The sequence below is a fragment of the Eumetopias jubatus genome, unplaced genomic scaffold, assembly GCF_037043125.1.
Source record: "Eumetopias jubatus isolate StellerSeaLion01/CBP00866 unplaced genomic scaffold, mEumJub1_p1.0 scaffold_15, whole genome shotgun sequence".
Taxonomy (NCBI): domain Eukaryota; kingdom Metazoa; phylum Chordata; class Mammalia; order Carnivora; family Otariidae; genus Eumetopias; species Eumetopias jubatus.
Genome location: NW_028274821.1, coordinates 82,724,078 through 82,785,025, shown reverse-complemented (window position 1 = coordinate 82,785,025; position 60,948 = coordinate 82,724,078). Strand labels below are relative to the sequence as shown.

At 39.7% G+C, this 60,948-nt stretch overlaps 2 protein-coding genes and 6 pseudogenes across 2 annotated transcripts; 4 read left to right on the top strand and 4 right to left on the bottom strand.

Annotated features, from left to right (window-relative positions):
- Positions 1-1,959: 1,959 nt before the first annotated feature.
- On the bottom strand, positions 1,960-2,911 carry LOC114212900 (olfactory receptor 1J4-like; annotated as a pseudogene).
- A 2,771-nt stretch (positions 2,912-5,682) lies between these two features.
- LOC114212899 (olfactory receptor 1J4-like) lies at positions 5,683-6,614 on the bottom strand (annotated as a pseudogene).
- Positions 6,615-15,547: 8,933 nt separating this feature from the next.
- LOC114212838 (olfactory receptor 1J4-like) lies at positions 15,548-16,488 on the bottom strand (annotated as a pseudogene).
- Positions 16,489-18,053: 1,565 nt separating this feature from the next.
- Positions 18,054-18,732, bottom strand: LOC114212843 (large ribosomal subunit protein eL19 pseudogene; annotated as a pseudogene).
- A 13,438-nt stretch (positions 18,733-32,170) lies between these two features.
- Positions 32,171-33,100, top strand: LOC114212841 (olfactory receptor 1L8-like). Its single transcript, XM_028107855.1, has one exon. It carries the CDS (start codon positions 32,171-32,173, stop codon positions 33,098-33,100), a length of 930 nt encoding a protein of 309 aa, XP_027963656.1.
- Positions 33,101-44,355: 11,255 nt separating this feature from the next.
- Positions 44,356-45,306, top strand: LOC114212876 (olfactory receptor 1L8-like). The gene has a single exon (XM_028107896.2). The coding sequence runs from the start codon at positions 44,356-44,358 to the stop codon at positions 45,304-45,306; it is 951 nt and encodes a 316-aa protein (XP_027963697.2).
- Positions 45,307-54,245: 8,939 nt separating this feature from the next.
- LOC148162450 (small ribosomal subunit protein uS14 pseudogene) lies at positions 54,246-54,540 on the top strand (annotated as a pseudogene).
- A 3,506-nt stretch (positions 54,541-58,046) lies between these two features.
- On the top strand, positions 58,047-59,391 carry LOC114212790 (large ribosomal subunit protein uL4 pseudogene; annotated as a pseudogene).
- The last annotated feature ends 1,557 nt before the right edge of the window (positions 59,392-60,948 follow it).

Sequence of the window (60,948 nt, the reverse complement as noted above, 5' to 3'; positions counted from 1 at the left end):
ATGAATTGGGTGATGGGAATTAAGGAGGGCACTTGAAGTAATGAGCACTGGGTATTGCATACAACTGATGAGTCACTAAATTCTACCTCTGAAATTAAAAAAAAGAAAAAAAGAAAAAGCAAGCCTTAAATCGTCGAATACTACATCAAGAACTACTGATGTACTATATGTTGGCTAATTGAACATAATTAAAAAAAACTTGAAAAATTAAAAAAAAAAGAAAAAGCAAGCCACATTACAGAAGAATAAATTCTCAGTACATATATCCAGCAAAGGGTTTATATCCAGGAATTTACATATACATGAAGAACTCCTAGAAACCAATAAGAAAGAACAGACTACCCAATAAAACAGCAGCAAATGACTAAGAACAGATCATTTACAAGAGAGGATACCCAAATTACCAATAAGCACAGGTAAAGGAGATAAACGACATGAGTTATCAGACAAATGCAAATTAAAACCATAACACATGACTTCTACAAACCCATAAGAATGTGTACAGTAGAGAAGATGGACAGTATAAATGTTGGTGAGTGAGTATATTACAGGGAGGAGCACTTTGTCTAACGTTTAAAAATATTATCCATTAATTAATTGAAGTGTACATAAATTTTCATCCAAAAATTCCATTTTGAGGTATATACACAAGCCCCAAACTGGGAACTACCCAATGTCAATCAGAACTACAGTGGAAAATAAATTAAGGAGTATAGACACAATTGGAAATTATAAAGCCGCGAGAATGAGTTAACCATAACTATACAGAACAAAACAAAACGGAAACACAAAAGAGTACATACTCTATGCTTTATCTATAAAACAGCCAAACTGACCAATCATATATGAAATCAAAATAATGGCAATAAAATAATATGGTTAAACACATGATTTTTTGAAGTCACACATGTCTGAGGTTAAATCTTATGACAGCTACTCAGTTCCTATCCCTGGGTTTTAGTTTGATTCTCTGTAAATATGAAAAATATTAACATCTTTATAAGAGAAATGTGCTCAGGAGTAAATAAATATACATTTAAATGTTTGATGAATGCCAGCTGCAATAGCTACTCTCATCTGTTTCATAGATACAGCAGTTTGGTGACTTCTGGATTTCTCACACATGAAGTAAGTGAGCTCTAGTGGTATTGTGAAAACTCAGATAGATAGGTGTTGATATCAATACCAGATAGGGTTACAAAGAAAAAAATAAAGACTCTAAAACTTCCTAAAGCCCAGGGAAATGGGCACCGAAGTTTCACAAGCTTGCAGAGAACTTCAGGGCACAGGAGGGCTTGTAGTTTCACTGCAGAATATTAATGCACACAATCCAGACAGCAGGTAGAGAAAAAGAACAATCAGGTGAACATAAATATGAGAAGAAACTTAAAATTAGACCGAGAAAAGAAAGTTAAGAGTTAAAAGTGTTGTTAATAAGACCTAGCCCTTCAACAGATGAATGGATAAAGAAGATGTGGTCCATATGTACAATGGAATATTACTCAGCCATCAGAAAGGATGAATAACCACCGTTTGCATTGACATGGATGGAACTGGAGGGGATTATGCTAAGTGAAATAAGTCAAGCAGAGAAAGTCAATTATCATATGGTGTCACTTATTTGTGGAACATAAGGAATAGCAGGGAGGACCATAGGGGAAGGGAGGGAAAACTGAAGGGGAAGAAATCAGAGAGGGAGACAAACCATGAGAGACTCTGGACTCCGGGAAACAAAGTGAGGGTTACAGAAGGGGTAGCCGGATGATGGGTATTAAGGAGGGTATGTGTTGTGATGAGCACTGGGTGTTATATGCAACTAATGAATCATTGAACACTACATCAAAAACGAATGATGTACTATATGTTGGCTAACTGAACATAATAAAATTTTTTTAAAAAAATAAATAAATCCATAAAAAAAAAGACGTAGCCAAGTTACAACTTTTAAAAGAAACACATTTACAGCCCCCAAGAGTACCCATGACAGCAAGGTTGAATGAACAACACCAAGGACTCTTTAGAGTCCTTGGCTCTAAAGATTTTCTGAAGAACACGTTTCACGTCCTTATTCTTCAGGCTATAGATGAAGAGGATCAGCATGGGGGTGACCACCATGTACATCACAGAAGCAAGTATGTTGGCTGATGAAGGGAAAAAGTAAACACCAGCAATTGTCCCATAGTATAAAAACACGACAGAGAGGTGGGAGCCACATGTGGACAAGGCTTTGAAGTTTCTTTTGGAGGAGAGGACCTTCAGAATGATGCCTGCCGTGTGGGTACACGAGCCCAAGATACCACTCAATGGCAGGATGAAGATCAGTCCTCCCTCAATGAGAATAAGCAGCTTATTGCAGGAGGTGTTGAGCAGGAGGACTTTAGCAAAACAGCAAGATTACAAAAGTGGCGAACAATAGTTCCTGCACAGGACAACAGTCCATGAAGAAGGCATGCAACAGAGCGTGGGTACAAGATAAAAACCAGGACCTAGCCACTAGGATGATACAAAACTCATTCCTCAAGATGGTGGTATAATGGAGAGGGTAACAGATGGCCACAGACCTGTCATAGGCCATCACTGTGAGAAGAAAGCTATCAATACAACTGCAATTGGTGAAGACATACATTTGTGAAATGCACCAAGCGTAAGGGACGGACTGATCTCAAGCATCCGTGTTTATCATCATCTTAGGAACAGTGACAGATGAGAAGGAGACATCTGTGAAGCCGAGTGGCTGAGGGAGAGGTATGGGGGTGTGGAGGCAAGAATCTAGCCTGATGAGCAGGTTTCCCAGCACCATGGTCAGATACATGCCTAGGAACAGGGCAAAGAACATGACCCGTTGCTCCAGCCAGATGGGGGAGCCCAGGAGGTGGAACTTGGACATGCAGCTCTGGTTCTCTGACCTCATACTGCTCTTCTATATGCTAGAGATGAAGAAGTTTTGGGAATCTCAGAAACCTAGAAAGAACTATCACATCTCATACTGTAATTTTTGGGGAAAGCAATAAATTTTTAACTAAACTCATTAATTTTTCACACCTGTGAATGCATGTACCTTCACTCTGTCCCATTCTGGCTCCAGGAAAACATCTCACCCAAGAGCAGCCAACAAGACCTCATTGCATAAAGTAAGAGGGTGTTTGCTGTTTTACTCAACCATTGTTCCACTGAACATTGAGTCTGTATCAGGACCTCTACTAAGGGATGAGAATGTAGACATAAACAAGAAAGGCAAAGACCTTGCCCTCTATGAGTATAGATCTTTTTGAATGTAGAGGGATAATTTACTACACCAAGACACAGCCCAACTGTAATAGTTCACTGTGGCAGAAATAGCAGATGACCCTTGGAAAACTGGTGTCAGTTATTTAAATGCCTTAAAATGACATGAGACTCCAGTGCTGAGGTGGCATTGTTGGGGTGTTGTCATTCTCCTGTGAACCTGGCTTCATAATATCAGACTAGTGATTTTATCCTTGATCAGTTGGTTAAAGTGGTGTCTGCCAGGTTCTCTACTGTAAAGTTACTATTTTAACTTCTGTAATTAGTATCATTTGAGTAGATACTTTAAAATGATATAACCCTAACTTTTTTCTTATTAAAATTTCACCCACTATGTTTAACACTTTTTCCCCCTTTGCTCTTTTGTTTTGTTTCTTAAATTCCATATATGAGGGGAGATCATGTGGTATTTGTCATTCTCTGACTTATTTCACTCAGAATAATACTCTCTAGCTCCATCCATGTTGTTGCAAATGGCAATATTTCATTCTTTTTGATAGCTGAGTATTATTCCATTGTGTGTGTGTGTGTGTGTGTGTGTGTGTGTGTACTACATCTTAGCGTGTGTGTGTGTGCGTGTACCACATCTTATTTTTTTTTCTCAGATCTAGGGTTAGGGTTAGGGCCAGGGTGAGAGTATGTGCCTGGTATCCTGCAGTTCGGACACTCTGGAAAACATATAGAGGTTCCTCAAAAAGTTAAAAATAGAGCTACCCTGTGACTCAGCAATTGCACTACTAGGTATTTACTCCAAAGATACAAATGTAGTGATCTGAAGGGGCACCTGCACCCCAATGTTTATAGCAGCAATGTCCACAGTAGCCAAACTATGAAAAGAGCCCAGATGTTCATAGATGAATGGATAAATAAGAGGTGGTATATATATACAATGGAATATTACTCAGCCATCAAAAGGATGAAAGCTTACTATTTACATCGACATGGATGGAACTGGAGGTTATTATACTGAGCAAAATAAGTCAATCAGAGAAAGACAATTATCATATGGTTTTACTCATATGTGGAATATAAGAAACAGGGCAGAGGACCATAGAGGAAGGGAGGGAAAACAGAATGGGAAGAAATCAGAGGGAGACAAACTATGAGAGACTCAACTATAGGAATCAAACTGAGGGTTGCTGAAGGGGAGGTGGGTGGTGGGATGGAGTAATTGGGTGACAGGCATTAAAGAGGGCACATGATGTGATGAGCACTCAGTGTTACATGCAACTGATGAATTACTGAACTCTACACCTGAAACTAATGATATATTATATGTTGGCTAATTGAATTTAAACAAAAATTTAAAAAAGAAAACATATAGTAATGTGAAAAATATAAATTCAAATATATCGTATTAAATGTTACTAGATCAAATTCCCCAGAAATACAATGAATATGGATCTATCTAAAAAGAACACAACCTAACTTCACAGTGCTAACGAGGAACATCTCACAGATATAAGGACATAGAACAGTTTAAAGAAAATTGATGGAAAAGAAATACCATTGGGTAGCCAGGTGATGGGTATTAAGGACGGCACGTGTTGTGATGAGCACTGGGTGTTATACACAGCTAATGAATTGTTGAACACTACATCAAAAACTGATGATGTACTATATGTTGGGTAACTGAACATAATAAAGAAAAGACATACCATGTAAACACTAACCAAAAGAAAGCTGACATAGCTCTACTAATAATCAGAAGAAGTAGATGAGAAGATGTTAAGGCAGGACCTGCTGCTAGAGATAAAGAGAAATATCTCCTATTTATAAATGCAGTGGTATGATGTTAAATGAATAAAAATAGCTCTGAGAGAGGAGCCTTGCTTTGTAGCCTTTGCCAGTTACCATAGTGTAATTATTTCCAGTATGGCTGATTTCAGTCTACCAATGTGATATCATTGAATGTGGAGTTGAAAGAGATGTCCACATTCAACTTGAAGCCAATGTAAGCCAGCTTCAGCACACCACTGCTTTAAAGAATCAGTACACAGGAGCAGATCATGATGCTAAATCTGCATGTCATCAATAACATAGCATATAAAATACATAAGCAATAACTGAGCATATCTAAAAGGGGAAAAATAAATCCACAATTACAATTATGCAGCATGCTTCACATAAGATTTTGCACATATAAGAGATGATGAACAAGGAGGAAAAAATTAAGGGTAAAGAATATTTAACAATCCAAGTAACAAACATATTAACAACACTATGACAGCAGAATGTATATTCGTTTTAAGTTACATAGAGTTGCCAACCATACAATAGTTTTAGGAGATATATCTCACTGTGCATGACTGCAATAATCAGATGTAGTGATTGTCACGTTTTAGGAGATATATCTCACTGTGCATGACTGCAATAATCAGATGTAGTGATTGTCACTTAAAAGTTAGCCCTCTTGACAAATATTTCTAGGGCATGTTTTATACCTTTGTTCCTCCGGCTATAGATGAAGGGGTTCAGCAGAGGGGTAACTACAGTATACATGACCGAAGCAATTATGTCTTTGTCATTGCAGTCCCATGATGAGGAGAAAAAGTAAACACCTGCAAGTGTCCCATAGTATAAAGACACCACAAAAAGATGGGAGCCACAGGTAGAAAAGGCTTTAAAGAGTCCCTTAGTAGAGGGGATCCTCAGCACAGTTGTCCCTATACGGATATATGAGCCCAAGATACTACTCAAGGGCAGGATGAAAAACATTCCTCCTTCAGTAAAGATGACCAGTTCATTGAGAGAGATGTCTGAGCAGCTCATCTTCAGGAGCACAGTAAGGTTGCAGAAGAAGTGGGGGATGATATTATCAGCACAGAAGGACAGTTGGACCAAGAGAAGGGTGTGCAACAGGGCATGGATGCAACAGAAGAACCAGGACCCAGCTACTAATGAGATACGCAGCTCCTGCCTCATGACAGTGGTGTAGTGGAGTGGCTGACAGATGGCCACATACCTGTCGTATGCGATCACCGCAAGAAGGAAGTTGTCAAGACGACCAAAAACTATGAAAAAATACATCTGAGAAATACACCCCACATAGGGAATGGATTGTTGCTGAGTCTGCATATTCATGAGCATCTTTGGAACTATAATAGATGAAAGGGAAATATCAGAGAAGGCCAAGTGGCCGAGGAAGAAGTACATGGGCGTGTGGAGGCGAGGGTCCAGCCTGATGAGCAGGATGATGAGCAGGTTCCCCAGCACCGTGTCAGGTACACGCCCAGGAACAGAGCAAAGAACATGCCCTGCTGCTCTGGCCGGATGAGGAGCCCCAGGAGGAGGAACTGGGACACGCTGCTCCAGTTCTCCTTCCTCATGCTGTTTTTATCTCTTCTGGCAATTGCGGAAAATAGGGAATGTCAGTACACATGTTATAACATTTATGTTTATTTCTCACAACTCTTGGTGCATGAGTTAATTTTTTTAACGATTTAGATATTTTATTTATTTATTTATTTATGTTAGTCACCATACAGTACATCATTAGTTTTTGATGTGGTGATCCACGATTCATCGTTTTCGTATAACACCCAGTGCTCCATGCAGTACGTGCCCTTCTTAATACCCATCACTGGGCTACCCCATCCTCCCACCTCCCCTTCCTTCTAAAACCGTCTGTTTGTTACTCGGAGTCCATAGTCTCTCATGGTTCGTCTCACCCTCTGATTTCCTCCCCTTCATTTTTCCCTTCCTTCTCCTAATGTCCTCCCTGCTATTCCTTATGTTCCACAAATAAGTGAAACCATATGATAATTGACTTTCTCTGCTTGACTTATTTCACTTAGCATAATCTCCTCCAGTCCCATCCATGCTGATGTAAAAGTTAAGAATTTCAGACCACTATCCCTGATGAATATGGATTCCAAAATTCTCAACAAAATCCTGGCGAATAGGATCCAACAATACATTAAAAGGATCATCCACCACGGATCAAGTGGGATTTATCCCCGGGATGTGAGGGTGGTTCAACATTCGCAAATCAATCAGTGTGATAGAACACATTAACAAGAAGAGAGAGAAGAACCATATGGTCCTCTCAATTGATGCAGAAAAACCAGTTGACAAAATACAGCATCCTTTCCTGATTAAAACTCTTCAGAGTATAGGGATAGATGGAACATTCCCCAAATTCATAAAATCCATCCACGAAAAACCCACAGTGAATATATTCCTCAATGGGGAAAAGCTGTTCCTTTCCCTTAAGATCAGGAACATGTCAAGGATGCCTACTCTCGCTACTATTGTTCAACATAGTGCTAGAAGTCCTAGCAATAGCAATCAGACAACAAAAAGAAATAGGTATTCAAATTGGCAAAGAAAAAGTCAAACTCTCTCTTTTCACAGATGACATGATACTTTATGTGGAAAGCCCAAAAGACTCTACCCCCAAATTACTAGAACTCATACAGCAATTCAGTAATGTGACAGGATACAAAATCAATGCACAGAATCAGTTGCTTTCTTATACACTAATGGTGCATAAGTTAATTTGTTCATCTCTAGCTCTAATGATATATGAAACTGTCACATTAACCAGATTTTTCCCCCAAACAACTAAAGGACATTTATTCATCTGACAGAGACAGACAAAGTGAGAGAAGAAACATAAGCAGGAGAAGTGGGAGAGGAAGAAGCAGGCTTCCTGCTGAGCAGGGAGCCCGATGCAGAGCTCGATTCCAGGACCCTGGGATCATGACCTGAGCCGAAGACAGATGCTTAACGACTGAGCCACCCAGGCGCCCCTCAACAAATATTTATTGAACAAAAGCTTTGTCCCATATCGAGTACATAGTAGTGAACAAGAAATAGGAAGTCTCTTGTGTTCAAGGAGTTTATATCTTTATATCAAGCCAGGTTCACAAACATCAGATTTGGGAAAAGATAATAAAAATTCCTCCTATTACCTATTATGTTACAGGCATGGTGCTGAATAATTTGTGTGCATTGCCTCATTTATCCTCAAAATAGCATGATGAAGTAAAAATGGTTACCTCTCCTTTGCCAGTGAAGAATCTGAGCCAGAGAGAGGAAGTCGCTTCCTAAGATCATAAAATATATAAGAGCCAGACTGAACATTGGGCCCCAGTCTGCCATACTGCAAACACCGAGCTTACACTCATTAGTATATAATACCTGCCCAGGACTGGAAATGCATGTGAACCCGCCTGCTTATATATATATATATATATGGCTACTTTTGAAACACAGTTAAGGAAGTAATTGAGTTCATAGGAAAGAACCAGAGGCCCCTAAGACAAGTACATGAAACATACAACAACAACAACACATTCTAAACATTTGGAACCACATAAAATATGACTTACAAACAAAATACAATATCACACATACTCACACACTGAGCTGACAGTTCAAGACCTCTTACCTATTTCTGGTCATGAGTAAATTCAGGAAACTTCTCCCCCAGACTAGGGAGCATATGTGTCTTTCTTCAGACTACACAATCTCATTTACTTAATTATGATGTCTGTCCAAGGATGAAAATGTGGGAGTTACAGAAAGAGACGTGGGGCAAACACTTGAATTCAGTGGGACTGATTAGAAGATCCCAGATCACACACACAAATGCCCTGCACTTGTTTAAAGGGGCAACACTTATTTAGACTTCTATGCTCTTGTCTAAGAGAGGAAAAGAATAGAACTGGGAGTCAATTACACACACACACACAAACACACATGCGCACACAAAGAAAATTCATGAAGAAAACATACTTATGTATCTGCATTGTACAGGCAAGGAAACACCACACAGACCCATACATATGTAGAACTCTAGACACAGAGATACACCTTGCCCACCTAGAATTCCCAGCTCACTCTGACCTGTGCCACTCCTTAGTGAGCTCAGGTACCTTCTAAAACATTTTCCTGAGTCCTCAGCTTCTGTTGAGAACACCAGGAACAAAAAGTAAGAAGAAAGCCTCTGTGAGCCCATGACCTCATGAGCTCTCTGTGTCTGTCCTTGAGCTCCAGGGCAACAGGCAGGAGATAACAATTTTACAAACCTCAGAGAGGACTCATGGAAAGTCTCTAAGCTCCTGGTTAAGGAAAGACTCAAGCAGACTAATGGCCACCAATTCCTATCAGACCTTGGGGAGGAGCCTGTGCAGGGGCTGGGGGGACTGAGCTGATAGAGCCACCTGAGAGGGTGACCCAGATCTCAGGGACACTCTAGGCTCTTCTCTGCCTGTTCATAATTCCAGGGGCAAGTAGGAATGGCTTAGCCTCCATCATCAGTGTTGCCAATGCACTGGGTCAGCCTCTCCCAACAGCACATTATGGTCCAGGAAGAATAAGTCTGGCTTCTGCAAACTTCCACACCACTTGCTACGATGAGCACTCAATCTAGCTTTAACTTCACATCCTGCAGGTCCCCTCTGTCTCTCGGGAGAGACTTCAGGGTGTGGAGATGTGCCTTTTCCAAGAGAGCGTAGAGGGAGGAGATTGAGTCCTTGGGCTCAGTTCTCAGAAGAACTGGGTCTGGGCTATGCCTCTCATTAATTGTTGGCCCTGAGCACATAAAGTAATCCCCTCAGCCCTGTTACATCACCTGTAAAGTGTGGATAAAAATACATTGTCCTCAGAAGTTATTCTTGAAATTAAATGAGATGTTTCATGCAAAAGCACATAAATGCACAATGGACATCAGCTATTTTGATCATTATCTTTGTATCTTCCAAAAAAGATAATGATATCTAGAATCACTGGTATTGCCATAGAATTGCTATTGAATGAATAATTGAATTAACTGATTAATTAATTCTTCCAATCTAATAGTAAGAATTTATTCCTGCCCTAAGGGATTAAATGAGTTAAAACACATAATGAACTTAGAACATTTTCTGGCATTTTCTAAGTCCTGAATAAACTTTGACTATTTTGTTGCTATGTTTTACAGACTCATTACCTTCAGCTGCTTACACATGCTCCCACATTTGTTTCATTAACATCGTAGTTATTGATAACTCCCATCTTGTTCAAACCAAAATGTAGGAATCCTTTAGCTACCAGAGGAGAGTTGAGTGGGGGGATAGGTTCAGTAGGTGATGGGGATGGATTAAGGAGCACCCTTGTTGTGATGAGCACTAGGTGTTGTATGGATGTGTTGAATAACTATATTGTACACCTGACACTAATATTACTCTGTAAGTTAACTAACTGGAATTTATTTATTTTTTAAAATATTTTATTTTATTTTATTTTATTTTGTGCAAATATCTTCATATCTTATTATCTCTCTTTTTTAACTTAAATTTAATTAGCCAAGGTATAGTACATCATTAGTTTTTGATATAATGTTCAATGATTCATTAGTTGAATGTAATACCCAGTGCTCAACATATTTTAACTCCCATCACCCAGTTACCCCATCCCCCCACCTACCTCTCTTTCCGCAACCCTCAGTTTGTTTCCTGGAGTCAAGGGTCTCATATGGTTTGTCTTCCTCTCTGATTTCTTCCCAGTTTTCCCTCCCTTCCCCTAATGTCTCCTGCACTATTCCTTATGTTCCACATATGAGTGGACGCCTAACTGACTGAGCCACCCAACATCTCAACTAACTGGAATTTAAATAAAAACTTTTTTTTAAAAATGCAGGAATCCTTGACTCCTACCTTTCTCTCACACTCCTCTCAATTCATCAGCAATTCTTGTCAGTTCCAACTTACAACCAAATACAGTATTCACTAAATTTTTACTACTTCCTCTGCTACCATTCCAGCCTATCATTTCTTAACTGTACTGTTGCAGTAGCTCCTAGGTGGCCCCCCTGCTTCCACACAGCTCCCTTCTCCAGCCAGAGTGATCCTTTTCAAAGCTGAATCATGTTACTCTTCTGCTGAGAAGCTTCCAAGTGCTATACAAATAATTCACAGTAAAAATCAAATCACAAAGCCTAAAGGACCTAGGCCCTGTTGGCTTTAAAATTATCCATCAAACAAACAAACATATATGTCTCCTCCTGCTCTTCTCCATATCTTCTCACTCCCCTTCAGGGATGAATCTCATTTTTGTTGCTTGGACATAGCTGGCATTGTCACATCTCAGAATGTTGCAGTTGCTGTACCTGCTCTCTGAAACACTTTTCCTGCAAATGTGCCAGTGGCTCTGTTCCCTGATGCCTTCAATTCTTTGTTCAAATATCACCTTCTGGGTAAGACCAGTTGTCATCACACCACTTAAAGTTGCAGCCTGTCCCCTGCATGCCTGATTTTTCCACAGTACTACATTTTATATCACGTAAAAACCATGAAACTTACATATTAAGTTTATTTGCATTGTCTCCCCACTAGAACATAAGCTCCACAAAAGGAAAATATTTTTGTCTGATTTGTTCACTTCTAGAAATTTCCATAAACAATAGACACATTTAGCTTTTTCTTTTCTGGAAATCAAGTCATGCTGTTTGTGAAGCAAAAGATAACTCATTTTCATAACCTAGATTAAGAAGGCATAAGTAAGCTGTCCCCACAAAGAAAGTTCTAGTTAAAAAAATATATACAAGCAGCAATGTCCACAACAGCCAAACTGTGGAAAGAGCCAAGATGTCCATCGACAGATGAGTGGATAAAGAAGATGTGGTATATATACACAATGGAATATTATGCAGCCATCAAAAGGAATGAGAGCTTGCCATTTGCAACGACGTGGATGGAACTGGAGGGTGTTATGCTGAGTGAAATAAGTCAATCAGAGAAAGACATGTATCATATGACCTCACTGATATGAGGAATTCTTAATCTCAGGAAACAAACTGAGGGTTGCTGGAGTAGTGGGGGGTGGGAGGGATGGGTGGCTGGGTGATAGACATTGGGGAGGGTATGTGCTATGGTGAGTGCTGTGAATTGTGCAAGACTGTTGAATCACAGATCTGTACTTCTGAAACAAATAATGCAATATATGTTAAGGGAAGAAAAAAAAGAAGAAGATAGCAGGAGGGGAAGAATGAAGGGGAGTAAGTCAGAGGGGAGACGAACCATGAGAGATGATGGACTCTGAAAAACAAACTGAGGGTTCTAGAGGGGAGGGGGTGGGGGGATGGGTTAGCCTGGTGAATAGTATTAAAGAGGGCACGTTCTGCATGGAGCACTGGGTGTTATGCACAAACAATGAATCATGGAACACAACATCAAAAACTAATGATGTAATGTATGGTGATTAACATAACAATAAAAAATTATGAAAAAAGAAAAAATATATATACAGCCTACATTGGTTTAGGGAATTTGGAAATGAGAATTAATGCACTATGCTCCTCTGCTGGGTTTTTGTCATAGGCAAAAACTGATTTAAGGATAATAAAGCCAAAATCTTTGCAATATGTTTAGATTTTAGGAAACAATCAGACACAATCTGTAACTAGCAACTGCATTACAAATGCAACCATTCTGAACTTTATTACTTTAAGCACTTGCAGGCACACATACTCTTTATAACTACAGGGCATGATAGGCAAAAGGACAAAGAACTAAAATGTTTATTATCTCATTTACATAAATTGATACTATGAATTATCATTAAATTTCATATTAGCCATTTTTTATACAAACAATAAAATTTATTTGCCATTTTTTATTTTAATTCCAGCATAGTTAACATAACGTTATATTAGTTTCAGGTGTACAATTTAGTGATTCAACAATTCTACATATTACTCAGTGTCACATTAACCATTTTATTTATTTTTTATTTTTTTAATTTTTTTTAAGATTGTATTTATTTATTTGACAGAGAGAGACACAGCAAGAGAAGGAATACAAGCAGGGGGAGTGGGAGAGGGAGAGCAGGCTTCCCGCTGAGCAGGGAGCCCGATGCAGGATCATGACCTGAGCCAAAGGCAGATGCTCAATGACTGAGCCACCCAGGCGCCCCAACATTAACCATTTTAATGACTTTTTGTTTATCTAAAACCATGTTCCACAAACCTTCATACTAATTCAACTGTAATGGTCCATATGTTAATTTTGTTCTAAAGACAAATAGCAGATCACATTTGAGAATTCTTCTTTTTTTTTAATTTTATTATGCTATGTTAGTCACCATACCATACATCATTAGTTTTTGATGTGGTGATCCATGATGCCTTGTTTTCGTATAACACCCAGTGCTCCATGCAGTACATGCCCTCCTTAATACCCATCACCACGCTAACCCATCCGCCCTCCCCCCTCCCCTCTGAAACCCTCAGTTTGTTTCCCAGAGTTCATAGTCTCTCATGGTTCATCTCTCCCTCTGATTTCCCCCCCTTCATTTTTCACCTCCTTCTCCTAGTGTCCTCCATGCTATTCCTTATGTTCCACAAATAAGTGAAACCATATGATAATTGACTTTCTCTGCTTGACTTATTTCACTTAACATAATCTCCTCCAGTCCCATCCACGTTGATGTAAAAGTTGGGTATTCATCCTTTCTGATGGCTGAGTAATATTCCATTGTATATATGGGCCACATCTTCTTTATCCATTCATCTGTTGAAGGGCATCTCGGCTCTTTCCACAGTTTGGCTATTGCGGACATTGCTGCTATGAACATTGGGGTGCATATGGCCCTTCTTTTCACTACATCTGTGTCTTTGGGGTAAATACCGAGTAGTGCAATTGCCGGCTCATGGGGTAGCTCTATGTTTAATTTTTTGAGGCACCTCCACACTGTTTTCCAAAGTGGCTGTACCAACTTGCATTCCCACCAACAGTGTAAGAGGGTTCCCCTTTCTCCACAACCTCTCCAACATTTGTTGTTTCTTATCTTGTCCATTTTTGCCATTCTAACTGGTGTAAGGTGGTATCTCAATGTGTCATCATCATTAGCCATCAGGGAAATTAAAATCAAAACCACATTTGAGAATTCTTATCTTTTCAGCCTGGTATCAAGTGTTAAAGGGTAAGAAGGTATAACTTATACAAAATGCAATGTTATTCAGACCTCTAATCTTAGTCTAAAATTGTTTCTCTTCTTCAAGAGGAAACATATAATGTGTAATCTTCCTTCAGGAAAAGAAGTTCATGTATTTTGATATCATGGCAAGTCATTCTTATCTCTTCAGATGGATAAGGAAGTACCTTAAGATGTTAACTTTGCAAAAATGAGAGTTGCTGATAATGCCACATACCAAGGGTTATGTGAAAATAACGAGGACATGAAGAGATATAGCTAAAGCTAAGCCAATAGGTTATGGAGATCATAACCTGAATATTTTTCAGTGGGTTCTATAAAAATAGGCAGGGAATACAACCAGGCAGGGGTCCAAAAAGGGGAAGTGACCATTGAAATCAAGAAAAGTGTGGAGGGCACCAGAAACAAGGACAGTCACTGTATCAGTTAGCTTTTGCTGCATAACAAACCATCCCAAAACTTAGTGGCTTAAACAACAACCATTATTTATATGACAATTCTATGGGCTGACAGTTTGGGCTGGGAATGTGCTCAGCTGGATGGGGCTTCTTGTCTGAGTTTAGTTCAGTTGATCTCAACAAGGGCTCACTCATGCCTCTGCTGTTACCTATCAGGCAGGTCACCTGGGAGCTGGTTGATTGTTAGCTGGAGGATCTTGGTTCTCCTCCATGTGGCCCCCATCTTCACACAGCCTAACTTGGACTAGTTGACATGGTGGTCTCAAGTTCCAAGAGTAGCAGCAATAGAGTCTACGTAGGCTTGGAAATCTCACACCACTTTCACTGACTGTATTAGTCAAAGTCAACCACAAGTTCTGCCCAGATTCAGTGGGTAGGAAAAAACCACACTTGCAAGGAGGGGCTGCAAAGTAACTTGGCCATTTTTGCCACTTCCACGGTTTTTCAAGGAGATGTCCCTGGAAACATCACTAGGAAAATTAAGAACATGGTATTAAGGAGGGTACATGTTGTGATGAGCACTGGGTGCTATATGAACTAATGAATCATTGAACACTGCAAATAATAATAATAATAATAATAATAAATAAACTTTATTTTTTTCTGATCCTACTTTAATCTTTTTTTTATTATGTTCAGTTAGCCACTCTATAGTACATAATTAGTTTTTTATGTAGTGTTCAAGGATTCATCAGTTAAGTATAAATGAACTTTAAAAATTAAAAAAATAAAAAATAAAACTTTAAAATTTAAATAGCAAAAAAAGGATTAAGTAATGAGAAGTGAGTAAACAACTCAATATTGTGCATGACAAAGTTTAAAAGAGTGATTATGCTTTTCTATAAAAAAATTAAAATAAAAAAAAGAACATGAGTGAGTAACGGCTACTTGGCAAAAATAATTTTCCTGCTATAAAGTATCCCCAGAGCTAATTTCATGTCCCTGTTCCTCAGGGTACAGATAAAGGGATTTAACATGGGTGTCACCACTATATACATGACTGAAACAATTATGTCTTTGACTTTGGAATTGTTTGATGAAGGCATGAAGTAAATCATTTCAAGAGTCCCATAGTACAAAAACACCATGAGGAAGTGGGAGCCACAGGTGGACAAGGCTTTGCAGATCCTCTTGATGGAGGGGACTCTCAGCATGGTTGCCCCAGTGCGGATATAGGAGCCCAAAATAGCACAAAATGGTAGGAAGGCAATCACTCCCCACTCAGTGAAGATAACTAGCTCATTGAGGCAAGTGTCTGAGCAGGTCAACTTCAAAAGGGTAGTGAGATCACAAAAGAAATGAGGGCTGGTATTGTCAGTACAGAAGGACAGGTGGGACAGAAGAGTATGCAACAGGGCATCGGGCACATGAGAGGAGCCAGGATCCAGCCACCGGTAAGATACACAGCTCCTCCCTCATGACAGTGATGTAGTGGAGTGGCTGACAGGTGGCCACATACCTGTCATATGCCATCACAGCAAGAAGGAAATTGTCAAGACAAACAAAAAGTATGAAAAAAATACATCTGAGAAATGCACCCCACATAGGGGATGGATAAGTGTTGAGTCTGCATGTTCCTGAGCATGTTTGAGACACTGACAGATGAGAAAGAGACATCAGTGAAGGCCAAGTGGCCGAGGAAGAAGTACATGGGCGTGTGGAGGCGAGGGTCCAGCCTGATGAGCAGGATGATGAGCAGGTTCCCCAGCACCGTGGTCAGGTACACGCCCAGGAACAGGGTGAAGAACGTGCCCTGCTGCTCTGGCCGGATGAGGAACCCCAGGAGGAGGAACTCGGACACGCTGCTCTGGTTCTCCCTCTTCATTGTCTCCTCAATCTATGCTGTGATAAAAGGAGTAGGAAATTTCAGGGACTGAGATATGGTTGTTATCATAACTGTGTGTACATTACAGCCCCATGCTTTTTTTCCTGGAGACTGTGTCAAAATTGAGATATTTTGCTGTCTGAATCTTCTGTCTGCCCCCTTCTGGTCGCAGAATGCATCAGATTTCCAACAGCAAACAAGATTTCCTTCAAAAGAGACCAGCATAAATTTCTTCACTTATTGAGCCACGTTCCAGAGACTTTCTTGGCACTGAGAATAAAACAGAAAATAAAACAGTCAATCCTCCTCCTCCTTGGAGTTGACAATGATCGAGCACAGTTTAGAGTATTGATCAAGAGCTAGGGCTTTGTAGCCAAAAATCTTGAATTCCAACCTCAACAATTTACTACCTGAGTGGCCTTGGGCACTTTATGTCACTGTGATCAGAGATCCTACTCTTCACCATTGTGCTGTTCCTGCCCTTCATTCATTTGGCAGAAAATCCTGGGCCATGTTTGGAATTGTTTCAGGGCTTCAAAATTACCCCAGCTACCTATATTCATACATATGATGACCCTGTATTTTATTATCCAAGCCAGGACACTTTAAGAGTGAAAAGAGAAGTTACATAATAATTATACCAGAACAACAAGTCTACAACAAGATGTTCCTGGGCAAACCAGCATGTACAGTCACCTACTTATACCTCACTTTCTAATTTGCAAAGGACTTCCACATGCAGTTACTTACATTAATTAGTAAACATTTATTGTGTGCCTGTAAAGCAGGCATTCCAACAGTTCTTTCATGTTACTATTGTGGAAACAGTGGTGAAGTCACATACTCCAGCATGTATACTCGTTGATGGATCATGATCTTAAGCATAGGACTTCTGATAGTCTTTACACTAGAGGCCAGGCAACTCCTTCACTGGGAGTTAAACCAGAGTTAGAGGCCACATACAGAAGCCCTAGAATGGAACCTAGTGAGACAGTATCATTCTAAGACACAGGGATCTGATAGGAGAGCCTCTTTGAAGAACAGAGATGAACTCAGTCATCTCTGAGCTCGTCTCTGTCAGTGGGACCAGAAGGAGGGCAGAGACTTAAACATTTTACTGATATGTGGCTGCCCGGTGACATTTATTGGATAAGACTTCTCTTTGGAACTCAAGTATTGGGGGTGAGATCCAAAAGTTTCATGTCAAGTAGGATCTTCACATTCAGTGATTGGATCAGGAAGAATAGAATTCTGACGTAAGCCACCCCCATGTGAAAGAACTAGCTGGCTACATGCCCAGGAAGGAGGAAGGGAAGCTGTCAGCTGGCTCTTTGGATGTTTTCTCTGCCTTTGCACAAAATACTCTATAAACAGTCAAGAAATGACTAGCGAGTTTAAAAATCTCATGCATTTAGGGAATAATCATGATGCTAGCACCCATTTAGTGCATGCTTATAATATGCCACATACTGTGTTGAATACTGCCATCATATTTTACAGTTCAGACTTCTTAGCCTCACCGAGATGGAGCCCAAGGTCCAAAATGAAGGGTTATTTTTTTTTTTTTTTGAAGCAGATAAAGGTTGGTTTTATTGAGTAACTGATCTGTGTTCCTGCTGAGGCCTTCATGTACAGACAAAAGAGAGGGAGTTTTATTTCTTTGTCTCTTCCTCCTTGGACAGAGTCTTGATGATTTCCTCCTTCTTGGCCTGGAGCTGCTCTTCACGGCGCTTGCGAGCCTCCGTGGTCTTAGATCTGCGGGCCTCAGCCTGGTCAGCCAGAAGCTTCTTGCGAGCCTTGTCAGCCTTCAGCTTGTGGATGTGTTCCATGAGAATCCACTTGTTCTTGAACACGTTCCCCTTCACTTTCAGGTACAGGCTGTGGTACATGTGGCGGTCGATCTTCTTAGATTCACGGTATCTTCTGAGCAGCCGGCGCAGAATTCTCATCCTCCTCATCCTGGTGACCTTCTCAGGCATCCGAGCATTGGCAGTACCTTTTCTCTTACCAATGCCCATATGTCTGCCCTTCCGGCGGGCCAAAGTGTTTTTACGGCACCGAGCCCGGGAATGGACAGTCGCAGGCTTCCGGATGATCAGCCCATCTTTGATCAGTTTTCGGATCTGCTGACGGGAGTTGGCATTGGCGATTTCATTGGTCTCGTTGGGGTCCAACCAGACCGTCTTTTTGCCGCAGCGGAGGACACTGGAGGCAAACCTCTTCTGAAGCCTAAGCATGCTCATGGCTGCGGCCACAGCGCTGAAAGGAAAGCCCAAAATGAAGTTTTGAAAATAGGATATTTGAATCAAAATGTGTGTGACACCAGAGCCTAAGCACTTAACCACTACCATGTTCTCAAGAGTAGAAATACAGCATTATGGAAGGCGAATGAAGAAAAGTACCCTTGGAGTGCTGTGGGGTCTTCAGATCACATGGACGAATGGCTTACAACCTGACCTGAGGATGACTCTGCTTGGAGCTGCCTGTCTCTATCTGAAATAAGAGGAGATAAGATATAAGAGGAGAATGTAGCTATGAGTGTTTATCCAGCACACATACCCATGCACATACACACACACACATTGCCTTATCATGGTTTTAGTTCTCTCCCTTCTATACCCATTCTAGAGTGTGAGTGTTTTATACATGAAAACACACATGCAGACACACACACACACATACACCCCATCATAGACCTCAGACCTATACTCATCCTCTTTATGACCTATACTCATTCTAGGTAAAACAAACAAACAAACGAAAAAACAGGGTTTGTGTTACTTTTACATGAATTTACACACAACTGATAAATAGAACACTGTCACACACGATATAATACATAAACATTACAGTCATCCAGACAAAGCGCAACCCACCCAAAAAGCACACACTGTATACACACAGGTACACATGCAGACATGTGAACATACCATACACAGACATAAACCTAAACACCAGGTGCATACACACACATACACCACCAAGAAGAGTTTTCCCTCCATAATCTACTGAACCCCTTCCTATAGGAACAGAATTGGTATGTGAGTCAGTTAACCATTAAATACACTGGGTTATACAAACAACACAAAAAACACACACGTGCATACACATCCTTGCATAAACATACAAGTCCAGTGCCAGGTGGTGATTCTCCATCTTCTTCTGCCCTGAGACACTCGTTGGTGAGCTCAGACACCTCTGGTCAAGGTTATTTCCTGAGCCTTCACTTTCTGTTCAGGAGACCCAGTATTCAAAGAACAAGTTCTTATGACCTAGGGACCTTTTGAATGTTCATCCCTGTTTTTGAGTGTCAGAAAAATGGGCAAGAAGATCCTCGTTCAACAACAAGATTAGTACCCGAAGGGAGACAGTATGAGCTTCTGATGAGAGAAGAAGCCTATGTGGGCTAACTGCCCAATTTCCTGCCTTCCCCTTGGGAGGTAACCTCTGAAGGGACTAGAGGGGCTGAGCCACAAGTCCCAGGAGAAGGTGTCCTAGATATCGATGTTGATGATATGGGAAGCAGAAGTGACCATGGCCTCCTTGGCTTCTGAAATAGCTATGGCACAGGGTCAGCCTTTCTATACCTTGCAGAATGGCCAAGACAGGGTAAGGCCTGGCCCTTGCAAACTCCCACATCTCAGACCTAGCTTCCATTAGAGCAAGTGTTCCACAGCCCCCTGAGGGCTTGCAGGTCCTCCCATTCCCCTGAAGTACTCTGCAGGCCAGGGGCTGAGACTTGTTCAGGAAGCAGTCAAGTGGTGAGATTGATCCCAGGGCATTAGACACAGACTGACCTGAAATCAGTACCAGCTCTGCCACTGGGTGTCCTAAAAAAGGTACTTAAGTTCTGCTCCCTCAGATCTACGGCAGGTGGTAACAGTACCTTGCCTGAAGGCTATTGTGAGAGTCAAAGGAGATACTGTGTGCAAAAGCACTAAACCCAGCCAGATTCCTAAAGACCAGTTGGCCTAAGGGACTAATATCTTAATGAATTTGCCAAATGTAACATTCACTTTAATAACTGTTCCAGTGCGTAACACACCAACCCAAGTCTTCATTTAATTTTAAATTATGATAGTAATAACTAAAAGCAGACTGTCGATGGGGAACAGGAACACAAGACTTTACTTTCCATTTTTTACTTTTGATAAATCAGACTAATGGTAAGATATGGCACCACAGAAATATATATATGTCAGAGAGAGAAAGAAAGAGGGAGATTTTAACAATTGGCTTATGCAACTGGGTGTTATACGAATACAATGAATCATGGATCACTACATCAAAAACTAATGTTGTATGGTGACTAACATAACATAATAAAATAAAATTTAAAAAAATTGGCTTATGCAAGGGGGAGGAGTTAAGATGGCAGAGGAGTAGGGGACCCTAAGTTCGTCTGGTCCCTTGAATTCAGCTAGATAGTTATCAAATCATTCTGAACACCTGCAAAATCAATCAAAGATCTGAGAAAATAAATGCTGCAATTCTACAAATAGAAAAGTGACCACTTTTTGGAAGATAGGAGGTGTGGAGACTTGAATCTGGAGTGATATGTCAGAGGATAGGTCAGTGGGAAGAAGGTTGGCTTAAGAAGGCTACACAAAGTATTATAAGTAGCAGAACACAGAATTGGAACTTTTAGAAGTCTGCTACAGTGGAGGATGTTCCTGGCTTAAAGGTGCTCAGGTGGCGAAGCGGTCAGAATCCCACGTGGGACAGCATGGTCTCAGGATCCCTGGGGTCACAAGAAGAACAGGAGTGCCTGAGTGTGGCAGAGTTCCCAGGCATCACAGCAGGGAAGCTGGCTGAAAACAGTGAGTCTCACCGCCAGCTTTCTGCTTGGTGTTGCCGTAAACTGTGAACTGCTGCATGGTCACACAACCCCTCTCCAAGCCCAGCAAGAGCCAGAAGTATGGCGGGTGAGACCTCCCCTTCTTCCCCCAGGGGGAATGGCTGGAGTCCACACCACTGGAGTCTATAAAATTTGGCAAACCTGAAACTCGGTTGTATGCCTGGAATAAAAATGCTCAGTCACAGGCTGGACAAACAGAGTTCTGATGGAAAACAGCAAGACAAGAGTGATTAACTGCTTTTCTGTGAGGGCTCACTGAAGAGTGGAGGGTGTGAATTTTCAGCTCTGGGGCTAGAGATCAGGGAGTTGCCATTTTCATCCCTCCATCTGTGCTGAAAGCCTTCAAGGAGCAAAACAGCACCACATAGTGCAATCTGGAGCTGCTTACACTGAGCCTGGCCCCCTGGCAAGGGAGGAGCTTTTCCACAAATGCAAGGGCACCTGAGAATCAGCACAACAGGTCCTTCCCCCAGAGGGCCAGCAAGAACAACTGGCTAGCACCAAGTATACCAACCATAGAGAACTGCAAAACTTCAGCTCTTGGGGAAAACAGTATATAGCATTCATGGGATTTCTTTTTCTTTAGTCTTTCAGTTTTATTATTTTCAGCTATTTTCTTATTTTTTCAATTCTTTTTAATTTTTAATTTTTATTTTCATGTATATGTTAATATATATTTTATATTTGGTTTCCATTCTTTGTATATATATATTTGTATATATATACACACACACACAAAGAATATATATATATATATATATAGTGTATACTGCTATATATTTGGTATATATAGTATATATAGATATATAGAGATATAGATATACTAAAACTTATATATAAGCTTTTCTTTCCTTCCTATTTGGGGATCTAGTTTTTTTTTTATTATGTTGTTTTTTTTAACAAGCTGAGCAAAATATACCCAGAATCTAGTTTTCTAAGAGAAAAGAAATAATAAAGATTAGAGCAGAAATCAATGACATAGAAAGAAAGAAAAAAAAAAAACAGTAGAATTGATCAACAAAACCAGGAGCTGGTTCTTTGAAAGAATTAATAAGATCAATAAACCCATAGCCAGACTTATCAAAGAGAAAAGAGAAAGGACCCAAATAAATAAAAACATGAATGAAAGAGGAGAGATCACACCAACACCAAAGAAATACAAATTATAAGACAATACTATGAGCAATTTTATGCCAACAAATTAGGCAATCTGGAAGAAATGGATGCATTCCTAGAAACATATAAACTACCAAAACTGAAACAAGAAGAAATAGAAAATCTGAACAGACCCAAAACCAGCAAGAAAATTGAAGCAGTAATCAAAAATTTCCCCAAAACAAGAGTCCAGGCCAGATGGCTTCCCAGGGGAATTCTACCAAACATTTAAAGAAGAATTAATACCTATTCTACTGAAACTGTTTCAAAAAATAGAAATGGAATGAAAACTTCCAAACTCCTTCTATGATGCCAGCATTACCTTGATCCAAAAACCAGACAAAGACCCCATCAAAAAGAAGAATTACAGACCAATATCCCTGATGAACATGGATGCCAAAATTCTCACCAAGTTACTAGCTAATAGGATCCAACATTACATTAAAAGGATTATTCACCACGACCAAGTGGGATTTATTCCTGACCTGCAAGGGTGGTTCAACATCCACAAATCAATCAGTGTGATACATCACACTAACAAACAAACAAAAAAAGGACAAGAACCATATGATCCTCTCAAATGATGCAGAAAAAGCATTTGACAAAATGCAGCATTCTTCTTGAAAAAACTCTCTGCAGTGTAGGGATAGAAGGAACATACCTCAATATCATAAAAGCCACATATGAAAAACCCACAGTGAATATCATTCTCAGTGGGGAAAAACTGAGAGCTTTTTTTCCCTAAGGTCAGGAACATGACAGGGAGGTCCACGCCCACCACTGCTGTTCAACATAGTACCGGAAGTCCTAGCTTCAGCAATTAGACTACAAAAAGAAATAAAAGGCATCCAAATCAGCAAAGAAGAAATCAAACTTTCACTCTTCACAGATGACATGATACTCTATGTAGAAAACCCAAAGACTCTGGCAAAAAAGTTGTTAGAACTGATAACAGGAATTCAGCAAAGTGGCAGGATATATAATCAATGCACAGAAGTCAGTTGCATTTCTATACACTAACAATGAATCAGAAAAAAGAGAAATCAAGGAATCAATCCCATTTACAATTGCACCAAAAACCATAAGATACCTAGGAATAACCTAACCAAAGAGGTAAAGGATCTGTACTCTGAAAACTATAGAACACTTATGAAAGAAATTGAGGAAAACACAAAGAAATGGAAAACCATTCCATGCTCATGGATTGGAAGAGTAAATATTGTTAAAATGTCTGTGCAACCCAAAGCAATCTACACATTCAATGCAATCCCTATCAAAATGCCATCAGCATTTTTCACATAGCTGGAACAAATAATCCTAAAATTTGTATGGAACCAGAAAAGACCCTGAATAGCCAGAGGAATGTTGAAAAAGAAAACCAAAGCTGGAGGCATCACAATTCCGGACTTCAAGCTGTATTACAAAGCTGTAATCATCAAGACAGTATGGTACTGGCACACACAAAAAAAACAAAAAACAAAAAACAAACAAAAAAAACAAAACCATAGATCAGTGGAACAGAATAGAGAACCCAAAAATGGACCCTCAACTCTATGGTCAACTAATCTTTGACAAAGCAGGAAAGAATATCCAATGGAAAAAAGTCTCTTCAACAAATGTTGTTGGGAGAACAGCCACACACAGAAGAATGAACTTAGACCATTCTCTTACACCATTCACAAAGATAAACTCAAAATGGATGAAAGTCCTAAATGTGACAGGAATCCATCAAAATCCTAGAGGAGAACACAGGCAGCAACCTCTTTGACCTCGGCTGCAGCAACTTCTTCCTAGAAATGTCTCCAAAAGGCAAAACAAAAGCAAAATGAACTATTGGGACTTCATCAAGATAAAAAGCTTTTGCACAGCAAAGGAAACAATCAGCAAAACTAAAAGGCAACCTATGGAATGGGAGAAGATATTTGCAAATGGTATATCTGATAAAGGGTTAGTATCCAAAATCTATAAAAAAAAAAAAACTTATCAAGGGCACCTTGGTGGGCTTATTCAGTTAAGCATCTGCCTTTGGCTCAGGTCATGATCCCAGGGTCCAGGGATTGAGTCCCACATTGGGCTCTCTGCTCATCGGGGAGTCTGCTTCTCCCTCTCCCTCTGCCCCTCCCCCCGTTCATGTTCTCTCTCTCTCTTTCTTTCTCTCTCACTCTCTCTCGTTCTGAAATATATAAATAAAATCCTAACAAAACCTCTGAAAAAATAAATGAACTTATCAAACTCAACATCCAAAAAACAAATAGTCCAGTTAAGAAATGGGCAGAAGACATGAACAGACATTTCTCCAAAGAAGACATCCAAATGGCCAACAGACAAATGAAAAAATGCTCCACATCACTTGACATCAGGGAAAAACAAATCAAAACCACAATGAGATACCACTTCATACCAGTCAGAATGGCTTAAATTAACAAGTCAGGAAACAACAGATGTTGGCAAGGATGCAGAGCAAGGGGAACCCTCCCCCACTGTTGGTGGGAATGCAAACTGGTACACCACACTGGAAAACAGTATGGACATTCCTCAAAAAGTTAAAAGAGAGCTACCCAATGACCCAGCAATTGCACTACTAGGTATTTATCCAAAGGATACAAACATAGTGATTTGAAAGGGTACATGGACCCCATTGTTTATAGCAGCAATGTCCACAATAGCCAAACTGTGGAAAGAGCTGAGATGTCCATCTACAGATGACTGGATAAAGAAGATATGGTATATATAGACAGTGGAATATTACTCGGCCATCAAAAAGAATGAAATCTTGCCATTTGCAATGATGTGGATGGAACTAGAGGGTATTATGCTAAGTGAAATAAGTCATTCAGAAAAAGACAAATATCAGATGATTTCACTCATGTGGAATTTAAGAAGCAAAACAGATGGAGCACCTGGGTGGCTCAGTGTTAAGTATCTGCCTTCAGTTCAAGTCATGATCCCATGGTCCTGGGATCAAGCCCTGCATCAGACTCCTTGCCTAGTGGGGAGCCAGCTTCTCCCCCTCTCTCTGCCTGCTGCTCCCCCTGCTTGTGCTCTCTCTCTCTGTCAAATAAATAAATAAAATCTTAAAAAAAAGAAACAAAACAGATGAACATAGGGGAAGGGAAGGAAAAATAAAATAAGATGAAAATTGAAAGGGAGACAAACCATAAGAGATGCTGAGCTCTAGGAAACAAACTGAGGGTTGCTAGAGGGGACGTGGATGGGGAAAGGGATAATTGGGTGATGGGCATTAAGGAGGGCACTTGATGTAATAAGCATTGGGTGTTATATGCAACTGATAAATCACTAAATTCTACCTCTGAAACTAATAAAAAATACATAAGATAAATAAAAAGAATTGGCTTATGCAGTTGTGGGAGCTGGCAAGTCCAAAATCCACAAATGCAGACAGACCTGCACGCTGGAAATTCAGGCACCCTTGAGCCAGTCTCTTCTCCAGGAAACCTCGGTTTTTGCTTATATTCTTAAGGCCCTCAACTGATTAAATAAGAGTAATCTCCTTTACTTAACATTATTCTGTTTCACTTACATATTTTTCCTTTGTAAAATATTTTACTTTATTTACTTAAATTATGTTCCTTTACTTAAAGTCAACTGATTGTAGATGTCAGTCTTATCTACAGAATACCTCCATAGCAACATCTAAATTAGAATTTGGTTCACTAGGTAGTGTAGCCCCAGCCATCTTGACACAGAAAATTAACCTTCACAAGTGGTGAGGTCAGAGTGCCAGTCAAGGAATCCTCACCAGGGAAGAATTATGGAGATGGAGTTGCTAGGGGAAAATAGATCAGGAACCAGTAAGTGGTATTTCTCCATCTCTATGAACAAAGGAAATCAAGGATTTATGAGGAGACTGAATATTCAATAAAACATTCTAGTCCCTTGCTTGGTTTTTAGACCTGAGTCACTTTTCAGTCCCAGAATCCACTGACTGATGGAGAGGCCACATCCCAAGGAGGAAGAGCCATGCAACACTATAGGGAGAATACCCATGATGATTCTTCCTGTCTTTCCCAGGGGTACCTATAGCCATTTACTTGGGTAGCTTTAAATGTGGAAATGTCATCATGGTTTCATTGTTAGAGGACGCATATGGGGACAAGGTATGAAATGGAGTACTGGTCCAAATCACTTATACAGTGGGTCCACTTAATCTGCAGACTCACTGTGTGATTTCACTAGTCTCCTAATATATAATTACAAAGATACACTTGGCAGTTGGCACATCCCCAACATTGGATCCCTGACCTGTGGGAAGCTCCTGAAACTGCCCATTCGCAAGTCAGGGCAATAAATAAAAAATAATATATCCCAGGGGAATGGCAGAGAAAGCATGCCAGGGTGAATGTTCATTATTTCTCTCCTTAATTCACCATTTGAGTCCCTACAAAAACCAGACAGACCCTGAAAGGTGACAATGGACTATTGCAAACTCAACCAAGTAGTAGCCTCAATCTCAGCCATCCTACCAGATTGGTATATTTGCTACCGAAAACTAGGATGTGGCCTCAGGCACATGATTTGCAGCCACTGATCTGGTGGATGCATTATTTTCCACCCCTAACATATAAAAGGATCAGAAACAGTTTGTATGCGCTTTGAATGGAAATGGTATATGTTTTTCCTCAGGGCTCTGTTAACTCTTGAATTCTGTCATAGTAGAGTCCAAAAACATGCAGACAATCTGGATATCCCATAGAACATCATGCTACTCCACTGTATCAGTGACACCATGGTAATTGGACCAGATAACCAAGAAGTTGCTAGCAAGTTGGAGCCTTAGCGAGACACAGTCTTGAGGGTAGAAGATAAGCACTGTAAAGATGCAGGGGATCCATGATATCAGTATCCTTTATAGGAGCCAGGTGATCTAGGAGAGGTATTGGAAAGCTATGGCTGCATAGAATATTCCATATAACCAGCTGACAGAGGAGGGAAATGCCTGAGCATGGCTCACAAGTGGGTCAGCTCACTCTGTAAGTGCAGGTCAAAAATGGATAATGAATGTACTATAGCTCAAGGGTAGCCTTGTAAGACAGTCCTCAGCTTTAAGCTCTCTTTGGGGATGACCTCGGCTGAAAGAAACTGCTACACCTGAACATCCTTCCTTCCAGGGCCAGGCTACACCCATGATCAACGCGGGGATACAAAGAGCTGTCCTTCTTGACATCTTAGCTCCAGAGCTCCCAGTAGGGTCAACTGAGACCTTCATGAGAACTGTATCACAACCCACCTCCCTCTGCCCAGCTCTGCTTCCTTCTCTCCCTTCCACAGATGTGGATCCCTAGAGCACACTGTAATAAATATCCTGCAGGCTAATCTCCATCTGAAAGTCTGCTTCCTGGAGAACCCAAACTATAACACTCCCTACTCACCAAATACACACACACACACACACACACACACACACACAAAGGTGATATACTATCACCTTTGATTACCCTACACTTGAGGACACTAAAGCATGCCCTGGAGATGTTATGGTAAGTTTAAAAGGCTCTGGAAATAGTCAAAATCTTTAGAAGGTGGCCTCAGGAGTTCATGGTCCCCCTGAGAGCAGCTCCACTCATTCCTGCGGCCATTGTGATTTCTGTCAGAGCAAACTCTCTTGAGGAGTCGGGTTGGAATGAGCACACCAAAGCTCCCTCAGCCCAACAAGGACCCAAAGGAGTCCAGGAGAGCAGAGGCAAACCTATGAGAAGCCCACAGGGTTTCCCTGACCAGGAGAGTTCCTGCTACAGTGAGTCTGGGCATCTCTGCCTTCTACAGTGGGGAGCAGAGAAAAACCGAACGATGCTGAGAGACAGAGGATGAGAAATAGACAGGGATGTGAGGCAGAATCAGGAAAATACTATTTCCCTCTGGAATCTAGAGCAATCTATCTGCTTTTTTCCTTCTTCCCAACCCTTCTTGCTCATCACTGGCTAGAAAGTCAAAAGGTCAGCTTTGACTGGTAGGTAAACATAACCAATTTGGGAAAGTGGTTCAGGAGAGAGAAAAGATTTTTTTAAACTGGGAACAGTGAGAAGATATCTGGTTATAGAAAGTGAACATCAGCACACTGGCTGCCCACCTGACCATCCACCTCACCTGGGTACTTATTTCAGCCTCCTCTTGGCTCTTTTGGCGCCAAAAATCATATGGACACAATGTATCAGATTTCAGCCTAACATTTAAGTCTGGCTTTGTATTTTATGACCACCCTCTTTGATCTCTGGGCCAGTGTATATCATTATCCCATGGTTTTGAGGAACCAGATTATCAGTAAGTGGATAAGGGGAGTTTAGTAGAAAAGATACACACACACACACACACACACACACACACACATACACACAAACACACACACAGACACAAAAGTCCTCTTCCCTGACACATCCCAGACTTTTAGAATGATTCCCTTAGATTTTCACTTCCAAAACTTCCTTCCATTTTGCCAAGTACTCAACCAAGATGAGACACAGGGGTATCCAACCTCATTTGATCACTTTAAATCTTCATCTCACGCTCCCCAGGCATCCCCTTCACAAATAACTTATTTTTGCTGATGTATATTTTACAAGCTGTACTTATATGTTATGTTTCATTAGCTCTTTAGAATACCTAAAATCACTCAGTTCACAGGTGATAGAGGTCAAGTACACACCTCCACTTTGTGCTTCCAAGTCCAGTGCACTTTCTACCACCCTTGACTCAATACACACATAATGCACCGGCCACCCAAGACCAAATTGCTCCTTTTTGTTGCCAGTCGATCATGTATACTAGAATTTTCAAATTCTGCAATCTGTTCAACACAGAAAAAATACATTTCCCATTGTAACAGCAAAGGTCTGTTTTTAATGTGAGACAAAAAACATTTAAGGAAAAAATGTGTGGGACATGTGTGTGTGTTAAAATAGAAAATGATCGAGTTGGAAAAAAATAGATCCTGTGCATGATTGTTTCAGATATATTTTATAGTTTTACAAAAATCTGAGAAGACACAAAGTGGTTAAACCTTGAAATTCAGAATAGTCCTGGGTTTGAAACCTGTTTCTGCCATTTACTTGATGTGTGAGTTTAGCAAATTATTGTTACTCTCTCTATCTGTTTCCTCATCAGAAAAAAGTGGGAATAATAATAGTTTATTTCTCATAACTTTACAGTGAGGATTAAACAAATTTCCACCTGTATGAGATAAGAGCTTAATTATTGATTCACTCTCAGATTATTCAAAGCATGGACAAATACACCTTCTAGAAAAGCTTTGTAAATTCATATTAAGGTCAATTTGACCATTAGAGCATTAAAGTATGTGGGCTACGGTTATTTTACTATTCAGATTCATTACTTTTGAGAACATGTATAAATACCTAGTTGGGGAAAAAATCACTGGCACCAATGGTGATGGGGAAGAGAATACATCAAATATTTACTCTGTTCCTGGAACCATTCTAAGTACTTTAAGCACATTATAACATGAAAACCTCAAAAAATATTATGGAAAAAATGTTAGTATAGCTATTCACAGATAAAACACTGAAATTTAAAGATATTTAATTACTTGCCTGATATTAACCAACTGGGAACTAGGCATTTAATTGTTGTATGAACAAATTAATAAATAGCCATTCTTTGAACTGTTATTAAAAACATGCCTATCCGGGCGCCTGGGTGGCTCAGTCGTTGGGCGTCTGCCTTCGGCTCGGGTCATGATCCCGGGTTCCTGGGATCGAGTCCCGCGTCGGGCTCCCTGCTCCGCTGGAGGCCTGCTTCTCCCTCTCCCACTCCCCCTGCTTGTGTTCCTGCTCTCGCTGTCTCTCTCTGTCAAATAAATAAAATCTTAAAATAAATAAATAAATAAATAAAAAATTAAAAAAAAAAAAACATGCCTATCCAATGTGCCCATTCTCAATGTCTGGATGAATAATTTAAAACACTTTGTAGGCATGAGGATATCTGAATCTATGTTGTTCATGGCAGCAAAGATTTAGAGGACATTTAGGGAAACATAGTAAGTCAAGTGAGCCGCATGCATACAAGGGAAAGAGTTAGAAGAAAAGAACCAGAACATTGATAGATATCCAAAAAATTATATAGAGAGAGGAAAAAAAAACAGAATGGGATATATGCCACAGTATTATTGAAGTAATTATTGAAGTAAATGGAAGAAAAACATACCTAAACAAAACAATATCTTTTTCAACAATATATACATAACTAAATAAACAAATGGATGTTGGCATGGAAGGACATATGCTTGCTTAATGGTTGGATGTCCAAGATGTGGGAACATGATCTGACTTAGGAAACCAGAGGAAAAATAGGTAAAAAGTAAATTTTTTAGGCTTTTTTATTGTTATGTTAATAACCATACATCATTAGTTTTTGATGTAGTGTTCCATGATTCATTGTTTGTGCATAACACCTAGTGCTCCATGCAGAACGTGCCCTCTTTAATACTCATCACCAGGCTAACCAATCCCCCCACCCCCCTCCCCTCTAGAACCCTCAGTTTGTTTTTCAGAGTCCATCGTCTCTCATGGTTCGTCTCCCCCTCCGATTTACTCCCCATTCATTCTTCCCCTCCTGCTATCTTCTTCTTCTTCTTTTTTTCTTAACATATATTGCATTATTTGTTTCAGAGGTACAGATCTGTGATTCAACAGTCTTGCACAATTCACAGCGCTCACCATAGCACATACCCTCCCCAATGTCTATCACCCAGCCACCCCATCCCTCCCACACCCCCACCACTCCAGCAACCCTCAGTTTGTTTCCTGAGATTAAGAATTCCTCATATCAGTGAGGTCATATGATTAAAAAGTAAATTTAAGACAAGGATTTATATGGACTGATACTGATAGGTTGACATTCACTAAGGAATATGAGCTTCTAAGTAAGTACCTCTAAAGATAAACCAAGTATGACAGTACAACTTTGTTGACCTGGGTTCATTAGTCCTCTGATTTTCTTGTTGAATATTTCATCAAATCTCCTTTTTTGGCAAGGAGGTTCAAAGATAAAGCTTAGCATGACATAACTGAAAATTTATTTTGATATAGACGGAGAAAAATGAAACCATCTAATCTAAAATAAATTCCCAACCCTACCTTTGTCAGTCTCTATCCTCTTATGTGGTTTATTTTTCTTTATAGAAGGTAGAAATATCTGATGATAGATAGATGATGATGATAGATAGATGATAGATAGATAGATAGATAGATAGATAGATAGATAGATAGATGATAGATAGATAGATGACGGATCGATCCTCCATGCCAGGCTTGTCTCTGCCTTTTTCAAATGGTGTCCCTACCCCCAGAGAGTATTTTTCACAAAGTAGGTATTCAGTAAACAATTATTTTTAAGATTTAATATTAAGCTGAATTAGTTAAACTTTGTTTCTAAAAGAAAATTCTTCTTCCAGAAGTCCATGCTGTCAACACCAGAAACATGTGAAGTCAGCAAGCTGAGAAGGGAGGGCAGCATCAAGGACCACAAATTTGACAAGTTGTCCACATGGTAGCTAATGAGTGGAAAGTAAAGAAAAGCTTTATGGGTGGAAAGTAAAGGTAGGTAGAAACATACTTATTGGCTTGTTTGTGATTACAGTTATGAAAGAAATGTGTGTGTGTTAAATGATAAGATTCTCTATTTGGCTCTGTGACCATGGAAAAAGTCAACCAAACCAGCAGTGTCTCTGAGTTCATCCTCTTGGGACTCTCCTCCCGGCCCGAAGACCAGAAGCCACTCTTTATCCTTTTCCTCACCATGTACCTGGTCACCATAATAGGGAACCTACTCATCATCCTGACCATCCACTCTGACTCTCAGCTCCAGACCCCCATGTATTTCTTCTTGAGTTTCCTGTCCTTCACTGACATTTGCTTTACAACAACCATTGTCCCCAGGATGCTGGTGAACTTCCCGTCAGAGAAGACCATCTCCTATGCTGGGTGTCTGACACAGATGTATTTCATTTATGCTCTGGGCAACACTGGCAGCTGCCTTCTGGTGGTCATGGCCTTTGACCGTTATGTGGCCATCTGTGACCCCTTCCACTATGTCACCACCATGAACCACCACCGCTGTGTCCTGCTGGTGGCCTTTTCCTGTTCATTTTCTCACCTCCACTCACTCCTACATACACTACTACTGAATCGCCTCAATTTTTGTGACTCCAGTATTATCCATCATTTCCTCTGTGACATCAACCCTCTGCTAAAATTGTCCTGCTCTTCCACATTTGTCAATGAAATTGTGATAATGTCAGAAGGTTCTGTTGTTTTGGTGACCCCCTTTCTGTGCATTACTTTCTCTTACATACGAATCTTCATCACAGTTCTCAAGATCCCCTCAGCTGCTGGGAAACGCAAAGCCTTTTCCACCTGTGGGTCTCACCTCACTGTGGTAACACTGTTTTATGGAAGCATCTTCTATGTCTATTTACAGCCCCTGTCCACCTACACAGCCAGGGACCACATAGCAACACTTGCCTACACAGTTCTGTCCTCCATGCTAAACCCTTTTATCTACAGCCTGAGAAACAAAGACATGGAAAGGGGCATGAGGAAGCTGATGGCCAGGAGGAAGTCCTAGCCAGAACCTCTGGGAGCATGTTCATGAGGGTCTCTGCTCCTCTGGACCCCGTTTCTGCAAGTCAGCAGGTATAATCATATCTGTCATGGATGTTGGGTTGTATCAATGTTGTTACAGTTGCAGCCATCAAGCATTGAGACTATTATGATTCAGTAATTGGCTCAAGGTCAACCAAGTTCCTGGGTTCCAGTTTTCACATATCTACCCCTCTCTTGTTCCTCTTCTCCAGGAAACCACATCTTTTACATTCCCTCAACTGCTGTTGAAACCTCTGTTTTCCACAAAGATTTGTGGAACTAATTCATATCTATTCAGTGACTTTGATTCCCTTAGTATCCTTCTTACTTTAATGAACTTTTGCAATCAGTTTTGCTAGCTTTTGGAAGTCATTACAGTAATTTAGGAAGAGAAAGAGAGACAGAGACACAAAGATTGAGAGTTTCCTAAATTTGAAACTTCCACCAAAGAAAAGAATATGTCTGACCTGTCGGTTTATACAGGGATCATGCCTCTTCCTTCTTCTCTGTTACTGACAACAGGATATTCTGGGCTCCGTAGTGAAGACAGGCCCAACTCTTAGCCCTGATTAGCTAAGTGACTGAAGTTCAACACACAAGTGAACCTATGAACAGGCCAGTGTGCAAGGGCCGGAGTTGCCTCTGGGTCCTTACCCTAGTCATCTGGTGTTTGTCCTTCATAGGCAATTGCTCCTCTTCTGCCCTCTCTAAGCTTCAAGTCCCCCTTAGTGATCCCTCAATTTCTACCATCCCTACCGCTCTGAAGTCTGTCCTCTTCCCAGGGAAAGATTTACTGTAGGTACTTAGAATTATTCTCAGTATCTTTTGAAGAGAGAGTTAAAGCCCATATGTGAATGTTGAAGGCAGATATAACTAGGAGCTTCCAGAACCAAACATGGAGGCTCTGGGATGTAGAGTCATCCAGTGCTACCGGCCGGGACTTGTTTCTGTTTGCTTTTGTTTACATTCTTTATTTTCTATTACCTCTCAGGTATTTTAGACTTTGCTGTATTTTCTATCTTAATATTTTTGCCACTTACTATTCTGTATCATTTCCAGAGATATTACTCAGCAGCTCTTACATGGGGCCTGTGAACCTGAATTTTAATAAGCACCTCCCCCCAGAGAAAACTAACATGGCCTTTTGTGAGAAGCTGAATGTTTGAAAATTTCTGATCATTCCTTATCTCAGTGTTTGTATTTCTAGGACTCATGCCCAAAAGTAACAGTATATCAAATTATCATACTGCATATACACAGACACTTATTGATTACAGCATTGTTTGTAATAGTGAAAAATTAGAAATAATCTAAATGCCCATCAGTAAGATAGATGATGGTTCAATTTTTCCATAGAAATAAATAATATGTGGTCATTATAAATAATGAGGCATATCTCTATCACTGCCCTGAAAAGCCATTATGAATGAAAAGCAAGTTGCAAAATAAAATGCTTAAGAATAAACCTGGGTGCTATATGCAACTAATGAATCATTGAACACTACATCAAAAACTAATGATGTACTATATGGTGGCTAATTGAATATAATAAAAAAGGAATAAACCTATTTTTAAAAAGAATAAGCCTATTAATAAATGATAAAATACTTAATAATAAATCTGTATTTTAACTGTGTATGTGTATATAATGATTAAGTGATGTTATATATTCAGTAAAGAAATCTCCCATTGAAAATGGTTAATTCTAGGGGATAACATGGAATAAGAAAGGAGATGGTGTTTGCTTTTTAGCCTCTACATATCTGGAATATTTGAATTTGTTAAAATGGGACATATATTTTTTGTAGAACTAATCACTAAGTAAAATGTAACATAATCTATTGCTCTGTTATTCATATCATTGAATAACATGGAGTCTGCTGGGGATTCTCTCACCCTCTGCTCCTCCCCCTGCTCTCTCTCCCTCCCTCTCTCTCTCAAATAAATAAAATCTTTTTTTTAAAAAGTAATAATATTATGTCGTGGTAGGAAAAGGTTGATATAAAGGTGGTCAGATCACCAAACGGACCCTCTCTTCAATGTCCTAATTCTTATTTTGGAGAAGCAGATAAAGAGGAGACACTCCATGTCTGAAGCATCTTGCCTCCAATCTATTCACTTTAGCCTTGGAAGAGAAAATTTGATTATTTTTTTCCAAGAATGGGCATGGCCATAGACCTCTGACAATGTCTTGGATAAATCTGGGCGAGGTCCAATGATTTGCATTTCTAACAAGTCCCCAGGTAGTGCTTATGTGCTGATTTAGAAACAATGCTTCATATCTAGCAACCAGATATCAAGATAGCCTATGGACCTATGGTAACTAAAACTATATGGATATTGCTGAAGGACTAGACAAACAAGACAAATGCCATGGGTAGAGAGCCCAAAAACATATTCACAGACTGGTATACACTTGATTTATGAATGAGGCACTGAAGAGTATTTGTTCATAAATAGAGCTAAGATATTTGAAAAGTCACACAGAAAAACTATTTGGATCCCTATGAACACCATATGGAAAAACTAACCCCAGATGAATTCTAAACTTGCAGATGAAAACCAAAAACTATACCTTTATATAAAAGAATTAGAAGAATATCTTTGTCTCCTTGAGGTAGAAAAGTAATTCTTAAACAAGACATAGAAAGAACTAACCATAAAAAAAAAGAATAGCAAATTGGACTGTGTTAAAATTAAATACTGATGTCTGTTTGTCAAAAGATATTATAGAATAAAAAGACAAAAGATATTTGAAATTCATAAAACAAACAAAACACTCAAATTAAGAATATATAAAGAGCCCTGGAAATCAATAAGGAGAAAGAAGTGAGGGGGGAAACTATGAAAAGGAAGTAAATAAACTTTTCACATATACAGACACACACACACACACACACACACACACACACACACACACACACACACACACACACAAGGAAATCCAAATGACCAAATGTGATTACATTAAAAGATACTGAGTTTCATTCAAATTAAATCATAATGGGATCCCACTGCCTACCCACCAGACAGACAAAAATTACAATTCAGACATTAAATATCAGAGAGGAGGGAAGATGGTAGAAGAGTAGGGCCCCCTTGTTTCATCTGGTCCCTTGAATTGAGCTAGATATCTATCAGATCATTCTGAACACCTGTGAATTCAACCTGAGATCTAAGAAAAGAATTACTGCAATTCTACAAATAGAAAAGCAACCACTGGGGCGCCTGGGTGGCTCAGTCGTTAAGTGTCTGCCTTCGGCTCGGGTCATGATCCCAGGGTCCTGGGATCGAGCCCCGCATCGGGCTCCCTGCTCAGCGGGAAGCCTGCTTCTCCCTCTCGCACTCCCCCTGCTTGTGATCTCTCTCTCCCTGTGTCTCTCTCTGTCAAATAAATAAATAAAATCTTTAAAAAAGAAAAAAGAAAAGTGACCACTTTTTGAAAGGTAGGAGGTGCAGTGACGTGAATCTGAGGGGATACATTGGAAGACAAACCACAAGGGGAGGGAGAAGCCTCTTTTTCTGGCTACCAGAAAGTGATTTAGCAGTGGAGCTCAAAATTGGAACTTTTAGAAGTATGCTCCAGTGACAGATGTCCCTGCCTAAAAGGTTCTCAGGTGGTGACGTGGGGCAGAATCCTAGGTGGGACAGTGTGGTCTCAGGGTCCTGGGGGTCACAGAAAGAACAGGGGTCCCTAAGGGCAGCATTCCTAAGCATTGGAGAGGAGGAAGCTGGCTACAATCAGTGAGCCTGGGAATGGGCTCTCAGCTCGGTGTTGCCATAAACCACAAACTACGGCATGAATGGGCAACCACTCTCCAAGCAGGGGTCCAGCAAGTGACAACTGCTGTGAGACCCTCCTCCTTCCCCCAGGAGGAGGACTGCAGGTGTGTGCATGATCTGGCGATTGCTCCAAGAGTAGGGGCCCAGCAAGCAGCAGAACTGTGGTGAGACCTCCCTCCTTCCACGGGGAAGATCCACGTTGGTGTGCACCACAGGAGTCTGCAGAGTTTGGCACATACAAAAGTGATTGACTGCTTTTTCCTGAGGGGGTCCTGAAGAGTGGGGGCCTATATCTTTCAGCTCCAGGGCTGGAGAATGGGGTGCCACCATTTTTACGTATTTATTTATTTGTTTGTTTGTTTGTTTGTTTATTTATTTATTTATTTATTTTCATCCTTTAAAGGGGCACAAAAAGCCTTCAGGGCACAAAAGGCGCATATAGCAACCAGAACAGCTTATGCTGAGCCTGGTCCCCTGGCAAGGGGTCGTGCAACTCTGTCTAGGCAAAGACACTTGAGAATCAGTGCAACAGGCCCCCCTCTCAGAAGACCAGCAGGAACATCAGTTGAATACCAAGTTTAAGGATCACACAGAACTGAAAAACTCCTGCATTAGGGGAAAATAGTATGTAGAATTCGAAGGTTTTTTCTCATGATTCTTTAGTCTTTCAGTTTAAAATTTTCTTTCTCATTTTTTTCTTTTTTTACTTTTCAACTGCTTATTTTATCAACTCTTTTAAATCTTTTCTTAGTTTTTGTTTTTACATTTACATTTTATAGATATAGTCTTCATTTTTGGGTTCCTTTCATTGTATTCAGTGTATATATATATATATATACATATATATATATATATACATATATATATATATATATATGAATAAAGTTTTTCTTTCATTACATTTTGGGATCTAGTGTCTTCTAACAAACAGACCAAAATACACCCAGGACAAAGTGTGTGATTCTGTTTTGTCCACCTGTGAGATTATATTCTCTTTTTTCACTTTTTTTTTCTTTTTTGGTTTCTGATCTCTTCGGATTTGTCTAATGTATATTTTGCCAGAGTCATGGTTGATATTTTTTATTTTGTTCTCTCGTTCATCTGTTCTTCTCTGGACAAAATGACTCAAAGGAGAATTTCACAGCAAAAGAAAGAACCAGAGGTAATCTCTGCCATAGATTTAATTGATATGGATATAAGTAAGATGTCAGAACTAGAATTCAGAATAAGATTATAAAGATACTAGCTGAGCTTGAGAAAAAGCATAAAAGACACTAGAGAATCCCTTAGTGCAGAGATAAAAGAACTAAAATCTAATCAGGTGGAAATTAAAAATGCTTTAACTGAGATGCCCTCTAAAATGGACACTCTAACTGCTAGGGTAAATGAGGCAGAGAGAGTCAGTGACATAGTAGACAAAACGATGGAAAGTAAGGAAGCTGAGGAAAAGAGAAAAACAACTAATGGATCATGAGGTGAGGCTTCCAGAAATCAGCGATACCATAAATGAAATAATATTAGAATAATTGGGTTCCCAGAGGAAGAAGAAAGAGTGAGAGGGACAGAATGTATATTTGAGCAAATCATAGCTGAAAATTTCCCTAATCTGGGGAAGAAAATAGACATTCCCTAATCAGGGGATAGAGAACCCCCTCAAAATCAATAAAAATAGATCCCCATCCCGACATATAATAGTGAAGCTTGCAAATTTCAGAGATAAAGAGAAAATTCTGAAAGCATTTTGAGACAAGAGGTCCTTAACATACAAGGGTAGAAACATTAGACTGGCAGCAGACCTATCCACAGAGAACTGGCAGGTCAGAAAGGGCTGACATGATATACTCAGGGTACTAAATGAGAAAAACATGCAGCCAAGAAGACTTTATCCAGGAAGGCTGTCATTCAGAATGGAAGGAGAGATAAAGAGCTTCCAGGACAAACAGAAACTAAAAGAACCCATCATCACTAAACCAGCCCTGCAAGAAATATTAAAGGGGATCCTGTAAGTGAAGACAGAGCCCAAAAGTAACATAGACCAGAAAGAAACAGAGACAATATATAGACACAGTGACTTTACAGGAAATACATTGGCATTAAATGTATATACTTCAGTAATTACTCTGAACGTAAATGGGCTAAATGATCCAATGAAAAGACACAGGGTATCAGATTGGATAAAAAAAGTTAAGACCCATCCATACGCTGCCTACAACAGATTCATTTTGGACCCGAAGACACCTCCAGATTGAAAGTGAGGGTGTGGAGAACAATGTATCATGCTAATGGACATCAAAAGAAGGGTGTGGTGGCGATCCTTATATCAGACAAATTAGATTTTAAGCCAAAGACTGTAGTAAGGGATGAAGAGGGATACTATATCATACTTAAAGGTTCTATCCAATAAGAAGATCTAATAATTGAAGAGTTTTAATCAGGAAAGGATGCTGTATTTTGTCAAATGCTTTTTGTACATCAATTGAGAGGATCATATGGCTCTTGTCCTTTCTTTTATTAATGTGCTCTATCACATTGATTTCCAAATGTTGAACCACCCTTGCATCCCAGGAATAAATCCCACCTGGTCATGGTGAATAATCCTTTTACTGTACTGTTGGATGCTATTGGCTAGGATCTCGTTGAGTTTTGGCGTCCATGTTCATCAAGGATATTGGTCTGTAATTCTCCTTTTTGATGCGGTCTTTGTCTGGTTTTGGGATCAGGGTAATGCTGGCCGCATAGAATGAGTTTGGAAGTTTTCCTTCTGTTTCTATTTTTTGAAACAGCTTCAGTAGAACAGGTGTTATTTCTTCTTGAAATGTTTGGTAGAATTCCCCTGGGAAGCCATCTGGCCCTGGACTCTTGTTTTGGGGGAGGTTTTTTATTACTGCTTCAGTTTTGTTACTGGTTATTGGTCTATTCAGATTGTTGATTTCTTCCTATTTCAGTCTTGGTAGTTTATTAGTTCCCAGGAATGCATCCATTTCTTCCAGATTGCTTAATTTGTTGGCATATAGTTGTTGGTAATAATTTCTAAAAATTGTTTCCATTTCCTTGGTGTTAGTCATGATCTCTCCCCTTTCATTCATGATTTTATTGATTTGGGTCCTTTCCCTTTTCCTTTGGATAAGTCTGGCCAGAGGTTTATTGATCTTATTAATTCTTTCAAAGAACCTGCTTCTAGTTTCATTGATCTATTCTACTGTTTTTCTGGTTTCTATTTCATTGATCTCTGCTCTAATCTTTATTATTTCTCTTCTTCTGCTTGGTTTAGACTTTATTTTCTCTTCTTTCTCCAGGTTCTTTAGGTGCAAGGTTAGCTTGTGCATCAAAAACTAATGATGTACTATATGTTGGCTAACTGAACATAATAATAATAATAAAAATAAGATCTAACAATTGTAAATATTTATGCTTCTTACTTGGGAGCAGCCAATCATATAAACCAATTAATAACAAAATTAAGGAAACACATTGATGATAATACAATAATAGTAGGGGACTTTAACACCCCTCACAGCAATGGACAGATCATCTAAGCAGAAGATCAAAAAGGAAACAAGGGCTTTGAATGACACACTGACCAGATGGACTTCACAGAAATATATAGAGCCTTCCATCCTAAACAACAGAATACGCATTCTTCTCGAGCGCACATGGAACATTCTCCAGAATAGATCACACATTGGGTCACAAATCAGGTCTCAACTGGTACAAAAAGATTGGGATTATTCCCTGCATATTTTCAGACCACAGTGCTTTGAAATTTGAACTCAATCACAAGAGGAAATTTAGAAGAAACTCAAACACTTGGAGGTTAAAGAGCATCCTACTAAAGAATGAATGGGTCTACCAGGAAATTAAAGAAGAACTAAAAAAAAATTCATGGAAACAAATGAAAATGAAAATACAACTATTCAAAACCTCTGGGATACAGCAAAGGCAGTTCTAAGAGGGAAGTACATAGCAATACAAGCCTTTCCCAAAAAATTAGAAAAGTCTCAAATACACAAGCTAACCTTACACCTAAAGGTGGTTGCACTGAGGTTAAGAAGCTCTGGGATGAGTCCCCACACCGAAAAAGGAAACCTCAGGGCTCCCTTTTCCCCTGGAGTCAGCCCTGTTAGGTGTGATTCCCAGTCTGCTGACTCTGCTTAGAGCGATCACAGGACCAGCTCCCTTGAGAAGTCATCAAACCACAACTTCTTCAGCCTAACAAGGACCCCGGAGGCCAGCAGAGCAGAGCTCAGACTCAGGAGATGCTGCCTGGGCTTTCACAATCAAGAGGGTCCTTGTCCCTTGAGTCAGGGCATCTCTGTCTTCTGAGATGGGGAGCTGGGAAAGCAGCAGCCTGCTGGAGATAAGACATGAGGGGTTGGAGGCCAGTGAGGGGAAACGTGTTGTCTTGTCCAAGTAGCATATCAGTTCCTCTGCCTTTCCTGTTCCTCTCCTTGTTCATCAGCCAGAATGTTGTGGGAGAAACACGAGGGGGCTGTGCTTGGCTGAGAAGCAGACTGGCAGCTGAGTAGCAGGTGTGGTGCAGACCAGCTTCTGGAGACAGTGGGAAGAAAAGAAGAGCATCTGGATCTGGAGGTGAGCTTCAGTAAGCTGGCCACCTGCTTGGCTCCTCCAAGCTCTAACAACTACTCTTTCCTCCCTGAGAGTTTCAAATCTTTCATGGATTTTTGAGTCCATAGGGTCCAACTAAAACCTCCATCTGGCTTTTAGTTTGACCTCTAGGCAGTCTACACTGTGGAATCTGGTAGAAGGAAAACACCAAAAAAAAAAAAAAGAAAAAGAAAAAGAAAACTATTGTATTCTCAACCTTACCCTCTCACCTTGTACTTTGAAGACTGTTCTTCCTGGTTCTCAGACTCAAAAGCTTCCCTTTTCCTAATCATCAGAATAGGTGATCCTCACATCTATGACCTGGATCACCCAACCTAATTAATTAACCCAAACCTCCACTAATTTCTTATTTCCACAAGCAGCCTTTTCACAAATGGCTCCTTGTTTATTATTGAATTGTGTTTGACAGATTGTTTGGCAGACATGGTATCTCACTTGCTATTCATAAAACATCAGGAATCAGCTTATGAGCAAGTGACAGAGGAAAAATCAAACCCCATCTTTTGTGTTAAGTCCAGGACACTGCCCAGCACTGACCACAACTCCACATGACAGACATGCCCCAGCCATGCATGGCCAATTTTTTCCACCTGATTTTGGCCAGTTAATCACGGGTGTTCAAAACTTCAGATCCTCCATCTGTATAACACAGAAAGATAGGTCTCCTCCCTAGCCACTATAAGGATAGATTTTGAATATTGGAGAAGAAAGCTTGTCAGTTAAGGGGGATAGAAGGGGTGGTCATGTAGGAAATGACCACCATGAGGCAAACAGTGCCTGTGTATGATTGTGATACACAATATACACACCAAATCATGAGGAGGTGTAGTCTAAGGGTTAAGAGCAAGGGCTTCGGAGTGATTCAGCTTGGGGTTCAAATCCTGATTGCTATTCACTTCTTTGGCGACCTTGAGCAAACCACTTCACCTCTAAGCCTCAGGTTCCTGATAAGAACACATGCCTCATGGTCCTTCATCGTGGGATTTGTGAGGTACTTAGCACAAGCTTGACAGGGAGTAAATTTTCAATAATATTGGTTATTGTTATTAACTTTAACTACTGGTTCACTCAAATCATTCAGTGCTAAACTAAGATTTCTTCTGTAAGATCTTGCAAAATCATATTAGTCTGACAACTTGGCAGTGAGGAGTATATTTTAAGCATGTGAGTTAATTGGTTTTGAGAACAACCAGTAATAGCAGATAAGGGAAGGTGACACTGAGACTGATGAAGAGTTTCTCCTGAGTCAGGACACCTGGGCAGCTCAGTTGGTTAGGCATCTGACTCTTGATTTTGGCTCAGGTCAAGATATTGGAGTTGTGGGATTGAGCCCCACTTCAGGCTCCATACTGGGCATAGAACCTGCTTAAGATTCTCTCTCTCCTGCCTCTGCCCCTCCCCAGCTCACACTGTCTATCCAAACACTCTCTCTCTCTCTCTAAAAGAAAAATAAAATAAAATAAAATAAAGTAAAATAAAATAAAATAAAATAAAATAAAACATAAGCATTCTTTTACAATTTGCTTTCTTAGCAAACTCCAAATATGCAATAAAGTATTATTAACCATAGTCACTGTTATGCACATGACATCATTTAATTGTTAACATAATTACTGCATTTAATTATTAAATTAATTAATATATTAATATTTCAATGTTAAATGAATTAACATATTAGAATAACAGTATTTAATCCATAAAAATTCCAATGTAAAAAGATCATTTAAAAGGTGTGAAAGTATATAGTGCTTCTAAAGAAATTATTTCAAACACTTTGGTGATTTAAGTATGTTCATTGTAGAGATTTTTATGGTAAGTAGGAGTATATAAATAACCACTATCTCAAACCATTTGAAAATCTCTATGTAATATGTCCATTAATGAGGTATGCATAGCTATACTGACTCTAAAAAGTTGATTTAACACACTTCGCTTATATAAGATCTCTCATCGCAGAGTTTTTTGTAGTAGCAAGAAAATGGAGGCCACCTTGATATCAATAGCCAGGTAACTGCATAAGACTGAAAAAAAGCATATGTATATCAACACTTAATATATAAAAAATTAATGTGTTCTCATAAGTATTTTTGCATACACATATGACTGGTGAATTATAAAGCATGAATTGAATACTCAACAATGGATGCCCATCCTGTACAAACGTGATTTAGGACAAAATATTAAAGAAAGGAAAAATAATTTACAGAAAAAGGGAGATTGCACAGACTGTCCTCAGAGGAGAAAAAGCCCACTTTGTTGAAATGGGTTCAACATTCCTCTTAGGTTTTCCCTTTTGGTTATTTTGGCAGACTCATCCCCCAATCATTTCCATCCCTTATGCACTGCTTGATGTTGTTGATGATCTGTCTCCCCACCTAGAACATGAGCTACACAATACATGGATCTGCCTGTTTTTAGTTGCTAAATCTCCAGCAAGGGAACAGTGCTTTCACAGAATAGGAATAGTGAACTGGAATCAGTGAGGTCCATCTCTGCTGGTTTCCTTCTTTATTTTTTTAAATTAAGCTCATTTAGCCAACATATAATACATCATTAGTTTTTGATATAGTGTTAATGATTCATTAGTTGTGTATAACACCCGATGCAACTCTGATGGTTTCTAAAGGAAAACTCTTCTTCTGTCCCTCCAGCCTTCACTAAAAGGCATTATGATGCCATGGATTTGGGAAGGGAGGGCCACATCAAGGGAGATTGACAAGCTGTCCCTGTATAGCAGCTAACTGTGACCAAACAGAGAAAACAAAGACTTTCTGGGTTGTGGACTTGGAGTAAGGCAAATAACAAAAGATTGTTTATATAACTAGACCCATGTCAATGGCAGTAGTCAACCAAACCAGCAGGGTCTCTGAGTTCATCCTCTTGGGACTCTCCTCCCGGCCTGAAGACCAGAAGCCACTCTTTATCCTTTTCCTCACCATGTACCTGGTCACCATAATAGGGAACCTACTCATCATCCTGGCCATCCACTCTGACTCCCAGCTCCAGACGCCCATGTATTTCTTCTTGAGTTTCCTGTCCTTCACTGACATTTGCTTTACAACAACCGTTGTCCCCAGGATGCTGGTGAACTTCCTGTCAGAGAAGACCATCTCCTATGCTGGGTGTCTGACACAGATGTATTTCATTTATGCTCTGGGCAACACTGACAGCTGCCTTCTGGCGGTCATGGCCTTTGACCGCTATGTGGCCATCTGTGACCCCTTCCACTATGTCACCACCATGAACCACCACCGCTGTGTCCTGCTGGTGGCCTTTTCCTGCTCACTTCCTCACCTCCACTCACTCCTACACACACTGCTACTGAATCGCCTCATCTTCTGTGACTCCAGTGTTATCCATCACTTCCTCTGTGACCTCAGTCCCCTGATGAAATTGTCCTGCTCTTCCACATTTGTCAATGAAATTGTGATAATGTCAGAAGGTTCTGTTGTTTTGGTGACCCCCTTTCTGTGCATTACTTTCTCTTACATACGAATCTTCATCGCAGTTCTCAAGATCCCCTCAGCTGCTGGGAAACGCAAAGCCTTTTCCACCTGTGGCTCTCACCTCACTGTGGTAACACTGTTTTATGGAAGCATCTTCTATGTCTATTTACAGCCCCTGTCCACCTACACAGCCAGGGACCACATAGCAACACTTGCCTACACAGTTCTGTCCTCCATGCTAAACCCTTTTATCTACAGTCTGAGAAACAAAGACCTGAAACAGGGTCTGAGGAAGCTGATGGGCAGGAGGAAGTCCCAGGCAGAACCCTCTTGACAAACCCACAAGTGGAATCTGCTCCACTTAAATCTGATCCCTAGTAGATCTTGGTGAAAATTGGAAATTAGTTTTTTAACCCATGTGACAAGGCTATTGTGGGCGCTCACATCCATTGATGTCAGCCAACCAATTGTCCCTGCCTCTGCTGAAATCATCACACTTTTCCTCACTATTCCTCCATTTTCCCACAAAGATTTATCATGTTCTTATCCTCCAAATACTGCTTTAAACTAATCATTTTCCAACACATATATCCTGAACAAATTGCTCTCCTTTTATTAAGACTTACCCTCCAAAACCCTTCACATTTCAGTATATTGGTGAAAACAGTCACTTAATTTACAGCTGTTTAATATCTTTGCAAACATTTCAAGGGAAAGAGAATGGGGGGGAGGGGAGGAGAAGAATTACATTTTAGCTACTTTTCTCATTATGAGGATTTTTATAATTCCTTATTTTCTCTTTCACAAAACTTTTTTCTTACTTAAAAATTAAGTTTTTGCCTTTACTCTTATCACTGAGACTTTATTTCTTTTTAATTTTCTCTTATTTTTTTTTACCATACAATTTAAAAATGGCAATGGCCAGAAAGAACAAGAACCAAGGATGATTACATGAAAGTTATCCATTCCACAATGGGGAGGTTGGAACCTCTAAAGCTATGTGTTTAAAAATATATGATTTAATATTTTTAAAGATTTTATTTATTTATTTGAGAGAGAGAGACAGCAAGAGACGGAACACAAGCAGGGGGAGCGGGAGAGGGAGAAGCTGGCTTCCCGCAGAGCAGGGAGCCCAATGTGGGACTCGATCCCAGGACTCTGGGATCCTGACCTGAGCTGAAGGCAGCCGCTTAACAACTGAGCCACCCAGGCGCCCCCCCCGATTTAATATTTTATTCTAGAAATTCCCACTCTTAGGATTCTAACCTATGGGAATATTATCATAAATGTATATTGGATATTGAGATACATTTTTTAGTGAGTCCAGGTTTATGAAGAAAGGACAATTAAAGCATTGTCCTACTGCATTAAGTGTTTTCACTGAAAAACAAGAGGTCATTGTGATTAATGTTCCTTTGTGACCTCCTCCCCTAACCATAGTCAATAGATACCCTACACCAAACTTGGCCAGGCTGTCAACGTGGGCTGTGGGAGAGCAAATGCTGATTCTACCCACTTTACTCCAAGTCTGATCACAGGAACCTGGTCATTGTCCTTGGAAATTGACAAGCCCATTTTAAAATTTAAAGGCAAATGAAAATACCCTAGAATAACCAAGACAATCTTGAAGAAAAATCACAAAGTTGGAGGAAACACATTACCAAATTTCAAGACTTCAACAAAGCTAAAGTAATTAAGATAGTGTAATATTTTTTAAGAATAATAGATGGATCGAGGTAACAGAATGGAGAACACAGAAATAAATCCTTATTTATATAATCATTTGATTTTTGGCCAAGTGCCAATGCAATTTAGTGGAGAAAGGAGGACCCACTCAATACAATGCTGAAACAACTAGATATGCACACAGAAAACAATTAGCCTTAACCCCTTACTCCACACCATACACAAAAATTAATTCAAAGTGGTTATAGACTTAAATGTGAGGGTTAAAACTATTTAAAAAATTGTGTTTTAAACCAAAAATAATATAAAAATACATTTGTGACCTTGACATGAGTGAAGATTCCTCCCTCAAGAAACAAAAGGACTAACCACAAAAGAAAAATTATTGAATGGATTTCACCAAATTCAAAACTTCTGTTCATCAAAAGTCACCTTAAGAAAGTGAAAACAACACCCAAAGAACAAATAATCCAATCAAGAAATGGGCAGAAGACATGAACAAACATTTTTCCAAAAAGACATCCAAATGGCCAACAGACACATGAAAAAGTGCTCAACATCACCCAGCATCAGGGAAATCCAAATCAAAACCTCAATGAGATACCACCTAACACCTGTCAGAATGGCTAAAATTAACAAGTCAGGAAACGACAGATGTTGGCAAGGATGTGGAGAAAGGGGAACCCTCCTACACTGTTGGTGGGAATGCAAGCTGGTGCAACCACTCTGGAAAACAGTATGGAGGTTCCTCAAAAAGTTGAAAATAGAGCTACCCTACGACCCTGCAATTGCACTACTGGGTATTTACCCCCAAAGATACAAATGTAGGGATCCAAAGGGGTACGTGCACCCCGATGTTTATAGCAGCAATGTCCACAAGAGCCAAACTATGGAAAGAGCCAAGATGTCATCAACAGATGAATGGATAAAGAAGATGTGGTATATATCTACAATGGAATCTTATGCAGCCATCAAAAGGAATGAAATCTTGCCATTTGCAACGACATGGATGGAACTGGAGGGTATTGTGCTGAGTGAAATAAGTCAATCAGAGAAAGACAAGTATCATATGATCTCACTGATATGAGGAATTCTTAATCTCAGGAAACAAACTGAGGGTTGCTGGAGTGGTGGGAGGTGGGAGGGATGGGGTGGCTCGGTGATAGACATTGAGGAGGGTATGTGCTATGGCGAGCACTGTGAATTGTGTAAGCAGACCTGTACCTCTGAAACAAGTAACACATTATATGTTAAACAAAAGAAGAAGAAGAAGAAGAAGATAGTAGGAAGGGAAAAACGAAAGGGGGAAATCGGAGGGGGAGACAAACCATGAGAGACTATGGACTCTGAGAAACAAACTGAGGGTTTTGGGGGGGGGGGGATGGGTTAGCCAGCTGATAGGTATTAAGGAGGGCACATATTGAATGGAGCACTGGGTGTTATACGCAAACAATCGTGGAACACCACATCAAAAACTAATGATATAATGTTTGGTGACTAACATAACATAATAAAATAAAAATAAATAAATAAATAAAACAGTTATTTTGCAGCATAAGAAGAACTAAATCAATTCTTTGCTATGTCAGTTTATATAGATTTTTTTTAGGAGAGGCTTAGTCCAATACAAAATATTATGTCATGACTGGAAATAAAAGTCTTGATACATTTCTAAAAAAAAAAATGTGAAAACAGGGGGCGCCTGGGTGGCTCAGTCATTAAGCGTCTGCCTTCGGCTCAGGTCATGATCCCTGGGTCCTGGGATCGAGGCCTGCATCGGGCTCCCTGCTCCACGGGAAGTCTGCTTCTTCCTCTCTCACTCCCCCTGCTTGTGATCCATCTCTCACTGTGTCTCTCTCTGTCAAACAAATAAATAAAATCTTTAAAAAAAAAAAGTGAAAACAGGAAAAATATTCACACTACATATATCTGACAAAAGACATACTGAAGATATATAAACTTAAAAAGTAAAAGCATACAATCTAATTTTTATTTTTTTAAGATTTTATTTATTTATTTGACACAGAAAGCACAAGCAGGGGGAGCAGCAGGCAGAGGGAAAGGGAGATGTAGGCTCCCTGCTGAGCAGAAAGCCCACGGGGCTCAATCCCAGGACCCCGGGATCATGACCTGAGCCGAAGGCAGACACTTAACCAACTGAGCCACCCAGCCATCCCCAATCTAATTTTTAAAAGTGGACAAAAATTTAAAAAAATAAAACAAGATATAATCAGAAAGGGAGACAAACCACAAGAGACTCTTAAACATAAGAAGCAAACAGGGTTGCTAGAGGTGAGAGGGGTGGGGAATGGGGTAACTGGGTGATGGGCATTAAGGAGGGCATGTGATGTAATGATCACTGGGTATTATATACAACTGATGAATCACTGAACTCTACCTCTGAAACTAATAATATACTATATGTTAATTAATTGAATTTAAATTTTTAAAAAGTGGACAGAAAATTTGAGCAGACACTTTAAAAAGAAGATATTCAAATGGCCCCAATACCACGTGTGAAAGACGCTCAACATCATTGCTTATCAGGGAAATATAAGTTAAAGTCGCAATGTGATACCACTGAATACTCAATAGATTGACTACAATTAAGAAGATATCACAGGGCGCCTGGGTGGCTCAGTCGATTAAGCGACTGCCTTCGGCTCAGGTCATGATCCTGGAGTCCCGCATGGGGCTCCGCGCTCAACGGGGAGTCTGCTTCTCCCTCCGACCCTCCCCCCTCTCATGTGCTCTCTCTCTCTCATTCTCGCTCTCTCAAATAAATAAATAAAAATCTTAAAAATAAAAAAAAGAAATAAAAAAAGAAGATATTACAAAATTTTTGTAGGATTTGGAGCAACTGAAACTCTCAAATATTGATGTGGGAATGAGAAATTACATAATCACTTTGGAAAACCATTTGACAATTCTTAATAAAATTAAACATAAACCATATGTCTATAAAAAAATCTTGTACAAAATATTCATAGCAGCTTTATTCATAATAGAAAACACTAAAAACAATTCCAATGTTCATCAACAGGAATTAGACAAATCATCAGTAAAAGCCTATACACTTAGATTTGCATTATTTTTCTATATGTAAACTATACTTCAATTTTAAAAGAAGTTGGATGACCTAGAGATAATGAGCAGAGACTTTGGGACTATCGGCACTGGTGCACAGTATAGATTAATACCAGGCAAATGTGTGCTTCATCTGAAATTAAGGGACAGTATACGAAGAATATCTTTGGAAATTTGGGGAGGTGCAGAGGTTGGAATGAGAGGGACAGGGATGATGCTACCTATCACCTCACAAAAATTATCTCCACCTTACAAAATGTCTGCGTCTTGTGAATCCAACTGACGTGAGTCGAAGACAACATCTGCATGTCCAGACAGGAGACGTTGCTGCTCAGAATTCTACTTACATTCCTCTAAATTTGACTGTGTGTATTCCTAAAGGAAAAACGGACTGAATAATTACTTTACTGAGTGGCGCTAAATTAACACTGACATAGGTGACGCCTCCCTCTTTCCTGGTAGAGATTGGCCCATCATCCTTTGCCATTCTACTCCTTCCTAGAAATGAACAAAAGCGGCAGCTCCGGAGAGCCTAATCCTGCCACATGCCTCTGGAGGGCAGTATAGCTGAACTCGTGAAGCCCAGTCTGGGGTAAAACAGGCAGTAACGGGAAAAATCGGGAGAACTGTGGCAGTTGAAAAGAGGTCATGTAATGGGAAATAATGGCAGGAAAGGGAGTTATCATTCTTTCCTTAAAAACCACCTCAGCACTTGAGAGTAATAGTCTTCGCTGTTCCTCTCATATGTGGTGTTGAGTCATGGCCAATACAAGAAGATACCCTTGGACTCATTTTCCCTTAAGAAGGACAACTGGACCAAAGCCACGCTACAACGGTTTACTGAGACCTTATATATACAATCTGAAGAGAAGACATCACTCAGAGTTCCTTGATGAAATACCTAGATCATCACAGATTGGAATTAGCATTTTAGTCACATGTTACATTTATCATTTTGATTCCTGCCTTTGAACCTCACTGGGCATACTGTGTGTGACTGTCAGCTAACAACTGCTACATTATGTTTCTGTAAACCAGGATGACACCCTGGTTAAAGCAAGTACCTGGGTGTGAGATACCAGATATGAATATGGATGGAAAACAATACCAACAGGCACTCAAGGAATTACAATGATGGCCAAGAGGGGAAGGTTTTTTTTAAAAGATTTTATTTATTTATTTATTTTTAATTTTTTTTTATTAGTTTCAGAGGTAGAATTTAGTGATTCACCAGTTGCATATAACACCCAATTTACATAAAGTAATGCCCATCCTTAATGCCCATCACCCAATTATCCCTTCCCCCCACCCACCTCCCCTCCAGCAACTCTCAGTCTGTTTCCTAGAGTTCAGTGTCTCTTATGGTTTGCCTCCCTCTCTATTTTCATCTTATTTTATTTTTCCTTCCCTTCCCCTATGTTCATCCGTTTTGTTTCTTAAATTCCACATATGAATGAAATCATGTGGTATTTGTCTTTCTCTGACTGACTTATTTTGCTTCGCATAATATCCTCTAGTTCCATCCACATTGTTGCAAATGGTAAGATTTCATTCTTTTTGATGGCTGAGCAATATTCCATTATGTGTGTGTGTGTGTGTGTGTGTGTGTGTACACACCACCTCTTCTTTATCCATTCATCTGTCAATGGACATCAGGCTCTTTCCATATTTTGTCTATTGTGGACATTGCTGCTGTAAACATCGGGGTGCATTGTACCCCTTTGAATCACTATGTTTGTATCCTCTGGATAAATACCTAGTAGTGCAATTGCTGGGTCGTAGGGTAGCTCTATTTTTAACTTTTCGAGGACCCTCCATACTGTTTCCAGAGTGGCTGTACCAGTTTGCATTCCCACCAACAGTGTAAGAGGGTTCCCCTTTGTCTGCACCCTTGCCAACATCTGTTGTTTCCTGGGTTGTTCATTTTAGTCATTCTGACCAGTGTGAGGTGGTATCTCATTGGTTTTGATTTGTATTTCCCTGATGCAGAGTAGTGTTGAGTCTTTTTTCATGTGTCTGTTGGCCATTTATACATCTTCTTTGGAGAAGTGTCTGTTCATGTCTTTTGCCTATTTCTCTCTCTCTCTTTTTATTTATTTACTTGAGAGAGAGAGAAAACACAAGTGGGCGAGGGGCAGAGGGAGAGAGAGAAGCAGGCTCAGCAACTCGGGGCTTGATCTCAGGACCCTGGGATCATGAGACGCTTAACTGACTGAGCCATCCAGGTGCCCTCCTGCTCATTTCTTGACTGGATTTTTTGTTTTTTGGGTGCTGAGTTTGATAAGTCCTTTATAGATTTTGGATACTAGTCCTTTATCTGATAAGATATTTGGAAATATCTTCTCCCCTTCCATAAATTGCTTTTTAGTTTTGTTGACTGTTTCCTTTGCTGTGCAAAAGCTTTTTATCTTGATGAAGTCCCAATGTTCATTTTTGCTTTTGTTTCCCTTGCCTCTGACATGTGTCTAGCAAGAAGTTGCTATGGCTGAGGTCAAAGAGGTTGCTGCCTGTGTTCTCCACTAGGAATTTTTTTTTTTAATATTTTAATCCCAGGGGCGCCTGGGTGGCTCAGTCGTTAAGTGTCTGCCTTTGGCTCAGGTCGGTCCTGGGATCGAGCCCCGCATCGGGCTCCCTGCTCGGCGGGAAGCCTGCTTCTCCCTCTCCCACTCCCCCTGCTTGTGTTCCCTCTCTCGCTGTGTCTCTCTCTGTCAAATAAACAAATAAAATCTTTTAAATAAATATTTTAATCCCATATTCAGGCTAAGTTTTAAGGATATGAAAAAGAATGGAAGGAAGAACAAGAAAAGAAGAGACCTAAGAACAAGAGGGGAATGTTGACATGGCAGAGTCGTCACATATCAATGATGATTTCACTCTGGAACTTCCAAAAAAATGAAAAAAGGATTGTGAAAAGGCTTTGGATATTTGAACTGAACCACAGCTGCTGCATGAACACAATCACCTGGCAATCCCTTGAGGAACACAACACTTTTTGGTGAACATACTGTACTTGAATTAGTCTTGTGCCACAAATACTCATGGCAACAACACTTGTGATCACACAACATTGGCTCTGAGAACTAAGAGGGAGTTAAGGAGTCAGGAGCTCGGTTCAGTGTGTGGACTCAAGGAAATTACTGTTTTCGAGACTCACCATTACAGTCTAAATGGTCACTAGAGGAGAGTCTTCTTCTAGGAAACTGGCTGAACTTGACATTTGGCCCAGAAATATGATGAAGCAATATTTAAATGGATTATGCATTTACTAAACTGACTCAGCATCTTGCTTATTGATAACTATGGGAAAGAACACATACCCTCCTCATCCAGGAAGGAACAATTGCCATGTTGACAGCAATACCATCTGATATTAACAGCAGTAGCCAGGCTCAGACAAGAGGAGGTTCATTTGTGGGAACAATATGGCCAGCCTAAACCATGGCAAGATTTAACTCCTAAGCATGGTGTTTACTGACCCTCCTAAAAAGGAACTTTGGCTTTCTGTGATACAGTTGGTAATGTTAAACAGGTGAAGGATCAATCTTGGATCATCCCCATGGGAGACAAATGTGTGGTGCTCCACAATGATACCTAAGTCCTAAGTCAATATAAAACTTGTTTTTTTGGTGAATGAAGTATATTTATGCCCAGACCAGATAGAACCTAGAGTTTACTGAGCAATTATCTTTAGTAATTATACCAGTTACAGAACATGTATGGGATATGAGAAAATGGTATTTTTTTCTGGAAAGATTAGGAAAGTGGCATTGTTACAATAACTAATGAAGTCATATTAAGCATTATTTAATCTCTCTACCACAGCTATATATCTTTATATAGTAAAGAACTGTTAGATCAAGTTATAAAAATAAATGGAAATGGAATACAGGTATAAAATGTTTGTGAATTAAAAGCTTTTTTAGGAAGCCACACCAAAATTTCCAATTGGTGCAATACACATGGAGACTTACTGGACAGGAAAAAAAAAAGTGCATTTACCTCTACAAAAGTGATTTATGTAACTGAATGCCTCTGTTGAAGCCTATAAAAAATATAAGTTATTGTTGGGGGGAAGGGAAAGAAATAGTCCAGCTGAAAAAGTATATCAGAAATCATGTGAAAAAAAAAGAGAAATTGTGTGAAGTAATATAGTCATGGTTTGATGTGATTACTGGGAAGGAATACCACCTCTTCATTGAATAATACAAGTCCTAGTGTTGTAGAGTTTTAAAACATCTATTTTTATACATCAAATATATGGAAATTACTGTATTAAGACTTTTTTTAATACCTAGGAAATATATAGCAAGAAAGCATTGATAATTGTCAGAGGTTAATTGGAAGGAAAGAATTAACAGGTAGACTATAACCATTTCTTCATCCTCCAGAAAACCTGAGGATTTGGTTCTTATTTCAACATCTTACAGCAATAATTCAAAGAATGTGTAAGAATATACCAGCTCTAAGATAAATTAGGATCCTGCTATGTAGTAAACCAGTATGCTGTGCCTCTTTGTCAAGATTGCCTGTTGGGTAGCCAGTAATGGACAAGAGGCAGCTACACAGAAAAATAGGAGCTAGAAACACATCCCACCTTTTGCCTCATTTCATCTGAGATAGCAAGTTGGGTCTCCAACAACTCTCCAGGAGCCATCAGAGAAAATCTGGCCAGGGTTCTTGTTCTCGCTGTGTCTGCTCAAACCGACATGGACTGATCCAGATATATGGCCTCAATATGTGCCACCAGTGTTTCCATCAGTACACGATGGATATAGGCTTCATTATGTTGGACTAAGTGAACTTCCTTGAATGGGTCATCCAAAATACCCAGCTTAACAGCAGATATCTAAGGTACCTACCTTAATGCCAACTCATTGTACATAAAATAAAAATACTTCAATTAAAAAAAGACAGAAACACATCCCAGAGAGGACTACATGACCATCAAGATATAAAAACCAAAGAGACCCCAGATCTGGTGCAATTCTTAATCTGAGGTGGTCTGGCTCATCTCTTATGACCATTCACATTCTAGTGTGAAATTATTGTGGACATAGAGAGATACACAAAGGATAAACAGAACTTCTACAGTGCTGTTGCAGTGCATGATGTATTGCCCATCATTTATCCTATTGTAAAGCTATGTCAGTTTGATGCTGGATGAAGCTTGTTGTGGTTCACAAATTTGATTGTCAGTCCCTACCCAAGACCCAGCCTTAGTAATCATGCAGAATAGACACTATAATACTTAAAAGGTTGTTACAAGAAAAGAAAAATTAGAGCCCAATATCACTTCTGAACATCTTAAACAAAATATTTAGTAAAAGAAATGCAATATACTGTGTAAAAATTAAAATGACATATCTGACAAAGGGTTAGTATCCAAAATCTATAAAGAACTTACCAAACTCAACACCCAAAAAACAAACAAACAAAAAAACAGTCAAGTAATGGGCAGAAGACATGAATAGACATTTTTCCAAAGAAGACATACAGATGGCAGATACATGAACAGATGCTCAACATCACTCATCATCAGGGAAACATAAATCAAAACCACAATGAGATACCACCTCACACCTATCAGAATGGCAAAAATTAACAACACAGGAAACAACAGGTGTTGGCGAGGATGTGGAGAAAGGGGAACCCTCTTGCACTACTGGTGGGAATGGAAACTGGTGAAGCCACTCTGGAAAACAGTATGGAGGTTCCTCAAAAAGTTAAAAATAGAACTGCCCTATGACCCAGCAATTGCACTACTAGGTATTTACCCAGAGGATACAAACATACAGATTCGAAGGGGTACATGCACCTCAATGTTTATAGCAGCATTATCAACAATAGCCAAATTATGGTGAGAGCCTATATGTCCAACAACTGATGAACAGATAGAAAAGAGGTGAGATATAGATATAGGTATGTCTGTATAAATATATCTAATGGAATATTGCTCAGCCATCAAAAAGAAAGAAATCTTGCCATTTGCACAATGTGGATGGAGCTAGAGGGTATTATGCTGAAATAAGTCAGAGAAAGACAAATACCATATGATTTCACTCATATGTGGAATTTAAGAAACAAAACAGATGAAGATAGGGGAAGGGAAAAAAAGAGAAAGGGAAGCAACCCATAAGAGACTCTTAACAATAGAGAACAAACTGAGGGTTGATGAAGGGAGGTGGGCAGGGGGTGGGCTAAATGGGTGATGGGTATTAAGGAGGTCACTTGTAATAATGAGCGCTGGGTGTTATATGTAAGTGATGAATTCCTAAATTCTACACCTGAAATCAATTTTACCATATATTTAACTAACTAGAATTTAAATAAAAATTTGAAATAAAAAAAATTGATTGTATTTCCATAAAGCTACAAAAATGAGTAAGAGTTTATTTAAATAAGCATTAAAAATCAAATACATAGAGATAAATCAAATGATGTTGTGGAGGACCTCCACACTGAAAATTATAAAGCATGATTGGGTAAAATTTAATAAGATGTAAGTGAATGGCAAGACATACACAAGTTCACAGATTAGAACACGGACTATTTCAATGATGCCATTCTCTCCAAATTAAACAATAGATTCAGTAAAATCCCATTCAAAACCCAAGCAGGGGGGCACCTAGGTGGCTCAGTCGGTTAAGTGTCCGACTCTTGATTTTGGCAAAGGTCATGATCTCAGGGTCCTCAGATGGAGCCCCATGCCTGGATCCACACTCAGAAGAGTTTGCTTCTCTGTCTCTCTCTCCCTCTCTCCCTCTCTCCCTCTGCCCCGCCCCATTTGTGCTCTCTCTCTCTCAAGTAAAAAAATAAATCTTAAAAAAAATAAATAAATAAAACCCAAGCAGGCATTTTTGATAGGCTGATTTGTAAACTTATATGGAAGGGCAAGAAGCCAAGAGTAGCCACAAATGACCTTGAAAAAGAGTAACAAGGTGGAAATTGTATTCCAAAAGATATCAAGACTTATAAAATGACAATCATTAAATTAAAGTGACATTGTCTCAAAGGTAGTCAAGTAGACCAAAAGATAAAATAGAGACACCCAAAACAGACCCTCACATTTATGATTGGTCATGACAGAGGTGGCCCTGCAAAGCAATTGTAAGAAGCTATCTTTCCAAGAAAGAGTTCTGGGTTACTTGCATATACATGTAGTAGGGGAAACCCCTATCTCACACCATATAATATAATTAATTCACACTTGTAAACTTAAGGGTGAAAGATAAAACAACAAATTTTATAGAAAATACCACAAAAGAGTGTCTTTATGACTTTGGAATAGGGAATTTTTTCTTAAGATAGAAAATGAAATAACCACAAAGAGGAAAAAATGATAAATTACATTAAAATTGAAAATTTCAATTCATCAAAAGAAATCACTGAGAAAATGAAAAAGCAAGCCACTGGCTGGAAGAAATTATTTGCATTACCTATAACTACATGGATATATCTTATCCATAGTACATTTTTTAAATGCTTTGAATTAGTAAAAAAAAATAATAATAACAGGCCACCCAGTAGGAGGGTAAACAATAGACTTGAGCAGGCACTTTACAAGAGGATTTGCATTGGCCAGGAAACAAATGAAACAGGGCTCAATCTCATTAGTCCTCAGAAAAGTAGAAAATGAAACCACACATTTTGGTGGAGAGAGAGCACCAGAACACATACGGTACTGATGGGAGGTAAGTTCCAACAAGCACACTGGAAAAATGATTTAGCACTATCTATTATAATTGAATATATGCATATCCTATTATCCTGGTATATGCCCAACAGAAAGATGTGTAAATGTGTTCCAAATCTTTACAAGAATATTTATAGCAACAAATATTCTATGTTAATGGTTAGAAGAACCAAGAACCAAAAGCAACCCAAATGTCCATTAACAACAAAATTATGAATTAAATTGAAATATAACAATACAAAAGAATAATATAAAACAATGAAAATGAGCTAGCTACAGGTACACCAAAAAAAAAAAAAAAATCTCGGGGAAAAAAACTCTGCTAAACATCTCTGAAACATAATCTTGAGCAAAAGAGGCCAGGCAGAAAAGAATACCTATGATATGATTCCATTTGTATAAAAGTCAAAAATAGGAAAACCTGATCTATAGTACTAGAAGTCAAGAGAAGGGTTATCTTTGGGAGGAGGAAAGGGAAGGATAGTGATAAGCAGGGGGCATAGGAAAGAGGAGCTTCTGGGGTGCTGATAAGAGTTCAGTAGCAGTTAAGTGGGTGTTTTCATTTTATGATAAATCTCTTAGGACTTCCTTTTCCGGTAGGAGCCGCCGGGTTGAGAGGAGCATGGCCCTCTCCTCTCCCCGCGATGGTGTGTGCTCCTCCATTGATATCTGTGTACTCTGAAAAGGGGGAATCATCTGGCAAAAATGTTACTTTGCCTGCTGTGTTCAAGGCTCCCATTCAACCTGATATCGTGAACTTTGTTCACACCAACTTGCGCAAAAACAACAGACGGCCGTATGCTGTCAGTGAATTGGCAGGTCATCAAACCAGTGCTGAGTCTTGGGGTACTGGCAGAGCTGTGGCTCGAATTCCCAGAGTTAAGGCGGAGGGACTCACCGTTCTGGCCAGGGTGCTTTTGGAAATATGTGTCGTGGGGGCCGCATGTTTGCACCAACCAAAACCTGGCGCCGTTGGCATCACAGAGTGAACACAACACAGAAGCGATATGCCATCTGCTCTGCCCTGGCTGCCTCAGCCTTACCAGCACGGGTCATGTCTAAAGGTCATCGTATTGAGGAAGTTCCTGAACTTCCTTTGGTGTTTGAAGATCAAGTTGAAGGCTACAAGAAGACCAAGGATGCTGTTTTGCTTCTTAAGAAACTTAAAGCCTGGAATGATATCAAAAAGGTCTATGCCTCTCAGCGAATGAGAGCCGGCAAGGGCAAAATGAGAAACCGCCGTCGTATCCAGCGCAGGGGACCCTGCATCATCTACAATGAAGACAACGGTATCATCAAGGCCTTCAGAAACATCCCTGGAATTACTTTACTTAATGTAAGCAAACTGAACATTTTGAAACTTGCTCCTGGTGGGCATGTGGGACGTTTCTGCATTTGGACTGAAAGTGCTTTCTGCAAGTTAGACGAGATCTGTATGGCACTTGGCGTAAGGCTGCCTCCCTCAAGAGTAACTACAACCTTCCCATGCATAAGATGCTTAATACATACCTTAGCAGAATCTTGAAAAGTCCAGAGATCCGAAGAGCCCTCCGAGCACCACGCAAGAAGATTCATCGCAGAGTCCTGAAGAAGAATCCACTGAAGAACCTGAGAATCATGTTGAAGCTAAACCCATATGCAAAGACCATGCGCCAGAATACCATTCTTCGCCACGCCAAGAATCACAAACTCCAAATGGATAAGGCAGCAGCAGCCTTAGAAGCCAAATCAGATGAGAAGGGGGTTCCAGGCAAGAAGCCTGTGGTAGGGAAGAAAGGAAAGAAGGCTGTTGGTGTGAAGAAGCAAAAGAAACCTGTGGTGGGGAAAAAGGCTGCAGCTACCAAGAAACCCGCAGCTGACAAGAAGCCTGCAGAAAAGAAACCCACTGCAGAGAAGCCTACTGCCTAAAAACTTAGGTTAATTCTATAAAAGTCAAATCATTTTGGACAGCTAACTTTGAACAAAGACCTGATCAAACCCAGTGGAAAAAAAAATCTCTTATGACTTGCATAATTTTTGGTACGTGTATCACACTTCCATAAAATATTTTTCAATCAATTCATAAAATACTTTTAAATCAACAAGTTACTTGGAAATTGTTAAAATAATTTGACAAACTATTTGCCCTTCAGCTTGCAATGATCTCTTAAGCAATGCTATAATATTTATCAGGATTCAGCAAACTTTTCTGTAAAAGGCCAGATAGTAAATACTTTGCAAGTTACACAGTCTCTGTCACAACCATTCAACACCACCACTGTAGTGTGAAAGCAGTCACAGACAATATGTGTAGCAAATGAGTGTGCTGTGTTCCAATAAAACTTTATTACAAACACAGGTGGTAGACATAATCTGGCCAGCAGGCCATAATTCAGGGACCCTTGACGTATACAGTTCGGTTGAGTTAGACACTAAATGGAATATATTTTTTATATTTACAAATTAATTTATATCAGTGGTCTCGTTGTTAGATATCTTTAATATCAATGCTGTTTATAGGAACTGACAGAATATTCCATGGGGGGAAGAAGTTGCAGAACAATAAAAATAGCAAGGCTTTGTGTGTATATACGTGTTTGTGTGTAAAAGGAAGCGTATGATTGGGATTGGAAGGGGGGACTCTTCACTTTCACTAACTAAACTTCTAAATTATTTGAGTATTTTACAGTGATCGCAAACTACTTCTGAAATTTAAAAACAGAGCTACAAAAGGAAAGTTCCAGCCTTAGAAGAATTCGCTGTTTCCTCTAAGGGTCTTGGTGGAGGTTTTCTTTGCAGTACACAGTAATCTCTTCATGAAAAGCCACAAGAGATATTTCTCTCAGATCAGAGAGCCAGAACTGGTAATGTGTCTCCTATATAACTGATCTGTTTTTATCTCTTGGATACTGAAAGTCATAGAAATGACCTTCTCACCCTCCCCACTTTGGTCATCAGCAAGCTCAGAGCCAAATGAGCTTCCAGAAAGGATATCAGTGCTTGCTGCTGATTTTGTGTTGTCCCTCACACTATCATCTTCTACACCTTACTTTTTTGCTTCTTGGCCCTTGGCTATTTTTTATTTATTTTCTAATTAAATATTTAGTTATTAAATATATTTATTTTCTTTATGTTTGTTGTATCTCTTTGTAAACAACCCCATCCTTCTCAGGAGAGCATGAAGTAGGAAAATAAAAAAGAAAGTGAAGGAAAGGAGAGAGCAAGCAAGGAAGGGAAGCAAGCACTTGGCTAGTTTGTTTGTTTTTTTTCATGTGACTCTGGGGTACTGCAGAGGGTAACTTTCAGGAACCCCAACATATAGATGAACAGAAAATCTAGTCTCTCTCCTGAACATGACCCCACCTCCTCTGATCTGTACAGAAATTCTTGAGGATGCTTCTCATCATCCAAAGAGCCATGCCTGCACACTCCTCCTTAACCCAAGAGCCAGAGGTGCTCCCGGGAATACAGGTGACTCCAATCAGCTGGTATGACTCCATCTGAAACTGGAACAAATCTAAGAGCTTTTGC

Excerpts from the sequence above, each read along its gene's own strand:
- LOC114212841 (XM_028107855.1), top strand. The coding sequence starts at position 32,171 with ATGGAAAAAGTCAACCAAACCAGCAGTGTCTCTGAGTTCATCCTCTTG.
- LOC114212876 (XM_028107896.2), top strand. The coding sequence starts at position 44,356 with ATGTCAATGGCAGTAGTCAACCAAACCAGCAGGGTCTCTGAGTTCATC.